At 45.6% G+C, this 69,572-nt stretch overlaps 8 protein-coding genes and 1 long non-coding RNA gene across 9 annotated transcripts; 1 reads left to right on the plus strand and 8 right to left on the minus strand.

Annotated features, from left to right (window-relative positions):
• Positions 1-2,977: 2,977 nt before the first annotated feature.
• On the minus strand, positions 2,978-11,098 carry LOC101775355 (putative disease resistance protein RGA1). Its single transcript, XM_004978605.3, has 4 exons — positions 10,766-11,098; positions 8,997-10,094; positions 3,528-5,936; positions 2,978-3,425 (listed from the first exon to the last, which is right to left on the minus strand). The coding sequence occupies exons 1-4, from the start codon at positions 11,054-11,056 to the stop codon at positions 3,396-3,398; spliced, it is 3,828 nt and encodes a 1,275-aa protein (XP_004978662.1). The 5' UTR covers positions 11,057-11,098; the 3' UTR covers positions 2,978-3,395.
• A 3,275-nt stretch (positions 11,099-14,373) lies between these two features.
• On the plus strand, positions 14,374-18,471 carry LOC101782509. Its single transcript, XM_012848078.2, has 5 exons — positions 14,374-14,384; positions 14,427-14,906; positions 16,309-16,439; positions 17,236-17,501; positions 18,222-18,471. Exons 1-4 carry the CDS (start codon positions 14,374-14,376, stop codon positions 17,469-17,471), a joined length of 858 nt encoding a protein of 285 aa, XP_012703532.1. The 3' UTR covers positions 17,472-17,501; positions 18,222-18,471.
• A 12,215-nt stretch (positions 18,472-30,686) lies between these two features.
• On the minus strand, positions 30,687-32,214 carry LOC101775760. Its single transcript, XM_004978606.3, has one exon. It carries the CDS (start codon positions 32,042-32,044, stop codon positions 31,121-31,123), a length of 924 nt encoding a protein of 307 aa, XP_004978663.1. The 5' UTR covers positions 32,045-32,214; the 3' UTR covers positions 30,687-31,120.
• Positions 32,215-33,229: 1,015 nt separating this feature from the next.
• On the minus strand, positions 33,230-37,093 carry LOC111258280. The gene is made up of 3 exons (XR_002678941.1): positions 34,558-37,093; positions 34,220-34,439; positions 33,230-34,074 (listed from the first exon to the last, which is right to left on the minus strand). It is a non-coding gene; the product is annotated as an uncharacterized LOC111258280 (long non-coding RNA).
• A 1,834-nt stretch (positions 37,094-38,927) lies between these two features.
• Positions 38,928-40,989, minus strand: LOC101782925 (seipin-1). Its single transcript, XM_004980105.1, has 3 exons — positions 40,872-40,989; positions 39,727-40,283; positions 38,928-39,632 (listed from the first exon to the last, which is right to left on the minus strand). Exons 1-3 carry the CDS (start codon positions 40,987-40,989, stop codon positions 38,928-38,930), a joined length of 1,380 nt encoding a protein of 459 aa, XP_004980162.1.
• Positions 40,990-46,927: 5,938 nt separating this feature from the next.
• On the minus strand, positions 46,928-47,818 carry LOC101776565 (phytosulfokines 5). The gene is made up of 2 exons (XM_022829218.1): positions 47,584-47,818; positions 46,928-47,496 (listed from the first exon to the last, which is right to left on the minus strand). The coding sequence occupies exons 1-2, from the start codon at positions 47,711-47,713 to the stop codon at positions 47,270-47,272; spliced, it is 357 nt and encodes a 118-aa protein (XP_022684953.1). The 5' UTR covers positions 47,714-47,818; the 3' UTR covers positions 46,928-47,269.
• Positions 47,819-56,741: 8,923 nt separating this feature from the next.
• On the minus strand, positions 56,742-59,876 carry LOC101776987 (probable ATP-dependent RNA helicase ddx5). Its single transcript, XM_012847997.2, has 6 exons — positions 59,071-59,876; positions 58,885-58,973; positions 58,634-58,733; positions 58,130-58,384; positions 57,564-57,733; positions 56,742-57,328 (listed from the first exon to the last, which is right to left on the minus strand). The coding sequence occupies exons 1-6, from the start codon at positions 59,770-59,772 to the stop codon at positions 57,154-57,156; spliced, it is 1,491 nt and encodes a 496-aa protein (XP_012703451.1). The 5' UTR covers positions 59,773-59,876; the 3' UTR covers positions 56,742-57,153.
• Positions 59,877-60,216: 340 nt separating this feature from the next.
• LOC101777396 lies at positions 60,217-61,036 on the minus strand. Its single transcript, XM_004978609.4, has one exon. It carries the CDS (start codon positions 60,819-60,821, stop codon positions 60,375-60,377), a length of 447 nt encoding a protein of 148 aa, XP_004978666.1. The 5' UTR covers positions 60,822-61,036; the 3' UTR covers positions 60,217-60,374.
• A 359-nt stretch (positions 61,037-61,395) lies between these two features.
• LOC101777803 (AT-hook motif nuclear-localized protein 7) lies at positions 61,396-64,478 on the minus strand. Its single transcript, XM_004978610.3, has 5 exons — positions 63,899-64,478; positions 63,339-63,406; positions 63,082-63,213; positions 62,240-62,395; positions 61,396-62,071 (listed from the first exon to the last, which is right to left on the minus strand). The coding sequence occupies exons 1-5, from the start codon at positions 64,245-64,247 to the stop codon at positions 61,736-61,738; spliced, it is 1,041 nt and encodes a 346-aa protein (XP_004978667.1). The 5' UTR covers positions 64,248-64,478; the 3' UTR covers positions 61,396-61,735.
• Positions 64,479-69,572: the final 5,094 nt, after the last annotated feature.

Genomic DNA, 69,572 nt, shown 5'->3' on the forward strand with positions numbered 1-69,572 from the left:
CAATCTTACTATTACTAATTGGAGGCTCCTTTTGAAGCCTCCAGGTGAAGCCACCTAGGATTCCTAGGTGGACACTCTAGAAAAAGAGAGAAATCCTAAAAATTCTCACAAAAAAGTAAAACATCAGACCATCAATCGATAGATTCAAATTATCATAGCCATTGGATCTATTATATTTTCTAAAAAATTACCCACTTATGCCATTATGAAAATAGCCTAAAGTAACCCCTAAATTTATATATAAATTACCCACCTCTGCCATTATATAAAATAAACTAAAGTAACCCCCTAATATTCATCAAAATTACCCACTTATGCCATTATGAACAATATTTAAAATAACCCCCTAATTTGCAACTGAATTGCGTACCACTATTACTTAAAAAAAACTTAAAGTAGCCCCTTAAATTTGCATCTATATTACCCACACATGCCATTATTAAAAATAACATGAGGTAACTCTACGTTTAAATCAAATAACCTTAATTAAAAATATACAGCAATATATGATTCTAAATCGTCTATATCTTGCACTAATGATATACGATATAATAATTAAGATCTATACGTATGATGTGTGTCACCATTTATAAGGATATAAAGTGATAAGAATATAGATTTTTATGTTAAAATTGTATCTCAAACTTAAGGTTCATTAAACAAATTCAAGGACATATCTGCGATGCAAAGTGAAAACTTAAAGATTATAAATGTGGATGAAAATATTATAGAGTAATTACTAACTAAAATCTATCACAATTGGATGAAGATATTAAGTATATATCTACATAAGCATTGTGTGTTCGAATATTTAACAAACAAGAGCTAGCTTATGGTAATAGTTTTTTAGCAATGTAGTCTCATTTTTTTTTCCATTGGAGGCTCCGCATTAGTTCCTATGAGACAAGCCAAAAAAAAGAGACAAATTCTCATAAAAATTAAAAACGTCAAACACCAATCCTATAAACTCTAATAATCATAGCCATTGATCTATTATATTTTCTAAAAAGTTACCCACCACTATTATTGGGAAAATATTCAAAAATGAGCTCTGAACCTATATTTCAATTACCGAGCTTAGCTATTATAAAAAATAATCTAAAGTAACATTCATCCAATTTAGTTATACACATCGTTATAAAGCATAACTTAAAATGTCATTCTAAACTTTTATCTATGTTATCCACGTATGTCGTTATTAAAAATAACCTCAAGTAAACACCTAAATCTTAATCTAATTATCTTCACGTGCATCATACAAAAATGTCAAAAAGTAAGTTAATATGTAATTTTAAATTACATATTTATGTCATTGTTAATATAAAAATACTAAGTTAAAGTATATAGACATGATGAGTACCACCATTTAGACCATTTATACATGCATGTAAGGAATCGATGAAAAATATTGATTTGTATGCTAAACATAACGTATGGAGGATTGGAGGTGTGATACAAAATGGAAAAAATATGAATATGGATGAAAAAGTGCATTGAGTAATTATTAATTAAAAATCAATCACAACTGGACAAAGATAGGTACATATCTATATAAGTATTATGTTGAAGTATTGAAAAATAAGAGAGTAGTAGGTAAACAATTTTGATTATTAGCTAGGAGTTTAATTTCTAAATAATTTTTAAATACAATAGCTTCTAAAAATATTAGTCCGTGCGGGAGCACGGGTCGATGGACTAGTATACATAATCCGTCGTCGTCAGATTCAGCTAGCGACTTTGTTGACAAGCTACTTGACTCGATCTACCGGTAGTCGATCTTTTGCCCATTAGGTTAATTAGGTCGGAGTCCCTAGTTATTTACTGGTGAGTCATGTTGCGCATGCACAATGAACAAGATATCGATCGACATGCGGGGAATCTACTCCATAACGATCGATCAACTTGGTGGTAACAAACCGTTAAGACCATCGGGTTAGGTGTGCAGGCTGTCTAGCTGAACGGCTCAAGTTTATAAAAAGATCAACTTGGACGCTAGATAGGCAGCAACTTGGGCTGACAAATCGTTTATAAAAAGATCAACTTGGAAGTAAAATTTCTTCTGAACGGCTGTACTGCATGCACGAGGTACGTGCAGTGCAGTGTGCAAGCATTTTTGGGCTCAATCTGTCCGGCCTTGCCAAATTTGGGCGGCCTGGGGGTCCAGTAGGGAGTGTACGTAAATGGAGGAGAGTATATGGGGAAAGGAAAACGCGAGGTGTATCACAGACCAGTGGACCACGGGACATACTAAGCCCGTGCCGCAAGCAGCCCGATTCACACAAACAGGTCAACAACACATCATCCTACTAGCTAGAATCAGCGTACAGAGATCCTGCAGCCATGAATGGATGTCTTGCAGCTGCGACCAGAGATTGCATTATGCTTGCATTGCATTTATAACTCTCAGATTATTAGCCTATTGGAGTCACTCTCGGCCTCGGATTTCATGCGAGTTCTCTTTGCTTTGAGCGGTCAGGGCTCAAATTGTGGCTTGCGAGTCCTCCCTGCTTGCCAATTGTGGCACCGCAAGCGCATGTGACAACTGCTGAAGTGGTCCAGGTATGTAATAGTCATTCTACAAGTGCTGAACGTGCCCTGAGATCTTTATAAAGATGAAACAGTGCTTTGCACCTTTTTTTAGAAACTTGCACAAAGTCTAATTGGATATTTGGGGTAGACAAGTGTGCATTAATGAGAAATGTCGATTCGATTAATGGAAGTTAAATATTACCTTATCTCCCAAAACAATGAACATGCCTGTTATCATAGGCATTATTTACTTGGAGATGCTATTATTTGTAAATATAAAATATTAATAAGTTTTTCTTACTTGCAGGAATGCTTGCCCTATTTTTCGTATAAAATGTGATCTTCAGTATCTAGGTTTATTTGGTGCATTAAGCATTCAAGGAGAGAGAGAGAGAGAGAGTTGTCTGCCCAACATACAAAAAAATTACAGAGAAGAGGACGAAAGGAATGTTCAGAAGAGACAAAATCTATTGCAGAATTTGAAGAACCGAACAGAGTTCATTTGTACAGTCACAAGTCACTAACAGAAGCAGTTGGAGTTCCAATGTTGTCTGTGCTGAAAGCCTTAATGGGCCTCTGGAGGAAATGTAGTGAACTACACTGCAGCTTCTTTAAGCTCTGCAGTATCTGAGATCTAACAATGCAGCTGCTAATGAAGATCATTTGGTTCAACATGATTTGAGCTTGTTTCCAAGAAATGTCTGACAGCCACATGACAGGCTGGGGGTCAAAAGCAATCTCAGAAGGAGAATAGGTGGAGGCAAGTATGTTAAAATTGAAGCTGCACTTCTACAGACATAAGAAGTGCACTTCTATAGGTATCGCACTTCTGAAGTCCAGCTGGTTATGACCCTGGTGGCATTTTTTTATGGCACTCGGTTAAGCTCCAGATACATCTGCAAAGTAGAAAAAAAGTGCGCAAACAGGAAGTACATAAGTTTTATTAGAAAACTTGAATGCCGGATTTAGAAAAATAAATGCGGTGGTCGTGAACTTACTATGTTAATGTGTGCGAGCTTGGCCTTGTTCTCTTCTGACTCGCACCATTGCTGCAGTTCCTTGTTGTGCCGATCAATAACTAGCTGCTGGAAGTTGGTGAGGTGCTGCATACATGCAGGCAAAGACTTGATGTTATCACAGTCATGGATGGTGAGCTTTTTAAGAGAGGAGATGTCTCTCAGCCATTCTGGCAGTGCTGATATGCTGCGACACCTATACAACTCGAGCGACTGAAGGGAGGAGAGTTGCTGTATGCCCTCCGGCAAGCTCGTCAGATTTGAACAGGAGAAACTCAACTCCTGGAGGGCAGGGAAGTGGTGAAACAGCCTGAAACTGTGGTGCTGGCTTGTCGTGCTGATAATAACCAGGCTGGTGGCAGTTGGAGTAGAGTTGCAGCGATCGCTGCTGGTTTCTACCTCCTCTAGTGTAGATATAACTTGGTCGCTTTCAATTATTATGAACTTGTGACATTTGGGTGGGCATGGTTTCAACCTCAACTTTGGGCATTGAGATACCGCGAGTACATCTAGCATAGGGAACATGAACTCCTCCACACCATCTTTGTCGGGGCATGTTGTATTCCACTCCTCCAAACCACCCATAGAAAACACTGTGAACTTCACCAATCGGGGGAATGCTCCTTTGCCACCACAGATACGCCCGTCAATTTTTATAATGTTGGGTAAATTTGAGAGATCCAGGCCCTCTAGGTATGGCAACTGTCCAAGTGGTGGTAGATTCAAACATGTAGGCAGATCGTTCAATGCAATGGAAGTAAGATTCGGGAGATGATGAGAAATGGCCATGAGCCAGCCAGGAAAGCTCGGACTGCTATAACCTTCTAGACTCAAGTCCTTCAGGCTCATTGGTGGCACTAGTTGTCCCAACAAATGCTTATCCTCCAGATGTCGATCAGCATCCAAGGTCCAAACCAGTTTCAAAGTCAAAAGATTCTGCATGGTCAACAGGTTAAGTCTCTGTGCTTCCTCGAGAAGTTTTACGTTTTCAAGGGAAACTATATGTAACTCACCAACATTTTCACCCTCAAGTACATGCAGATTGCTATGAACACTGACGTCATCAGCACGAACCTTAAAGAGGGGTAATGTTAGTGAATAGTCCAATAGAGAACTAGCCTGATCCATCAATTTTTGTTGGCACCCGTCCAGCAGTACAGACTTCAGCCCAGTTGCACAACATATACTCTCTGGGAGGGACTTGAGCATCCGGCAATTCTCGAGATTGAATGTATGCAGCCTTTTGAGATTACCAATACTTTCTGGTAGATACTCAAATCTGTTCAACGATAGGTCCAGATACTCCAGATTGGTAAGTGTACCAATAAAATTAAGATTGGTATGGGTACCATAGATTGGTCCATAGATTGGTCCAAGGAAAGATGCCAATTTCAGAACCTTAAGATTGGTGAGGTTTCTCATAGTTACAAGTAGATCTTCGTTCTCCGTGCCCCTCACCACTGACATATCCAGATAATGTAATGCGGTGAGGCCATGCATAGCTGCTGCTAAGCCTTTCTCAATATAGCAGCCTACCAAATCTAGATGAAATAAATTACAGAGCCCTTTAAATGACTCTGGGAATTCCCTGACACCACACCATGACATGATTAAATACTGTAGATTGACCAGGCTGCCTATAGCTTCTGGTAGCCGTGTGATATAACGACAAGATGATAAGTTCAAATACTGGAGATGTGTGAGGCCACACAAAGATTCAGGTATTTCCTTGACACCGGAACATTCAGATAAATCAAGATGATGCAAATTTGTGAGATTACCAAGTGAATTTGGTAGTTCTCTTATCCCAGAACAACCTGACATGTCAAGATGCATCAAACATTTTAAATCACCAAATGATCCTGGAAGTTTTGATATGCTAGAACAACCTGACAAACCCAGATATTTCAGACACCAGAGCTTGCCCATTGATTCTGGTAGTGCGGAAATGTGAGAAGATCCATTCAGGTTCAGGTACTGCAGTTTTGATAGCTCAGTGATAAACTCTGGGAGAACTTGATTTTGCATTCGTGGAACCGTAAGGTACTTCAGCTGCTTCAGTTTCCCAATAGAGGCTGGGAACAGTATACTAGAGCATCCACTAAAATCCAAAATGCGCAAGCACTTTGCAAACAAAAATGCCCCACAAGAGAGATCCAGCTTGCCGCTATCTGAGAAATGAAGTGCCCTCACCTTTGAGGGTAAAACATTGGATAACCTTGTTGCATGGTCATATTTGGTAACCGATGCATAGCGACATAATTTCTGGCTATGTGCTTTATTATTCATCCATGCAACATTAGAAACAATTAACTCATCACCCATGATTAATGTTGCCAGATCATGCACCAGGTCGTGCATAGTGTACCGCTCCATATGATCTCCCAAAGTCTGAAATGATAAGTTAACCATACTCCATTAAAATGTCAACTAATAATTTCTTCATTTTATAATAAAATTTAAATCCTAAGTTTACATGTGTATAAACTATGAGGATACCTAGTTTACTTATTAGTAAATATGTATTGTATATCATATCTTCACCAAAGAAATATTACTTATTAAAAGAGTATACATACTATCGGTCCTCAAAATTGAAATGTTATGTCATCTCGGTCCCAAACTAGCAAAATGAATAGTCAGATCCAAAAAAACTTGCTAATTGTACCATATGAGTCACAAATCGTCTAACTTAAGTTAAACCACTTGCATGACATGTTGTTTATACTATGCTATAATATAGACCCAACATGTGGGGACCACTTATTCGACCAATCTCTCCTCTACCTCTCTCACCCGCTCTATCCTTCCACCCTTTCATCCCCTTCTCCTCCAGCCCATCTCATGCTTGGCATGTTACCAATGCCGTATGGATTGCTCTCACGTTCAGTCACCATGCACACGTCCAGTTCCAAGTCTCGGTGCCATGTGTGGCCGCGATGACCAGTTACTAGTTGGGAGGCGAGCTCCTACATAGTCGGTCACCAGCTTGACACTGGCTGCAGCCGCTGGTGTCAACACTGCTCTGTCGAACATGACCACTACCTCTCCAAGATGGGTAGCCAAGGAAGGAAGAGGTGCTTGTCCTATGCACATGCTTGAACAACAAAGGGCAAGCTCCTTTGTGGCAACCACCAGCCCGACTCTACCATTTCCTGCAAGCTTCGACCATCGTCGCTCCACCTACTCACCTCCAGCGCCTTTAACGCCACATCGAAGCAAGCAAAACTACCTCTTCTCTCTCATCGTTCTTTCTCCATGAAACTAATAGGCAAGCCAGCAGCTCCCTTCCTCTGCGCTGGAGGCTGAAGTAGAGCACCACAAGTCCATAACCCCATGACTTGTGTCATACTGTAGCAAAGTTTAGGGACTTCATTGTACGTTTTGTGAGTTATGGGACTGGTGAAGTAGTTTATTACTATTAAAACTAATGAGAACTGAAAGGACAGACTAACAAATAGTTTTGCTTTTGGCTCTTGCTAAGAGATCGCCTTCTCGGAAGATATTAGAACATGCATATCAATGATTACACATGTGTTCTATGCTCTGCAGGTTGTGAAGAAAATCTGATGCACTTATTCTTTGAATGTTGTTTCAGTCAGATGTGCTGGGCGTTTTGGGGAATTGTGGAATCTTTCGGTGGCCCCTTTAGATATGATCATTCATGCTCGAGTTAATTTGGGAGAACAATTTTCAGGGAGATTATCATCATTGGTAGCTAGTGCATTTGGTGTCATCGCAACAGTATTATCTTTGATAATGGTGTTACGTCTATGGCTAAGTGGAAATTCAATTTCAGAGAAGAAAACAACAGTGAAGCTTTCAGAGAAGAAAACAACAGTGAGCTTTGTAACTTCTTTGTACATGCAGTTTTTCTTTATATAAATACCAAAAAACAGGTAGAGGACTTCCCTGCCAATTTTTTAAAAAAGGAAAATGTTTTTTCAGAAAAGTGTATTTTTCATCCCACAAGTATTGCAAAAGTGTGACATTCATCTCTCATGTTTCATTTTGTTAAAATCAACCCCACCTAAGTTTGACAATGGTTCAATGCCATCTAATGACGGTTTATGCCACGGAATTATATTACTAGTCCTTGCTTAGCGATGTAATATTCTAAGTCGAAGATATAAAACCAATAAAAATTAATAAATCCTAGAAATTTCCTATCATATAAAAATTATTGGAAAATTTAACAGAACTGATTCACACCAAGCTATTATGGCAATTGACTCAACATTAGACATAGCTAAGAAGTGATTAGTAAATTGATTACATGGACTAAACCAATGTTATATGACACTAAACTATTATCAAACTTACGTGGGGATGATAAATGCATAGATTAGTAAGTTAAAGGGCTGATTTACACTAAATGAAACATAGAGAATGAATGCCACACTTTTGTAATACTTGAGGGATGAAAAATCCACTTTTACTATTTTTTATTCATTAAGTATTTTAAAAGTGTGGCATTCATCCATCATGTTTTACTTGATGCAAATTGATCCCTTAACTAACTATATCGGTGCACTAATCATGCCCACCTCGACTTAACAATGGTTTAGTGCAAAGTTTATTCCACTCAATCATCTGACTAATCACTACTTAACATTGTGGTTTCCTAGCCACACTACCACATCTGAAAAGAGGACCTCGCTGGAGCTTTGATGTAGGGAAGTTTCGATAATTTCTTAGATACTTAAAGACACGTTGACACTATTAGATCAAACATTTGTATAGTCGGTTGGTAACCCCTTTGCATAGGGGTTTAAGCAGGCACCTGCAGCTGAACGACCATGAAAATGTGGGGTTTTACAAGTGAAAAATGGGCAACAAGATATAAACATTTACTAGACATAGCATAAAAATCTTGGAAAGAAATAATTTTTGCACCTGACCCGACTAGCCAGCATTATGTGTATTTTTCATAGGAAAAAAAATCATTTTTGCACCTGAGCCGACCTGACGTGTGCAAATTCTTAAGTTCAGGACCATGACCTCCCGTCTCGCATGATCCTTCACAAGTGGTTCCTTATGTGAACCACCGCCTATATAAATGGTATCTTCACAAGTGGTTCCTTATGTGAACCACCGCGTATGTGCAAATGTATTTTCACGCAAAGCTACATGGGACTTCTCCAACTAGGCAGGAAGCCTATAATCTAAGCATGTGGGAAGGCAGGGTAAATAAGGAAATTATTTTTAGTAATATATATGGAAAACTAAAGAATAGGTAGTAATGTGCCCCCACACCTTATCTATACTTTAACTAAATTTAGGATAAAGCCCATGGAAATAATATTATAAATCCATATCCTGTAATAGAAAAAAGTCAAATGTCATCAATTGAGTTGTCGTAATGACAACCAATATGCAAACAGATCAATATGCAACCAATATGCAGGCAAGAGTAGTGTTCTGGTAGTTATATATATACTTCAACATTACCTCGGGAAACTTTGAAACTTGAAGGAAGGACATGCCCAAAAGTTGCCTGGTGTATTCCTTCCCCTTGGATGGCTTGATAAAACCAAGAGCAATCCATTGGTGAATCAAATCATCTTCAGCAATATTATGGCCTTTTGGGAATATGGCACAATAAGAAAAGCATATCCTTAGCTGTGGTTGCATCCTTTCATAGCTTAGCTTCAACGACGGGAGCACACCACCGTTATCTTCTGAAGATTCCTTCCAGATATCACTGTTGTTTATTTCTATCCATCCAGACAGATCTTTGGACTGCAGGATGTATCCAAGTGCTTGAGCTGCTAATGCCACACCTCCACATTTCTTTGCAATATCCAATCCTATCTCCTCTAATCTTTCTTTGTAATGTTGATCTTCAAACCTGCTATATCTCTTAATTATTTTCCAGCATGTATAATCGTTCAAAGGCTCCAGCTTGTATGGTGGACATGTGGAAACTTTCCTTGCAATGTCTTCCTTGCGCGTGGTTACTATGACATCTATGGTAGTGCCCTTCTTGCCCACCTGAAGCATACTCCTGAGTTTCCCCAACTCAGCATCCTTTTCCTCCCATAAGTCATCTAAAACAATAAGAACCTTCTTTCCACGGAGTAGGCTATCTAGGCACTGATTTATGGCTTCCAGTGTATCCCTATTTTGCTGGCCTCCCTCTATTGGTATTAGAGAAATTATAGAGCTTCCTATTTTCTTTAGACTGAAATCCCGGGACACATAAACCCATATACGATGGTCATACTTCTTGAATTGTGCATCATTGTAAATTAGTTGTGCCATAGTACTCTTGCCTATACCTCCAAGGCCATGGATAGAAACAATCACAGTCTCATCATTGTCGGTACCAGCAGATAAGCGGTTTATGATTTCCTGCTTTTCTCTATTCCTCCCAATTATTGGTTCTTCGGGCAAACGTGATGATGTTTCACGATAGTCATCATGTTGCTCAAGAGATGTGCAAGTGCCACCCTCTGAGAATTTAAAATCCCGAAACACCTTGTTGATTTTCCTCAGTTCTTCTCTCATGCTCTTCATCCTATTAGCCATGACAATCTTCTTGTGAATCTACACTAAGCAAAGAGGCTTCAGATCATATGAACTTACATGGAAATTGAACCGCAAACTGAAGTAGGAACTGGCTAATCGGCTAGATATTTCAAATTTAAGAGATCTGTATGTTAGCTGAGATGGCCGATATTAACTGCTACTGGTGGTATCGAGGCCGGTACCATATGAATGGCCTTTTATTCCGGCCTGTAGGTAATGAGCTTTTATCCAACACCATCATCAAGTATATGAAACCCAGCCCAAGGAGTAGGCCCTGAGCAGTACAAAGGGGGAAAAATAAACCTTGCTAATAAAGAAGGTATTTTTCTTTGACACAAAATCAATTATAGGAGGAAACTCAATAATCCAAATGACTTATATAACTAAGTTTGTGCAATACTTCTTGCCTTAAATTTTAGGTGTATCCAAGTGTAACACACTTGCTATATCCTAAAGTTTATTTGTGCGCACTAGCTCACGGAGTCACACGGCCGCACCTAACCCCTCTGCACTAAATCTGATCTATGGAACATGCTCGAGATCGAGATGTCATTCTATTCTGGTTCAGAGTTGTAGACATCCGGTTGAAAATAAGAGTGTCAAATTGATAATGAATTAGTTCTCCCCAGGAGGGATGCGATCGGTTTCAAAAGAATTGAGGATAGATCCTAGCATGTATAACCACGCACCTTTGCAGTTAACCGGTCGCTAGTGTCTTGGTAGTCTTCGAGCATGTCGGCGATGTCTACGGCAACATGCTTGAGCCGCTTGAGCCACAGCTGCACCAACTTCTCTTTGGCCGACCGCCTCTCAGCATCCTGGAGCGCCACTGAGATGGCCTCCAGCACCGAGTTCATGTCCTCCAGGTCATCGCCGAAGTTCCAAAGCAAATTGGCCTCCTCTGCGATGGCGGCGGCTAGCTTATCTTTCGCGATGCTGACAACGGCGGAAGCGAGCAATCCAGCTAAGCTCTCCGCCATGGCTGCAGAGCTCTGAGAACGCGGTGTGTAGAATGGTGTGTGCAGAGGAGTGCCTCAACAAAGGTTGTGAAATACACTTCCTGAGAACAGCTAGGCAGGCGTCAACACTGCTCCAGGACGATGGACCACGACGCTTAGAAAAATTTGGCAGGCGTACGTCAACAACATTACTGCGTTGAAGGCTACGTGGCCGGACCAATGTCAGTAGGCTCGGGGTTATCGTGATTACGAGCTGGTGCCACTTAACTTTCGTTGCCATGGCCGGACCTATTGTTGCCGCTTGGAATCATGGTCTAAACTTTCATTCAGTCCAATGGCGGCTGACTTACGGGGTGTTTAATACTAGTGCTAAACTTTAACAGTTTCACATTAGATGTTCGGATACTAATTAGAAGGAGTAAACAAGAGCTAATTATAAAATTAATTGCAGAACCCTGAGCTAATTCGCGAGACGAATCTATTAATCCTAATTAGGGTGCCTTTGGTTGGGCTTTCTAACCTGCTTTTGCTTTTGCAAAAGCCAAAAGCCAACCAAAGGGCCTAAAAGCTCTACGTGCTTTTGCTCTAGTACAAAATCAAAAGCACCTTCCCCCTGCTTTTGGGTAAAAAATTACCCACCTGCCACTGATTATAAAGGTAACGATTCGTTTTTTGCCCCGACCTATTTCTCCCAACGCGTCCGTCCGCTCCTCCCCGTCGCCAGCCCGTCGCCACACCCCGCCGCCCGTCGCCGCCGGACGCCATCCGTCAGCCCGCCATCCGCCGGCCCGCCATCCGCCGCCCCCGGTCGCCGGTCCGCTTCCCACCGACCCGGCGCCCCCAGCCACCCGCCACACCCCCTCCCCCGGACGGCCGCCGCCCGACAACCCCGACCGCCACCGCCCGACGCCCGTCGCCCCAGGTCGCCGGCTGCTGGCCAGCCGTCCGCCGTCCTTGGTCGCCGGCCCGCCTCCCGGTGCCCCCGGGCGCCGGCCCCCCGCCACACCCCGCCCCCCGGACGGCTGCCGCCTGATGACCCCGGTCGCCGTACCCCGCCGCTCGTCACCCCCGGTTGCCGGCCGCCGGCCAGCCGTCCGCCGCTCCCTGCTCATCCATGTTGAAGGATGGCATCCTTGTATAGAACTTTTGATGGATATAATTCTATTTATGTGGACCAATCACTTTAATGGATGAAAAATATATAAAATTTATTTTGTTACGAGCAATTTGCATATAAACACACTCACAGGCCTTTAGGGGTATTACAGGTATTTCTTACACAGCTTACAGTTACACAGCTCCTCTAACCAAACGTTCTTCTGCTTTTTCCCACAGCTGCTTTCTCACAGCTGCTTTTCCACAGCCCACAGCTCACAGCAGCTTTTCCAAAAGCCACAGCCCAACCAAACACACCCTTAATCCATCATTAGCAAATGGTTACTGTAGTACCATATTGTTAAATCATGAATTAATTAGGCTTAATGGATTCGTCTCGCGAATTAGACTCCATGTGTGAATTAGTTTTGTAATTAGCCTATATTTAATACTTCTAATTAATATCCAAACATCCAATATGACATATGCTAAATACGTGGTATCCAAAGAGCCGGGACTTGGGCCGCGTCGTGCCTCGTGCCGTATCGTGCCTGGACTATATATAGGCAAGCGTCAACATTGCTCCAGGCTGGACCACGGCGCTGAGAACAACTTGGTTTGACCGGGGCACGGGGACTCACTCGTGGATCATGGATATCATGGACGACCCTACTGCCGCTGCCAGCACCTGACGCTTGCCAGCGTTTGGATTAAAAGGGACTAAACTTTAGTCCTGTCACATCGGATGTTCGGATGCTAATTAGGAGGATTAAATATAAGTTAATTACAAACTAATTGCAGAATCCCTCGGCTAAATTGCGAGACGAATCTATTAATCCTAATTAATCCATCATTAGCGAATGGTTACCGTAGCACCCCATTATCAAATCATGAACTAACTAGGCTTAATAGATTCGTCTCGCGATTTAGCCTAGGGGTTGTGCAATTAGTTTTGTAATTAGCCTATGTTTAATATTCCTAATTAGTGTTCAAACATATGATGTGATAGGGGCTAAAATTTAACCTCTGTCTCCCAAACACCCGCGCGGCTGCATTATTGCACGCTTGAGAGGGGCTAAAATTTAGCCTTTGTCTCCCAAACACCCGCGCGGCTGCATTATTGCACGCTGGTCGAAACCGGCTCCACGCTTTTGCTGCATTTATTGCAATAGGGCATTCCGGTGGTGCGGGGAAAGGAAGTCATTTCGTTAAGAGCCAAACAAGAACGCACACCATCTTTCGTATAAAATGTGATCTGCACTGTCTAGCTAGGTACCAATTTTCTCCCTCATGTGTATTTTTAGAAAAATAAATAGTTCATGGCTTGTGCGACCGCACTTAGCCAAGTTTTGACAATATTTCATCTTATAATGATAAATAAAAGGGATAAGAGTACGCAAATGACATAGAGAAAATCAAAAGCAAAATGTATTATTGCTTCTCCATCCATTCTTAGTGAAAATATCTAAGGTTACGACCTCCACGATCGAAACAACGTGCATAAGAAGCAGACAAAATTCTTCGTAAACAAGGTGCTGAAGGCAGTGGAACTAGTAATCATGATACTTCAACATCAGATACATGTTGTAGTGCATATGCTGGGAATCTTAATAATAAGCCTTTGAGAGCAAATGGCACGGAGAATGCTACAGTTCCTATCAGCTCCACTTCGGCAGCTGACACTGCAAGTGTTAACAGAGGTCGTAACTCATAATGTAATACCTTTAGCCAAGAAAACTGACACTAACATGCTGGAATACACTGCTCCACAGCCAACTCAAATGTTTCTGATAATTTGTCACCATTAATTTTCACAAATCCACCTTGTCCCAGTACATGTTCTACCAGCTGAGTGTTCGATCATGGCGTCCATCCTGGGATATCTCATCTTTCCCCCAGACATATCTTGGCCTCCCTCTCTCTCCCACCATAAGTTTCGTGTTGCGGACTACCAACCATTGATTGATAGTTTCGACCGCTACCTCTCCGGCTGGAAAGCGAAGCTGCTCAGTTCCGGTGGTCAATGCTTTTCATGGCCGGCCGGGTCTCACCATTTACATCATGTCGTCTCACCACCTCCTTCCGAATACGGTTCGATAGGCTCTGGACGCTGGACGCCGGACCTTTCTTTGGACCGGTGAGGACCGATGTAATGGATCTCAGTGTTTTGATCAAGTGGGAACGCCTCTGCACCACCAAGGAATGTAATTTAGTTTCTTCCATGATTCAAGTGGGAACGCCTCATGCAGTACAGGTTGGCTTATAATCCAAGGAATGAGAATCAACAGTAGGGCAGGTTTTCGGTTTTTCTTTCCTTCGCAAGCTCCACTTCCTCTCGTCCGAGCTCCACCTGGACCCGTTCCCACTCGTCGGTGCCGCTGCCGCTCCTCCGTGACTCCCTCCACCTCCTCGCATCCCACGGCCGCTCCGCCCGCGACGCCGCGCGCGTCTTCTCCGTGTTCCCGTCCTTCCTCACCTCCCCACCCGGCGAGCCCCTCCGCTTCCTCTCCGCCGATGCGCCGCTCCCGCCGCCGCTCCTCCGCGCCGTCCCCGTGCCTCCTCGTCCGGTGCTTGCTCGCTGCCTGCCCGAGCTGCTCGCCTGGACCTGGACCCTTTCCTCGCGCCTAGCCGATGGCGGCGACGGACTCCACTCGCCGTCCGACCACTGTCTCCGGATGCCGCAGATCCTGCCGGTGCTAGGTCACCTCCCCCTCCTCCCCCCGATTCGACGCGCCCAGCCGGCAGCGGAGAAGGCCTCCGCCACAATCAGTTGTCAGTAGGTCGCCCGCAAGCCGTCATCTTCAATGGTGCTCTCAGTCAACAACAGTTCCAGATTTTTTAGTGATGGCTAGATGCAGAAGCAATCAGACTAGCTTTGTTTTCTATGGCCAATAATATTTTAATATTTCAACAACCAGTTTAGATTGTTAGCTTTGTTTTCTAGGGTGTGTTTGCAGCAGGTTATCATGACTGGCGACCAACTGCAGGCATCACGTAAGCCACGTTACTGAACTGAATCTTTTGTTTCACATGGTTGCAAAAGTATGAGCTCCCTACACAAGGCATGCTAATTTTCTTACGCCATTAGAATTGAAACTAGTATTATTGGGGTGTGTGAGTATTAGACTCAGAACGTTCTATTAGGATATTATATCTGCCATACGTACCCCTCAAAGTAGAGTTTTTATACCATTAATAAAGATGCTAGTTCATTCAGTGAAAGAATTCGCCACCTGGTGTAATGCACCTCCATCACCCTGTAGACCTGTTATTTGTTTCCAGGATTCAACATTTTTCTCTAATTTTGAATTTAGAATGCTGGTCAGAAAATATGCTAACAGAGGCACACAAAAACTTGATTGAGAACTAGAAGTGCTTATCTTTTGTATCGAGTAATCAGTATATGCATTTCAGCTGCGACCGTTTTTCATGTGAGAGCCCTTTGATTAGGATACAATGAGTCATATTGCACAATGAGCTCAGTAGTAAATTGATCTCACTGGGCTAAAATTGAGCTCAGCAGAACAAAAAGACTCATGCTCTTTTGAAATGAATTGGTGAAATTGTTACTGACAAAGTACACTAGCACAAAACATTGCTGGGAAGGAGTGTCAAAAATTCTTTTGCAGTCTATTTTAGACTGCAAAAGAGTGTAATAAGTTCCTTGAAGCTTTTTACTACTACAAATTAGTTAGCCAGGTCAACCTTCTGGCCATAATTTCGCCTTTTTTCTTCCATTCAGAAAAGAATATGGTCGCTTCACATTAGTGGCAAGCATCTGACTGCAGCATGTGTGAGTGAAATATATATCAGTGCGATGAAATAATGGTTGCAGTTCTCGCTGGTTTTCATACAGTAGTGCAGTGGCATATGTTTAGAGCCTGAATCTGATCAGTAGAATGGGGACTATAGGTTATTGGTAAACTCATGCTTATTAATGTATGCATTGTGGCCTGAACTTTGAATATTGGCTATTTCCCTGAACTTGACATTTTCGCGGATGCATAGCGCTGCTTTCTTAAGCTTGCTAATTTGTATCTCAAATGTATATACAGAATCTACCAATTGCATGGCATGCTAGGGAATTCTGTTTATGCAGAGTTTTAGCATCTGCTTTTGGCTAAAGGTGGTTTTTAGTTAATTACTGACAAGCTGTTGCTCACTTGAACTTGGTCCAGGGAGTTGTGCCTTGTGTCATGGGCATTGGAGCTGCGGTGTCAAGGAGGACAATGGGCATTTTGGAGATTGAGTGCGGACTTGCCAACAGTTCCAGCTGCAAATCGCTTCATCCTGCATCAACAGCCACAAGGTATGCAGGATCCCTCCTGTCAGCATCAGAGACTACAATTCTAAGAGTTGGATTTCCCCCACTTTTTATACCCTACATTTTACCTGTGGTGATTCATGTAAAACCGATGAATGCCCTCCTTCTGATTTGGTTATTTTCAGAAATTCTTTTGAAATTAGTGTTTTTAGGTGATTAGGCAATCGTATTATGGATAGCATGGTTGTTTGATTAAATTTTTAGTGGCTTGGTATGTTAGAATATTTTTTTGGCTGCTGTGTGTGATTGTTTGTGGCACTGCTCCTCGTTGTGCTGGCCGTTGGTGGGTGTTTGGTGCTCAACCTGAAAGGTAGAAACACAGTGCTTAGGCTGATGCGTTTGTGACCAGCAAGTCAAAAGGTAGCTTTTGGGAGTCTAGCTTCTGGAGTTCTTTTAATTTTTCCTTTCTAGTATCTCATATCAATTCAATCAAACCTTTCAGCCTCTGGACCAGCTGTAGATGTGTTTCCGAAATTTCCGCTCGAAATCTGTATTCATGTCACGTTAGCTACAAATGGTATAAATTATTAATATACTATCCAGTCTTTATTGTCTTTTCAAATAAAAATCCTTTTAACAGCCGTCTTGAGAATTTGATATAACTATAAGTTGCAATGTTTTGTTTTCTATTTTTTTGTCTGTAGGAGAAGCTCCCAAGTGGAGTAATAGGAAGTTAGTAACCGTTGGGCGTCCAAACTGGATGCAAACCTTTACGGTCTTGTATGCTAGATTACTAGTAAAGTAGTATGCCATATTGAATTTACAAGTTCCTCAAGCTCAGGTAGGGAGAGGCCAGCTGCGAGCAGTAGTGCGGGACAGTTCTTGTCAGCTTACATAGCAGCAGCCCCGGCATCACGGCCATGGAACCTGATGCCACGGCAGCAACTTCTCCGAAGGATGGAACATGGCAGTTCTCCTGCGGCACTAGGATCAGCACCAGCTCGTCCAAGGGAGCATCCATCCATGCCTGTGATTTGTTTGACTGAATGCACACGAGAGAGTGCTGTGATATTTTGACAGAAGATTTGGCAATATCGTTCCTTTCAGGCATGGTCTTTCTTTCCCTTAATAATCATCTTGAAAAATGGGAACTGTACGATTTGTTGATTGTTCCTTAGAGAAAGGCATGCTTAACCTGTTTAATTGATTTTACACTGTCACAAAATATTTAAGGATTCTTTTCAATTTAGTCCTAATGCAATTGAGGCATAGTGAAACTCAAAACATAGGGGAAAGCAGCTAATGAATGGTTGGCTTTACACTAGTAAAAAAGAGTGTGTTCTGAGATGGTACAATTTGATCAACTAATAATATACTGAGTACTACTGCATCTACACCTATATTTCTAAAGTTTTGTACCAATTCTAGTATCTTTTTGTTGATTTTGGGTATTCAGGTTAATATATATGCCAACAGTTTTGTCACTATGTTTCCTTTGCTTTTCCATTAAATAAAGATATCTCAGGTGTTGGAATTAACGACTTTCGGTCCAGTTAAGTAAAACATTGTACTGTTCATAGGTTCTATTTTACATGTGGTGCTGCCCATAACAGATGGCTGCAGCATCATACTGTCCTTGTTGAAGATGCTCACACCACATAACAAGATAAAATATTGCAGGTGTATATTGTTGCATGTATTTTAATTTAAGTTGGCATAAAATTTCCAACCTTGTTACCCATCAAGCTGTGGTGATGAAGAGATTTGGCCTCATAAGAAAATATGGTGGAAAAACATCTTAATTAATTGTCTCTCTACATGCAGCAGAACTTGGATGCAGGGACGAAAAATTTGAAGGAAGCTCTACTGATTACAATGTTACCTATTGGAAACTTTCTACTTGCAAAGCAATGTAGTCAAGATGTTGCCCTGTAGTCAGAAGTGTGAAGCACAAAATTTGATATTTGTCCATTATCATGAATGCTTGTAATAATTCTTTTACAAACAAGTATATACATGTCGTTGTCTCGTCCAGTTTAAAGAAGCAAGCTCAGCGAAGATCCATGTTAAAGTGCAATAGCATCTGTTAATTTTATGTCAAATTGTAAATTATTAATTTATATGCCTACGCTCGAAGCCGATCCATGCATTGAATTATAGTTTTCATCACGAAAACCATCGATCCAAATAGCGTACTCCAGAATTTTCCGTCTAAAAGTGAAACCAAATTCCTACAATTCTACTGCATGGTGTGCTGCACCTACCCAAGGTTGGGCCCACCATGTTAAGATGATGGATCGGGCTTGCCCACGTTGGATAGCGCGGAGGGGAAAAAGGCGGAGGAAAAAAACGGCCGCCGCGATGAAAAAAAAACGGACGTCGCGAGACGGAACGGTGCGCGGTGGAGGGGGCGCTCTCCTCGGCTCCCTCCGGAGCCCTGCATTGTGAAGCCCAAGCCCATACGAGGGGGTGCAGACAGCAGTGATCATCATAGGAGATGACTGCTGCAGCTCGACACCTCACTGCCGTCAGCCACAAATGACCGCTAGCTGCTACCACCGCATCCCGGCCACTCGCATGGCCATGGCAACCTTGTCGCTGCCAGCTGCCGACGCATGGCCATAGCCAAGCTGCAAGAGCTGCCGCACAACCATGAACTCCCGTCACATGCATGAATCTGAATCCTGACCAAGGATAAGAAGAGGGAGAGAGGGGAGAGGAGGGGTCAGCTGCTGCCGCCACCGCCACCACAGGCTAGCATAGTGGCGGCCGTTGGCTGGAGATATCTAGGACGGGTGGTGGAGTCGCCGCCTGAATCACCTCAATGAGATGATGCGGGGGCTTCCGTCAGAACAATAAATTAATGTACAATATTGAAGAAAGAGCAACACAATCTTCTAGAAACTTCCCCATAACTCATGATATATGATATTTTCTATGAAGGCACTAGATATTGTTGCCATGAAGAAATTAGAACAATGTAGAATATAGATATTTGTCTATCCTCAATCCTTGCCATTGTTGAGTCGGAGATAAATGATCTACAAGATTATAACAATTTATCAGATTAATACATGCATGCGGCTATATAAAACTACAATACATGCTGCTCAAACAAGAAAAATTCAAAAAAAATTATGATGTTCAACAAAAATTGGCAAGATGTTAGCCCCCTCAGTTCCAAAAAGTTCTTTTTAAATCGAAAAGGATGAGCTCCTTAGTTCAACAACGAAAAAAAAATGCAAGACAGCTAACTGGCCAAACACACAGCTCCTGTACAATGTTGCCCTATGAGAATAGTATTATTGTTCGAACAATATTATAATCTGAGCATTATTGTTAGAACAACATTATAATCTGAACATGCAGTACACTTTCATCAACTATGAAATAATCTGTACATTTACTAGCAAAAGAACATGATATAAAAATACATGTTGGTAGGTTATTACTAGCAGATATATTTTTTAACATTTAGTTGGAGTACCATAGCAAAATTATGAAAGAAATTCTCATACTCACTTCCTGATAAAAAGAACAATAACTAGAAAAGCAAGACCTATATATAGCTTAATGCCAACTAGAGATAGAACAATAACTATACCTGAGGCCAATAGATTCTTCTTCTTTCCTTTACCATTGGGAGGTCTTGTGCTCTGATGTGATCTTCCTACGAGACCATCACCCCTCTTAGTTCTCCTCGTCAAAATTTTTGGGTAGGGTGAGGACAAAACATGATAGCACACTACTGTAAATCACCTTTAAATGAAGCTAGTGCGACAACATAGCGATCTATGTCAGAAGAAGCACTTCTACTGTAAATCACCTTTAAATGAAGCTAGTGCGACAACATAGCGATCTATGTCAGAAGAAGCACTTCTACTGAATTCATCCCAGACACCTTCTCGATATGCATCACCAAAAGTCTCTTCAAAAAGTATTAACCAAAATCATGCCATCTGAAGGATTTACAAGTCGACTAGCGTTTAGTTGTAAAGCAGAACTGTAAAAAGATAGCAAATTCAGAAGCACTGACTCACCATCGGCCATGTCTATTTGTAGCATAGGGTAACCTAGGGACTCTAGATCCTCACAATATCCGTTGGTCATATCATCTCTGTGTATTGGTCTGTGCACCGGTGTAACAGGATCAAACGATTAGCACTAATATGCTACAATGATATATGACAAATATAAATTCACATAAATTCTGCGCATAATTGATTAATTAGATTACGATGGCACCATTAGAAGTTGGTCTACATGAACATACAAAGAACACTGTAATATCAGATAGCACTAACTCTATGGAAGTAGAGTTATAAAACTAAATCAGTTGATAGTTATTAAGTACAAATGTAAAAGCTAAACTTGTACTACTTGTGTACAATTTGTCACAACAATTTGCATGGTACCACAACGTTTGTGTGTGTTTTGAGGACAGAAAAAGAGTTTCTGCATACTCACCTTCTGAATGGCCATTCAATTTGTCACATGTGGGTCTGGATCCAAACCTGCAGAAGAACATCAACAATGACTAAGAATCGATCAGAGCAGTGCTTAAACAGCTAGCAATCTGGATTATGGCATACATATATTGTTTGGAATGCAAGCTCATGCACGGGAAGGGGTGGGAAATGATAGAATAGGGGAATCAATGAAGAGCAAACATTGGTAATAATAATACATGATTAAAACATACCTGGCTACCTTTGTCTTCTTTTGCAGGATTGTACACTTTAGCCAATCGAGAATTGAGCCCCAAGATATGAAATGGGCTCTTAATACAAAAAAGGTGCATGCCAACAAATTTCCCATCAAAAGTAAAAAGTGGCCCACCTTCCCAAACCTAACATGAATAAAGGTTGGCACACAAAATGAGGTGAAAAGAGCAAGGGTTACATGGGGAAAGGATTTTTTTCTTTGAAATGCAGTTTAGTGTATGTCAAAACAGAAACATAATGAAATGTTAGTATCATAACTTAAGTTTACCTCTGACTTTTTCCAAAGAGGAGCTTCATTATCGAGTATCACATTTATGGGTATTAATTTGCCAGAGATGCCATGTCCTAAAGCTAGCACCATACCACGGGGCAGAATTTCCACCCTATGTTTGAAAAGTCCAATATGAACATCGAGGGAGGTGCTGACGATGACAATAGCAAAGTTGCGATCTAAATCATATTCAACAAAACACCCTCGTACACTTCACTGCCTTCATGGCGCACTTTAATCTACAATGTAAGGCAAGAAAAGAACACACATTGATCACACTTAAATATAACAAGTAGAAAAAAAGTACAGGACAATTACCAGCACCAACCTTTAAGTTATGGAATTTTCCTTTATCATCACCGATGAAAGCTCTAGCCAAAGTTGTTGAAGTCAAGAACCTTGTAAGATTCTCCTAATATTCTGTAGCTATGCCTGAGCATGCAAATAACACTTTGTCTCCTACAGATGATCATAACGTAATTATGTAAATAATTTTTTACTGGTGTTAAAGAAAAACTAAAATAGTATAGCAGCATATATAATCACCATTGCACAAAGCAAGTGAGGCAACACTTCTAGACAAATTTGACTTGAGTTGAGCCTAGTCCAGTCATATTGGTTAGAGTCCCCATGCAAGTCACCTAGTTAAAGAAAATAATCAAACAACATAAACCATGATTGCTCAAATAAGGTTGTGAGAAAACACAAGAGGAAGAACACGCATACCTAAGGCCATTGACTCAGTTAGCATTCCATTACCATTGCGATCTCTTATACTCTTATGCGATCTTCTTGTGAAATCATTATCACCCCTCTTAGTTTTCCGTTTTCGTATCTTTTCTATGGCTCAAGCAGTTTTTTCGGGGGGGGGGATACAAAGGGGCAAGATGTGGTGTCACCAACAGTAAAGTAACGTTGTAAAACTATCAGACCAACCAATCAAAGGGATGCTAATGAAAGGGGACGGGTACCATACTGAGGCCAATAGATTATTCTTCTTTCCTTTACCATTAGGAGGTGTTGTGCTCTAATGCGATCTTCCTACGAGACCATCACCCCTCTTAGTTCTCCTCGTCATAATTTTTGGGTAGGGTGGGGACAAAACAGCAAAATTTGGAGTTAGAAACAGTAAGCAACGTTGTAGAACTACCATAGACCAACCAATCAAAGAGACCCCAATACAGATCTTATATCAAGGTTGATGGTCCACAAAGAAGTTTGCTGAATCAGATAATTTCTTAGCTCATCTACAGCATAGAGGGAGACAGCTATCTGTTACACTTGACCTATCAAAATATGTAACACCTAGCCTGTTCCTTAGGTTGGCACATGGATGGTATTAGAAAAAACGGGCGTTATCTGAAATCCTTGACACAATTACATGAATGAAACAAAAAAAAGTTACATATGTAAAACCAAATGAAAATAATCGAAGTTAGTGCGCATAACAGATATGCATATAAGTGAGACAGATCAGGGCTTCCACTCAAAACCAATCACACTAACTTCGATTACATTAGGGTTTGGGTGCACTAACTTCGATTGTATTAGGGTTTGGAGGGCTCAGTTTTGCGCATCGGGAAGGGAAGGGAAGGGAAGGGAAGGGAAAGGTGCACCTTGTGGCTGAACGTCGACGGCGAAGGGGCTCGACAAAGAGGGAGGCGGCGGTCGCTGAGTCATCACCGCAAGGAAAAAAGCCGGAGAGGTAAACGGAGATCTTCTCGGTCTTGGAAAATTGAAGGAGATCGAAGAAGAAGGGAGCGGGAGATTTATTACGATGGGAGGAGATCGGCCAGCCAGCCCATATAGACCCAGGGGAGGAAGCAACGGGCCCACGGATAAAAGCAGTCCACACCGTGGCCCTGTTTTCTTTTTCTTTATTTGTAGGGGTGAAAACGGTATAGATATTTTCTAACCATATTCAAGACCGAATCCGTATCCATATCCGAGTACTCAAATTGCATATATATCCAATCGTATCTTATCCGACGTAGCTGGCACTGTCCGTATTCGAATCCAAATCCGAAGAGAAATATGAAAACAAATGTAATATCAGTGATATACAAAAGACACCATTAGTGAAGAATATATTGACATCAAAAGGCAACTGTGAAGCTTGAATGTACTGACTTGGTGAGTTATCCTTGTTTGATTTCAGCATTACAACTTGTGAAAGCCATTACAAAAAATTTCTGAGTGAGTTCACAATTTCTCATCAGGACAATTTGTTAGGCTACTCTATAAAAAGAGCATACACAGATTGTGTCCTAATGGCCCTGACTTGATGGATGTCTTGAGAATGTCGGATTGCTCCATGCTATGGAGGTGCAATGCAATTGATACAAGAATGCAACGAGCAGACATTCACCTAATTGTGAATTGTTGTAGCACACTTATCTATGTGATGCTCAAGTTGTACTGAAAGTTTAATTTTAAGACATTTGTTGATGTGGTTGAGCTAACAGCCTGAGAGATAGTATGATCAAATATAGAAAGTTAATTCCATATATTTTGCTAAGATATGCAGGTATTCTTTTCAACTATTTGAAAGTTAGTATCTTTTACTGAGATTCAAAAGTTGAATGTGGACCTAAAAGAATTGCAGTTCACAAAGATGATATCTCTACAGTGAACTAAACATATTAGGTTTTCATGGTAGACTTTTAATCATTAGCTTACAAATAGCTAAAATGAACAAGCTGTTTGCAAGATGTTTGATTGTACAAGGTGTTATGGTTACTGATGTTCGAAACCATGATGCACACAAAGATTTTTCTTTCATATGTGTTGGTTAGAAAATACATCGGATCGCCTGGATTTTTTTTTCTTTTTGACAGAGGTAAACCCAGCTTTTATAGAAAGCTCAACATCCGGTCACAAGGTAGCCATAACAGGAAAACAAAAGGAAAGACAATGCTGGGGATTCCAGCTTACAAGAAACGTGCTAGCCAGGCAGCCAGCACCACCTCCTGGGAACCGGAAACTAGAGCAGAGCTACAGAAACAGAAGAGTAGCAAAAGAACTCTCTTGAACAAACCATCACGAAACTGGAAAAAAAAAAGAAACCACTCACGTCTATTAGCCAATAACACCTTCAATCTCCATGTCATCCGTTTGACTCCAGAAATTCTCCAACCAAATCTTCAAAGTCTTCAGGTTCTCATCTACTCCCTCCGTCCTGTAATATAGTGCATTCTAGCATTCAAAATTTGTCTGCAAATATAATGCATTCTAGAGGACAAAAACAAATTTTGCAATTAATACTTTCCATTTATCAACCAATCACCATCAATCATGTTGACGATAGGGTCTGATTAGGAAATAAAATGAGGGTACATGCGTCTTTTATGTTCTCTCTTAATTTGTCCTAAAATTTCTAAAATGCACTGTACTACAGGATAGAGGGAGTAGGAATTTGGGGTCTTGATCCTTCAATAAGAGCCGCCAATTCTGTAGGAAGTGAAAAGTTTTAGTGAAATCTCCTTGGAATTGTGAGGAAACTTCTTTTCAATGGCCATTTTGTTCCTAATCACCCAAAGCCCCCAAAGCATGATAGACAGAGCAAAGAGTTTGATATGGTACAGTTTATCCCCCAAAGGAATCCAATCATTCATAATATCCCCCAAGTTTTTTGGCGTTTTATCCCATCCCAAGGCTTCTTTGATACAAAACCAAACAATTCTAGCAGTGTGACAGTGGAAGAAAATATGTTCACAAGTTTCCTCTACCCCACACAGACAACCGTTCCTGTTGCCTTTCCAGTTTCTTCTTTTTAAATTAGCCCCTGTTTGAAGTCTATTCTGCGATAAGAGCCAAAAAAAAAAGATTATAATCTTGTTGGGAAGCCTGCTTTTCCAAAATGTATTCATACTTTTATTGGAGGCCCCCCTAAAGGTTAACCTTCTGTACATCGATCTAGTAGTATACTTGTTTGATTTTTCCAGAACCCATTTAAATTGATCTTCCTCCCATGGATCTGGTAGAATATTTTAAATTGATGGCGTGGATTTTGAAACCTGTACCGACACATGGGCAAGAACCTTCGTGTATCTTACGACTTATCTTATGTTTCCATCTTTTCTTGTTACCATATATATGTGCGCGCGCGCTTCTCCTTCCTATGACCCATTAGGCCAGTCTTAGTGGTAGATTTTATTTTCCAGTTTCCAAGACTACCACGTCAAACAAATACAATAAAACTTGAAAGAAACTCCCACTCTCGATATATAGTTTCATTCTAGAGTTTCATGCACATTTAATTTCATGACTCATTGCGAGTTGGTGGAGAGTTTCATCCCCATGAAACTCATTATAATTATTGTAAGTTTCCAGCCTCTCAAGAGGCATCAAATATTCTACTTCATCCAAGTATGGCACATCCCAAATACGAAATTCAACTTAAGTCACAACATAGAGTGCCAACAAGTAACACATAGATAATGCACCTGCCTAAAGGTAAATACCAGGTCAACAAGCAAGGCAATCTAGAAGTCCAGAAAAATCTGAACAGTAGTGGCATTATGAACTGATTATACAATATGCATCAACAGGGAATGTAAAATTAATACCTTCAAAAACATCTAAAGAATAAGCAACGTAGAAGATAATCATGTCAAAGTTGGCAAATCCAACACTTCACACAAAACAAACAAATCCAACTGTTGCAACATCCATAGAATGATAGTATTGGATAATCCATGGAATTGCAAACAGTAGACACTTATGATTGATTTTACCTTCGGGAGTCAAGAGTGCAGGATTTCTTAACAAATTATGCAACAAAAAGTATCCAAACTTTGTGGCACCCATTAACTTGTAAATTGACCCCTGTTATAAAAATAACTGGAACTGAAAACAAGATAATTTTACTTGGTGATAACTTGATGCTGAAGATCGGGATAACAATTCTCTAAAAAAAGGAGACCACGGAACATGGAAAGTAAATTAGAGCATGAGACAGTGCATTAGACAGACATAATTACTCCAACAAATTTGCATGTCACATCAAGATGTCTCGATACAGTTAGAATTCAATTCATTTGAAATAATGCTCATTTATCAACACCCAAAAAAAATGGAACTTTTCAGGCAGGGACTTCGCATGGTGCCGATATTCTTCCCTTGAGAAAACTGATAATAGCAAGGAAGTAGTGGATGCCTCAAGTGAGAAGTTCTTCTCATCAATTTTGGAGAGGTAAGCCCTGGCCCTCATTATCTCACCTCTATCCAACAGCCTCCTAACTATAGCATTTAGCATACCTGAGTTTGGAGTGCATTAACTCTTTTCCATTGTCAAAAACAGATAGTCAAACTCCTCTAGCAACCCTTCTTTAATGAGATTTTCTGTCACTAAGCGATAGGTCACAACATCTGGAACTAAACCATGGGCTGAGATAGCAGTGAGCATACCCATGGCATCTTCCTTTCTGCCACTTTTGAGCAAAGCATCAATCATAATGTTGAAAGTAATAATGTCAAGTTGAGAATCCATAGAACATAGACTCTGAAACATTTCGAATGCGTCATCAAGAAAATTATTTTTGCAAAGCCCATTCAGCATTATGTTGCACGTGTAAATGTCCAACTGCATTCCACTTTTGATCATATTAAGATAGAGTTCTTTTGCTTCAGAAAATCTCCCATACTGAAATAAACCATGCAGTATGGTGTTGTAAGTGGCAACTCCAGGCGTAACTGCGTTGCTCAACATTTGTCGGAAAAGTCTAAATGCATCGTATATCCTGCCAGCTCTACAGTAGCCGTGAAGCAAAGTATTATAGGCAACAACATCAGGTTCCAAACCAGCCGAGACCATAACATCAAGTAGCTTCATAGCTTCCTCCATCCTACCAGCCAAGCAGTAGCCATCTATTAATGTATTATATGAGATAACATCAGGTCTCACACCCAGGCGTACCATCAAGTCAACGAGACTCTGAGCTTCCATGACCCGTCCTTCATTGCAAAGGTTACGCATTATTGTGTTGAAGAACGTGGCGTTGGGATGGATAGCTTGATTCAGCATTTCAGAAAATAATTCATCAGCCTTCTCCCATTTGTCAACGGTGCACAGTCCATAAACTAGGGAGGTAAAAAAAATGATATTAGGAGTCACCCCTTCATTGATCATCTGATTGCATCTAAGCATTGCCTCGTCCACCCTTCCCAATTTGCAAAGTGCATCGATTAATGCTCCATAGTTGACTACATTAGGACTCAACCCCTGCTGCCTCATCTGGTCAAATATATGCATTGCCTCATATATCATACCACCTTTAGCATACTCACAGAAAACTATGTTGAAGGTTTGATGGAGGTGAAATACCATCTACTACCATTAGATCTAAGAGATCACGCATATCAGCAAGATCTCCTTTCGAAGCATACCCATTAAGCAGAACGTTATAGGTAGTTACATCAGGTTTTATGCCCTTTTCAATCATAGAATCAAAAATGTTTCTAGCTTCTGTGCTGTTTCTATTCTTGCAAAGATAGTCCAGCAGCAAACCATAAGTAACAACATCTGGTCGCTGACCCCATGTGGACATTTCTTTGAGCATTCGAACCACCTCTTTCCATTGTCCTTTAGTGTAATATCCATTGATCAGACAATTATATGTCCTATTATCTGGCTTAACACCTTTATGGATCATCTCCTGAAGGACACCCTCAGCCCTCTCAACTGCTCCAGCTTTGCACAGGCCATTACATCCATGGCCTCACCCATCCTCTTTGCATCACAGAGACCATTGATGACTATGGCATCCACCCTAAAGCCCTTCTTAAGTATGAGGCCAAAGCCAGCGAAAGCGAAATCCAGGTGGCCCATGCTACAGAAGCTGCCGATGATTTTGCTGTAGGTGCGCAGGTCGGGAGCTTCCTTGGTGGGTGAGGCACGGGCCATCCGGTTGAATAGGGAGACGACGAGCGCAGAGGTTGAGGAGCCCCTGCCCTTGGCGCGAGAGACGACGGTGAGGAGCTGGTTGAAGGCGCGAACCGAGGCAGGCCGGGCGAGCGGGAGCAATTCATCGAACAGCTTGACGGCGTCGTCGAGGCCGATGCTTCCCGAGCTGAAGCGTCCGGCGATGGCGATGGCGATGGCACGTATAGACGGGCGCCGCGCGTATACAGTCTGACAGGGGAGGAGAAAGCAGTCGGGGACTCCACTGGATTCAACTGATTTTTTTTTTCTGCATACAGTTGGACTGAGTTGAGAGCCGACTTGTTCGTTTCAGCTTGCTGCCGTGCTGCGGCTGTTTCGGCTGCGGCTGCACAGCCTCATCAACTTGGCTGCTGTAGCTGTGCAGGTTACCTAATGTTTTTTGCGTATACAGTACAGCATTTTCGAAGTACGAACGCTTATACTTGAACAGCAGTGGAAGTAACAGCATGTAAAAACATTAAAACAAAAACAACCATCCATCAAGCTACGACATTGTAACTTTCGCTGCTGCATCAAAGGTTAGTAAGACCTTTCGGTGAGGCTGGAATACAACATCACACTGTCCTTCAGAGCCAGTAAATACTGGCTTACACAACAAGGATGGCAAGAAATGGGTCCTCCTGCCACTACCATCAACAGCTTCTTTTTGGGCCATGATGGGCTGGACAACGTGATGTGTACTTTTCGCATCATAATTTCTTCTTCTGTGAGATGATAATAATCCTGATCTTCCTAATTACATAATGGCCACCGTGCCTGCGATCGTCATTCATGAAATTCAGGAGCCATTTGCATGGTCGAGACAAAGGGAGGGCACACAATATCTGCAACTACTATCATGGGCGTGATGATTTGGTAGTTGTTCAACTCTACCATTGAACCATTCTTGCGACGATAGACTTGTGCAGCCAGTAAGACTCGCTACTTCTAGAATTGGAACTGAACCGAGTAAGAATGCGCATAGAGTGATCAAAGAAAGACTGAAGTCTCGCTTTCAGTTTCTGAAGAACCACAGCTAGTCACAGTCATACCCATATAAACCGGGGGGGTTCACCAGACTTGCAAGCCTTAATCTTATCAAAACATAGTTCACACTTCCCAGGTTGCTCACCACTATAATCGAGTTTTCCAGACGTGCTGCAGTGAAGAATCAATGATAGGCCTGCTATTTTAAGGCAGGGCACATCCGAAACAGCATCAAGAGAACTGCCAGCACCAACTCGGCACACTTGTCATCTACAAGCAGTATCGCCATTCATCCGTCTATGAACACGATTGCCTAACTTGAAAGCAATGAGTAATAAATCGTGAAAGCAACACTGCATTTGGCCAACTCCAACTCCAAATCAGGGCAATACAGCTCACAAGCCACGATGAAGTTGGCCAGATTCCAATTTCCATGGCTGCCGACGTGCCGTGCCAAGAACTGTCATCTGGAGCATGAGCCGCTTGTACCAATTCCTTGACAAGGTCTAACTAAAATCCAGACACAGTGAAAAAAGGATACAGCAGCGTAATCAGATTAATCATGTTTGTATGTTTAAGAATGCATAGTTGCACGTTGTTGTACTAGTAGGTTTGCTAAGAAACAAAAATAAGGGAAATGAAAAGGAGAACAAGACAAACAAAGAACAGAGAATTTCGTCCTAGCGTGGCAACATGGTTGCTTGGCAAATAGAGTATCAGATATGATGATGCTCACATGATGGGTGACACCATCATCGGTCTCTTTCGGCTGCTATCCAATTCGCCAATTTGGATTGGAGTATCAGATGAAGTTCAGAGAGAAACAAAACCAAAAAACACAGCAGAATCTATTCTCTCGTGAGAGGCAGCAGGAAAGTGAAGCTCTCACGAGAGTAGAATCTGGGAAGGAGAAGCAATAACCCGTACTCCTCCACTTGTGTTGTATGCCGGCACAGCTTGGGACCAATACCAAGTGCATCGTTACATTACGCCCTCGTCAGACTTTGCAAACAGAGACAGTCATGTGGCGATAAATTACGACAGGGACATGGACATCGCTATATAGCTGTTGAAATTACAAGGACCAGAGAGCAGCAATTATCGACTTAGGCAGGGCGAAAGACAAATGCGATGATACGATAGGCTGCAAAACATGTGGTTGATCGCAGGAATCAGTACTTGAGAACCAAATTGGAGCACAAGTGTGTCATAAAGAATGGTCGTGCGTTATATTAGATGGCAATGTGCAGTAATCTATGAAGATATCCATGCAGTGCGTGGTATAGGCACCACAGTGCCGCTGTACCACTCTGAAATTGTGCCAGAATCATTTCATTTGTAGCACCGTGTTGCTGCATTGCATCAGAACAGACCAGAAGCAATGGAGGTAAACATTGATGGGAAGCGTACAGCAAGCAGAAATTTGCAAGCTTTTGTACACCACCTGATCTTTTGCACACAGCAGAAATGCAGAATCAAACAAACTCTATGTATAATCCTTTGTTAACTGTACGAGCACACAGCTAAAATTATCTGGAAAAGAGGAAAAGCATGAAAAAGAAGAAGATGATCCTCTCCTCTCTGTATACCACATTCTCATGGTGTCTTCCCGAACTCACTCATTTGGCACACTAGAATCTACAAACCTACATACTGTAAGCACAACCATTCCCATCTTGGTTTGGTTGGATTCGCTAAATTCCACCAAATTTTCCAAGTCATTGAGAAGCAGTGACCAGAGGAAGCAAAGCATGGCGAGCGAAGCAGTGGCCAGAGGAAGCAAAGCATGGTGAGCAGCAGCATTGACCTGAAGAATTGGCCATCAAGGCGGGGCCCTCAACGCCTGCACGACGAGCGCGAAGCCCGGCGCGGCGGCCTCCTCCTCGAGCCAGAGCCTGCTCTCGAGCGCGCTCCTGGCTCGCAGCATCACGACGGCGCACCCCGGCGGGTCCCGGAACCACCAGCCGTGCAGGTCCCACAGGACGTCGACGGGCGCGCCGTCGACGAAGACCGTCTGGTTGCCCCTGAAGTTCCAGCGCAGCCTGCGTGCGTGCACGGCGCGCTTGCCGTCGACGCTGACCCAGAGCTCCTCGCCGCCGCCCCCGGAGGTGGTGGCGCAGCCGACGGTGACCTCGTGCTCCGGCGCGCCCTCGGCGAAGCGCACCCGCGCGGTGTGCATCGCGTTGGGCGCCGCCACGACGCGGTCCGCGCGGGCGACGGGGTGGAACCGCGCCTTGGGGATCTGGCCCTCGAACTTGGCCTTCACGAACTCGGCGGCGAGGTCGCCGACCGCGAGCACGACCTCGGCGTTGGCGACGGCGACGAAGTAGAACCCCGAGACGGGCTCCGGGGACGAGTCGGCGGCAGCGGTGGCATACTTGGCGGCGGTGAGGTCCCAGAAGAGGGCGAGCGGGGGTTGGTGGTGGTGGTCGTCGGAGGAGGAGGGGAGGGAGCGGGTGCCCTTGCGGCGGCGGAGGAGGACGGCGGGGGAGGAGGCGGTGGGGCCGGCGAAGGAGAGCGTCGGAGGCCCAACGGGGGAGTGCGCCCAGATGAGGCGGAGGAGGAGCGGCGGGGAGGTGCAGGCGTGGTAGGTGGCGGTGACGGAGAGTGTGGCCGGAGAGGAGGAGGCGGAGGCGACGAGCGTGGAGGCCGGCGTGGTGCAGGCGACGCGGACGGCGCCGTCGGAGACGCAGGAGGCGAGGTCCCGGACGGAGGAGGGGAGCAGCAGGCTGGACGCGCTCACCATTGGGGAGGGGGGGAGGGGGGGCGCGCTCCCGATCTGCGGCGCGGCCTGCAATGCGTGAGGTGAGGTGAGGGTGGCGTGGGAGGTGGGGACTGAGGGGGTTATGAATGGTGGGCGCGGGGGACGGACCCGACGGCGAGGGAGGCGGGCGGCAGTGCGGAGGTGGGAGCAGAGCTGAGCAGCCGACTGGTAACTGCCGGAGCGGGGGGCGAGGATGCTTCTGCTTTAAGGCTAGCAGGGACCGTGATGGCCGTCGGATCTGAAACGAGGGAGCACGAGCCGTCCGCTTTGCCCGGCACACGCTTTAAAGGCTGTGGACGTGAAAGAGAGATTTTTTACAGGCTGTGGACGCCAACGAGGATTTTGAGAGGAAGCATTCAAACTAAAATTGCATTAAAAAAAGGATTTTGAGAGGAGCTTTGACAGGATTCCGAGCTCATTTTATACCAAAGGACTATCTTGACAAAACTATATAAATAAAATATGTCAATTGGATTAAAATCAAACCGTTTGAGTCCATCCATCTATGGTTACTAAAAGTAAAATAAAACTGAAATATTTCATTGCTACAATGTTCCGAGCTTATCAGGATTCCGAGCTCATTTTATATCTTAATTTCATAGTATCATGTTCCTAATCGAAAGTTCTAATAATCTCATAAGATTTGTAAAATGCTATATAAGATTCTATAAGAAAATAAACTCTAAATTAGGTACTCACCCAATCACCAATATAATATGTTAGGTTGTGGTTTTATGCCAAACCATTTCAACTTTGGCTGTCATAAAATTAGTTAACAATTATTTATACTTAGTTTTATATAAAAATAGTACCGAAAGCTTCGCCTGCTAAACTGCAGCATTGTTCCAAATAACTTATATTTGTGATTGCACGGAGTAATATACACTCCCTCTTCAAGGGAATTTGAGTTTTGTCAATTTAACCTGCCCTGTTTGTACTCATCGCCATGTTATGATATGTTAAGTTATGCAATAATTAATATAGGAGACATTTTAAAATAATTGAGTTACATTTAAATATTTCTACATTCTATTATAAGTTTACCATAAATTATATGCATTCTTTTTTTAAAAAAAAACTTTTGCGAATGAAGTAAACTTGTTAGAACCACGATTCCGCGATCCAACCCTACCTAGTAGATCTTGACAACCTTTAGTTGAGAGCGCGCGTTCTTGGCTGCCAAGGGCGACGGATATTCTTCCGTTTGGCTGCTTGCCGCAAAGCTTTGGAGCTCGTGGGTTGATCATTTGATCCCCTGTGCGGCGGGGCCAGATGGAACCAAGGCCATCTGGGCGTGGACACGGCGACGCTGGTGTCGCCATCAGGCTGCAGTCACGAGTAGTTGCGGAATCGGGGCCGTTCAGGCCGCATGGGCAGCAGCAACAGCACAAAACGCATGTTTCCACGAGCAGGCTGCCGAACCAAGGGAATGCTGCTGTCTGTGTGCTGTCTCTGATCGACTGATGAGAGTACCAGACTACCACCAGCGGCCTTGCCCGCCTCCTCTCCACGGCTCGCCTCACATGATGGCAGTGTCGGAGTGAGACCACAGACCACTTCGCCCATCGCCGAAAAAGAAAGCGCCGAGCCAAACCAGTGGGTTCAGGTTCAGAGAATCGCCAAAGGTCAACTGGTTCAATTTCAGATGCTTCTTCCATGCAGCATGTGACAAATCCTCAGGATCTCTGATGCAGTAGTTTCAGAGGAAAACAAGAGCCAACCCAACCAGCCTCATCTGCCATCTTCTGAATACTTCAAATCTCATTTTCTGGAAGACATACAGCAGAATCAACTCTAATGTACTTCTCTGGAGTAAACCATAGATCCACAAAAGTTCAGAGAATGGCCAAAGGCCAACTGGTTTAATTTCAGATGCTTCTTCCATGCAGCATGTGACAAAACCTCAAGAACTCTGATGTAGTTTACAGGAAAACAAAGGAATCCATCCCAATCAGTCCTGAGCTGCCATCTTCTGGATGTTCCTGATGGTAAGCCCAAATCTCACTCATCCTCTGGAAGACATGCAGCAAGCTAAACTCTGTCAAGTTTCAGGTAAATAAACAAACAAGCAAAAGTAGCTAGAGCGACAGGTAACAACAGCAGGGGCGAAGCGTCGGCTCGACAGGACGGCGGATCAATGATGGAAAAAGTGCGGACCTGATCAGTGGATCATGCATTCATGCATCACCTAATATAATGTTCTGCTCCAATGCCGGCAGCGCAGTATGATTAGCAAAAGGGACGGGTACCCGTACTCGGGTACTCCCCCCTAGTACGCTCATCCGTCGACGACGCAGCAGATGTCACTGCCAACTACTAACTCCCAGCAAGATCGCAAATCCGGCCGAATGCAACGGCGACCCTGGCACCATATTACCTGCAATCCATACAAGGTTACGCTTACGCCTCCCAACAATAGAGGATTAAGAAATGGTTAAACAATGCTGTCAGAGAAAGCAAGGTGGAGAATTAGAAATCAAGCAAAGGCTTGCTACCTTGTCTCTTGGCCTGTGTCTCCGTGTTTTCTTCAATTTGGTGGTCTGTGGTCTCGCTATCGTGGGAGGCGAGATGATTCAATAGTTAAGGTGTAGCAGTATCTCTGAATCACAAAACTAAACCACACACGTGCTACGCAAAATGTGTCGCTGTCACACGGAAGTGGAACCAAAATCTCATAAATTTGCTCCCATCTTGACAGATCACAGCGTTAAATAACTGATAGACTTTGCTAGATTATTAGCCAAAACTTATGGGACTAGCCTGTTTGAAATTTAACGCATGGACCATTGGTCCATGGGTTATTAGCCAATCTGATCTGACAAGTGAGCATGTGAAATACGACTTTAAAAAAAAAAGGCTCAATTGAAATATATTAAGATGTTTAACTTTGTCACTCATGGAGTAATCTACTTCGATAACTGAGAATGCCGGCAATACCAGGCACTTGATCCCAGAAGCAATAAAAATGTATATGCACGGTCTTTTGACTTTACTTCTTTTTTATAGGTCCAAGGGGATGAAAAAAATAAAAATAGTTGCCCCCATGCTGAATAATTGTTAAAGCAGAATGAGACACTCATCTGAAAACAAGGAAAGCAGGATCCCTGAAAACAGTAGACAGCGCTTCATATCTCAACCACCGGCACAAATCCAAACTAGTTCTTAATCCAGTTCCTTCTCAGGAAAGGTCAGATAGTGTGGCATTCGTGCACAATGATGTACAGTCCACATTCTAATCCTGTCGGCAAACATAAATTTGTATTGCCAGGAAAGGGAAAGAGGCAACTACTATTATGCTTGGGTTAATCATTCATACCTATATGTTTCAGGAACAGATAAATGGATTTCCTATTTCTTGTTAGACTAGGTGTTGACAATGACTCGATGAGGCTCTGCAAATGCAGTGGACACAAGTTGACAAAACAGGCCTTTGTGTTCCTGACCTACTATAGAACCAGCTGACGGGATAATATTATGCAACTGGAGAGAAGTCACATTACTCTAGGCATTAGATGACAGCAGCAAGGCAGTTGAGCAGTTGAGGAGGGCAACGCCTTTGCTATCTTCAGTTCTCTCGGAAGGAAGAGAAGCATTAGAAAGAAATTCAGATTTCCAGATGCGTTTGTCGTCTTCTACGCTCCAGTTGGAATGGCTCCTCGTGCTACCTGCAGCCTGCAACTGTTGATCAACACGGGAAGTTTCCACTCCATCAAGAGCCCAGTTGGTCCTAGTTTAGCAGGCAGCAGCATGTCACTGATTCAACGAAGAACCATTCAACAGTACAGATTCCGTACTACCCAGATTAAATTGATGCAGCATAATCGAAATAACAAAATCATATTCGCTGGAATTAAGCATTAACACTAACCTGCATTCTTTAGAACTTCCAAATTACTTGCATAAATTATGAGATCTCCTTGGTCGGTTGTGGCTGGCCCTTCACCCCGGTTTTTGCCTTCTTTTTCTGGTCACATGTATTTCTGCTCATCTCGCAAGGATAAAAATGCAGTCCCATTGCTTTCTATTAAAACCGAATATTATAATGGGTATAGTGTCCCTCAGCAAATTACCACGACTGTGTAGTGTCCTATGGCAAAGCCATCTTTTTTTAGAGGCCTGTGGCAAAAGATTTCCGGGAGCCAATTTTCCCTTTTATTAATTACCATACATAATATGCCAAGGACTCGCCAACTGCTGATGCAGCCTCTGAGGCTCACAAGGAGAGCCCATTGGTCCATGAACGGGTCCATGAATCATGAACCAATCTGATCTAAGAAATGGGGATGTGAAATATTGTTAAAAAGTTCATTTTGAATATACTACATCAAATCATGGAGCAATGCGAGAATGTGATACATGCATTGGCTAAACCAGTTATTAATCTCAAAAGCATTATAAAATTGGTGCATGGTCGTTGACTTTGATTTCAGATTCGAGAGAAGGAAAAAACTAGTAGTCCCGTGCAGAATTATATTGGTAGAGCAGAAGTGACTAAATGAGATACTCACCTCAAAAAAAAAAGGAAGGCAGGACCCCGAGAACAATAGACAACCATTCTATAAGGTAGTGATTGGCAGGCTGCACTAGTTGCTAGCCAGGTCAAATTTTGATCCGACTAAATCAATGCAAAGTGCTCGTGTTTGGTTGGGTGGCTAAAGATAGCCTGGTTTACTATGCTCATGTTTGGTTGGCTGCACAATATGATAAGTTCCTAGAGGTGAAGTTACCACCCATATCTCTCCCTCTTCTCTCCTCTGCCCTGTCCTAGACGTGCCCCGCCACTACTGACAGGCTCCTCGCGCCCCATCCCCTACCTCCATCATCGCCTCCTTCCTGCTTCTCCACCAGAGCTCGCTCTTACTCATGCGGTGGCGGAGGCTGCGGCGAGGCTCAATCGAGTTCGAGCACGGCCCAATCGAGCTCCGGCGAGGCTCAATCGAGCTCGAGCACGATCAATCGAATTGGGCACGAACAAATTGAGCTCCTCCTTCATTCACGGGTGCTAGTCTCGCCAACCGAAGTGCTGCTCCCGCGCCGGCCGGAGCACCGCGCTCCCGCAGCTCCGCTCCTAAGCTTGGCTGCGCTGCCGCGTCGGCTGTAGCGCTGTTGCCACGTGGGGCTCCGCTGCCGCGCCGGCCGCAGCGCCGCTCCTGCACGCGGCTCCGCAGCGCGCCGGTCTGCTCAATGGTCGGAGATGGAAAAAGGGGAGGTGAGGTGAGGAGATGGGAAAGCTACGGGAGGTGATGAGAAAGCAGAGCCATAGCTAAGCCAAGCCCGCATTGCTGGAAGCGGATCTCATTCTTGTTTCCAGTAAGCTTGGCTAGCACCCCTCCCCTGCATTAGCTAAGCCTGGCTAAAGGTCTTGTGCATGCTACCAAACACAGTGAAGCTGCATTACGGGAGCCTGGATACGGGCTATGCACCCTACCAATCACAACCTAACTTTCCACAATAGGCAAAAACAGAAATGAAATTAATGCATATATACTTCCTTGTTATGGCAATTCACATAATGTGAATCTCCCTGCATAAAGACCAAATAATTTAATCCAGTTAATAGTAACAAATTTTATTGTCAGTAGTGTGAGGCCAAATATTATGATGCAGTTCGTACATGTAAAATAGTATGCCAGATAGATGGATTTTGTACATCAGACACATTTTCTTTGTTCTTGTTGAACTAGAAAATTTTGAAAATGAATGGTTTATAAATGCATAGGTCGACCTATAGGACCAGCTAACAAGATAATTTTGTGCAACATGGGAGAAGATATAATACTCCTAACTGATAGCAGAAAAGCAGCTGAGGAGATGGTACAGGGACTTCTCTAGTATTACCAAACTCAAAGGTATAGAAAAATAAGCATGGATGCAAATTCTGATTCCCAAATAAATGTATTATGTACTCACTAGGAAGGAGGATAGCAGGTAGCCCCCAGTTGTTGTTGTTGTTTTGAAAGGCTAGCTCCCAGTTGGAAATGTTGAGGTTTCCTCCCTCTGTGCCGGTGCAGTTTGGACAGCCCCGCTCGCTGTAAGCTGCAACAGCTAAAAACAGTACAATCTTGTGATCAGCATGAGAAGTCTCTTTAAATGATGAGCCCACTTGGTTCTAGCCTACTATACCAATCCATTTATAGTAGCATGATTGTGCAATGCTCAACATATTATTTTCCCCTACTTTGTTGAAGCCACAAAATATTGATGTACAAAGGCTTGTAGATCAGCTGCCTGAGGTTCACAATAGCGTTATCACAAGACAATTAATCTGTAATAAGATTAGTAAAAAGTATAGGACCTATGTAACAGCTCGGTCTCCTAGAGCATTAATGGTCCCATATTATAAAATTTTCAGAACCTATAATATGTAGGACCAATAACAAATTAGCAGTAGTTGTTTCCCCTGTCTACATCCTACTACCCAACAAACTTACAAAAGAACAGGAATAAGAAAGGCTAGTGAAAACATAATTCCAGGAAACCAAATGGCTTGAACTAGATAATTTATTGTCTATATAGGGTGTAAAATACGCAGATTACTGAGGGCAATTTAACTTACAAAATTTCGTGTAGAGGTAGAAATAAGCTGATCCATGCTCTTATGGGCAGCAGCTGTAACCATGAATGGGACACTCCAAAATTTCCCTGTAAATATGAGTCACCTAAAGAACTAGAGTGCGGAGACACATGAATAAGGGACACAAGTTCCACGAAGTTCTTGCAGTTTCCATCCATCGATACATGTTTTTCTTATTATGCGCATCGTTCGAAATCTGGTACAAAAGCTATTTGGGCCTTGTATACAGAAGATTGGCAGTAACAGTAAACACAAATTTCACAGCAACACCTTTGATTGAATTAGTTGATATCATCCTGAGGATCGGGTACAATTGGATTCCCAAGGATCATTCATGGCCTGACCAATCTCCGCCACAGCAACACTAGAAGTTGAACCCTCAGTGAACTCGAGCTCCATGCTGCCTCCATGTAACTGTGTCCGAAATTGTGGTTTCCGCTTGCTTCTCCTCTCTCTCCTCTTCATTGTAAAGTCTTCAGATAATTCCTTGCTCGGGCTCTCACCCCCAATGTCTCCTGTACCTAAATCAGAAGCCATCTTTCCATTGGCCTGAAGCTCCGATGACCTTCTATTTCTTGCAGATACCGCAAGGGGCCGGACCCAACAAATGGCAAGAACAACGAGGACAATGTAGACAGAGGAAGACACCCACACCCACAGTGTCCATTTCAAGCCGCGTGCCAGGCCCTTCGTCCACGGAAGAGTTGTCTGCACAACCACCTCTGCTCTGTACACCTGAGGCAGCTGCAATGTAGCAGCTCTTGGCTGCAGCAGAACTCTGATGAGCCCTGTCCTCTTGTGACGGCCATGACCTTCCCTATACTGCAACACCTTGAGATTTGCAGTCTGGGTCTCGCCGCGCATGCCCAGCGTGAGTGGCACGCACATCAGCGCAGATTGTGCTAGCCGGACAGGGGTGCTCTTGTACCTCAGCATGTAAGGCTGTGCAGCTGACGCCATGGTGATTCCACTAACAGAGATTGCCTCTGCTTTAATCTGCAGAGATGCAAATCAACATAAAAATTGTTAACGTCATGCTCCAAGAAATTTGGATTGGGGATCGAGTAATAATAATCATGCAGTTATATACCTGGAACATGCCAACCTCTCGATTGTGGTAGGAATCAGGCAGCACCAGCGCCATCGACACCGTCACCGAGTGCCCGGCCGGCAGCGCCGCGCCCCGCGCTCCACCCAGGGCCACCGCGGCGCTAGGCTGCGCCACCGTGTAGTCGAAGTAGAGCGGCTGGCGCACGGTCACCGGCTCCTCCACCCAGTGCCGGACAAGGACGAAGCCGAGCAGCACGGACACGGGCAGCGCGGCGACAAGGGCGGCGAACGTACACGCAGCGGCGAGCAGGCCGAGTGCCGCGCGCCGGAGGTTAGAGGCGACCACCGCAGGAAGGGCGCGCAGGGCGCCGATGAGAGCGGCGACGGGGAAGACGAGGCTGAGGATGGCAGAGGCGACGAGCTCCCCGAGGAAGGCGACCAACCAAATCAGGCAGCCTGCTGGGACGGCCAGGAAGAGGAAGGCATCATTGGAATCTCCGGCGGCTGTGCTTCTTGGCCGGCTGGTGTAGAGGCCGTTGCCGGAGGCCGCGGCCGGCAAGGAGTAATCGTGCTGGTATCTGGACTCCTGTTGTGGTGCTGAATCCATTAGAAAGTAACAGCTGTAGGACCAAATGGAATGGAGCATACTCGGGGGAAGCTCGAGATGCTGCAGTAGCCTCTAGCCTCTAGAGCGCAGTGTTGCTGGAGGATGAAGAGCGACACGTGGCAGAGAAAGGACACGTGTCATTGCTCACGCTCAAGCTGTGAACCTTCCGGCATGCAGAGTCATGCCTGGTGGCAACGAACTTTGTCGGTATCTCGTCTTGTACATGGACCCATATGACGCTCAAACTAACTGATAACCACTTGACATCATGCGAACAGAAATGTTCACTTGCTTGGTGACACGACGCAGTGCAAGCTTCAGAGTTCAGACTCCTCTGCATAGCTGAATCTGCATCGTTACAGAGTGCAGGGTGCTCCTTATCACAGACTTGGAAATGTTCACACTTCACACAAGAGGTCAGAAACTCATGGATATCTTTTTTCCAACTGAGCACATTGACAATACACTTTCTATGTGCATAGATATAGTCATATTGAGATCAAGATTATATGTACATCATTGTAAGATCTTTACACGTGTGCGTTTCTGAAGCTATACATTAACATGGAATAGGTTACCTTCAAGAATGTTAGAACTCTTCATCATTTTCGGTTGGTCGCGTGATGGGTATTGACCATCTTCCGAGATGAGCTGTGCAATTTGTGCATCTGACAATGCCTCTTCCTTTTGGTCCATCCGGGAAATCGATCACACTTATCCTGCCATTGTCTAGATGGAAAGGTGACACGTACTCCATTGGCAAATCAAGACATCGGCAGATTAGAGCGAGGTGGATGCCAGCATGGCCTACAGCCACAACAACTCGATCTGACTCACTATCATCCGGCAATCCATTTAGCAAGGCTTGCCACGCATCCTTGGACTGAGCCCATAGTCGCTCTAGTGTTTTGGATTCCATGCTGCCAATCCAGCCTGGTTGAACTATTTCCCCAAAGCTCTGCAGAAAGAAAGCAAAGCATTGTTGATTACTTGAACTCATAAACATTGTTTAAATATTTCCAAGCTACAAGCACACTATATGCATAGCATTGTACATTGAAAAGATAAATGCAAATTTTAAAGAAATATAAAGGAGCTTGAAATAGTCTAGTATGATGCTTTGCAGATCGTAGACATTGAAGATGGTCAAACCTTTTGCTTCACTTGAAACGCATCATCAATTTCGAGTTCTAGCAAGTTATTCATTTCCACATAATGAGGAACACAGTCAGCACCTAAGCAATCTGCAGCCTCTTGGACCTGGAATTGACTCCACATGATTAGATATAGCAGGCTAAGAAAGAGAAGTAAAAGAGAACACGATTTACTCAACTTTATGGTTAGTTCAACAACAGTCACCTCACATATAACAGTTGCAGTATCAACAGCTGCAACTTGTGGGCTACAAAGAATACTGTTCACCTTCAGATCCAGATGTAGTTCTGCAGTCTTCTGAGACTGAAAGTATCGCCGTATCGCATATCCGTATCCTTATCGGAGTATCCGTGTAAGATAGGGAGTCAGAGGAGCCGGAGCGTTGAGTGGAAGAGGAAACAGCAGCATCGGAGCAGGCTGGCCACGACGTCGTCATCGTCAGGTTCCTCCTGTTCTTGGAACCGCTGGTGCTGCTGGTACTGGGGCGGAACCAACCAGATGAGGGTGCCGGTGGCGGCGGCGGCCCAGGAGCGTTCCATGGTCGCGTCGGCCATGGTGGTGTTGCAGTAGTGCATCCGGGGGACGTGTTTAACGAGCTACATATAAAGCTACTATTGCTAGCGTTAAGTTTGGTTTCCGAATCGCCAACTTAATCTGACACACACGACTGCTCGTGCTTGTAATAAAATCGCAACGGAAGTGTTACGAATCCGACACACGACATCATGCGATGCGATCGACATGCGAATCCGGGTTAATGTTTTTTCTTCTCGAGTCCGATAAGCGTGGGATTCATATTTTGAAGTGGGCCGTGTAACCTCGAGCCCAGAAATAATGGGCTAACCAGCCAGGCCTTGAGTGGATTGTAGCAGTCAGTGTACTGGGCTGGGCTAGACTGGTGGTGACAGGCTGCCTGCCAGCAGTGTATCTATAGAGCCGGCCCAAAGATACAAACGACTCAAGCGAATTTAACGGGCCTGAAAAAAAATTGTGCAGAGGATCAAAGCTTATTCCGATCGAGTTGAAGTTGCAACCAGCCCGGTATGCCTGTATGACTACAGGATATACGGTCTCCATAGCAGGATCGGAATTCAGAGCAGACTGCACAAGTGCAGATGCTGGTATATACGCTCGGAACAACTTCCTCGGCTGTTGCAATAAGGGATCAGTTATCATGCTTGCTTACTCGTCACTTGGCATGCTAGGTGCTAATAGCTCACAGGTTGACACCTGAGGTGCTGCTAGGTCGGAGCCTGGCATCTTCTCTTTCTGAACACCGTCACACCCGCCACTTGCTGGATTAGTTCCATTTTCCAGTTCGATGCCACTACGCTTTTGTATGGTCACCGTCACCGTCAACAATCGATGGAAACAAGTTAAACCGCGTCGTCCTGCCTAGCTAGCTAAGAGTTGAAAAGCTGAAAGCCCGATTTTTTTTTTTTACCTTCGGAAATTCACCCGGGCTCTCAAGTCTGGATGAAAACCAGACGCACTTGTCGAAAAACACGTACGGCCGGAGTGCTACACGCAGACGCCTAGCGCATGTTTATACCCGGCCGTATGTATACACGTATATGGCATGCATGTACTTTGCGGCGCTAGGTGTGGTACGGCATCCGGATGTGCACACATGCCGGCCACTGTTTGGCATGGCCGGCCACTCAGTTCTGACCTGCATGCCACTACATTCACGTTGACCATCATGCATGTTTATCCTAACACCCTAGCTACTGATCTATGCTACGTACCCAATGCAACCAACACTGACCAAATTAACTGAATTTTCCGGCCCCCTGCAAAGGCAGGCATGATCTACGAGCACTACAGTGTGCAAGATCGATCTCGATCTCTGTCTGTCTGTCCGTGTGCACGAGGGCCGGTTGGCCGGGATCGGATAGCTAGTAGATGATTGTGCGGGCAAAAAGTGGTCACACCAATAGCAACTTTGCAAGTGGCCGGCCTCTTTGCTTGTTCACATTGACGGCCTGCCGGAAAAGAAGCAACTGCAACAAAGTGCCCATCGTTTGATCTGTAGCATATGTACTACATACTATACAAACATCTAGTGCAATAATTAAGCAGGCATGCTGCTTTAACCAAAAATACCCAACCCTGCGCACTATAGCCTGAGCTGCTGCCTCTAAACTAGTATTCCCTTCATCCCAAATCAATATTCGGTTTGAGTTTTCTAGATATATGGTTTTTGCTACGTATCTAGACATAGCTTATATCTAGATGCATAGCAAAATTATGGATGTAGAAAAATCAAAACGAATAGTAATTTGAGATGGAGGGAGTGCCAGAATTAAACAGTAGTGCAGGGGACTGATGAGGTCACTAGCTGAGCAGCTAGCTAGTAGCACTACTAATGGTCACTCACTGTGTGCTTAGCTTGATCAGATAATGGAGTGGGCACTATTGGCCATTGGCCACTCGACCTGCACAAACCATAGGCATGCATTTCCAGCTAGGATGATTTCAAGTAAACAAGTGATGGCACTACAACTCCCCTTTATCAGTAGCAGTGTAGGTTGGTACTGAAGCAAGTAGGCCGTCTGGAAATGGAACATGTCCACTCAGCTGGCAACCTTGCAAAGTGCTGGCACATGGTGTTTCACTTTCATATATACTATCACTTTGACTACTACTCATAGCTCGAGTGCTTTCACAGATACCACGGCGCAGTATCTTCCTTTGTGAACAAAAAAAGGTTGAGAAAAGCTTAATCAGCTTGATACTATGCAGTTTGCAATCCAGTAGTACTACTACTTGTGTGAAAAACAAAATGTGAATGATTGCCATGGCTGTCATGTGGGGACTGACGACTGATCTGGTCCGAGGAGCATCTTTGCATGTCTCTCTTTGCCGCAGCAGTCAAGAGCCTTAGGCATAAGAAAATGATGAGCTGTAGCGGCACGGTGCCATGGTGTTGACTTTTTATGCTCCGACCATCATGTGGAATCTCGGGTTTAGTACTGTAGAGTGTTGAGTAGCCACTGTAGCTTGATCAACCACGATGTTTGCTTTCTTGGGCTAGTAATAACAAAATGGTTATTTTCTTGGAAGAAGATCAGGGACAGGTAGAGAGAGGAAACTGTTTACAAGAAGGAGATCATCAGAGAATCTGACAGGGGTCGCAGTCTCACAGACCCGGAGGCGGGACAGGGAGACAGACATTCAGACGCACCCACCATAAAACAAATTAACACAAGTGTGCGTAGTATACTAGGGTAATTACCATTTAATTAAGAAGAAAACCACGGCCATGAATCTGATCATAACTTGAACTCCAATTTTTTTTAAGCGAGGACCGATTATATTAAAAAATGATGAAGTCAAAAAAAATACTACAAACACCGACAGGCAGCACATGCCACACCACACCATTTCACTTAACTCAACTCAACAACACATCGGCCAGTTAGATTGGGATATCAACATGGCCGTACCACTCCACTCGACAACGGCAGCCGAACCGAAACCTAAATGCGGCCACCACCAACATTCCCGCTTTTATGTAGTTGCCGAAACCCGCGTTAACGCGACCGAGAGAAACAAACCACACCGTACCGAGAAAACCACCGTCATACGGGACCCTTTGCCATAATGCCGCTGCAACATCACACCCCACCCGACGGAGTGATACCACCAGATCCGGTCCTCTTTCATGCTGCTTCACAAACACGCGGGGCCTCGCCGTCGTTGGCACCTCGCTCTTGTCACCTCGAAGACACACCGCGCGCGGGGGCCTCGCCACGCCCACTACAGTACTCCATATCACCTATCCGTTTCGTTTATCGCCATCAAAATGGCGAGCCATGTTGCCCCGCTTCACAGGGTCTCCATCAAACAGCCAAGCCGCCACCGCCGCAGGTCGACTTCACCTCGTTGCTCCACCCACGCACATAGCCTCCGCCGCCGTGTGAGCAAGCCAAAGTAATCACTTGCGCTGTCTTCTGACGATGCACCGCACCGGAGTAGCCCAGCAAATCTGAGAAACCCGACACAGTCTGCTGCAAGCCTAGTCGTCTCATGATGTCATCCTTCAACGTAGTCCCACACTACACTGACAGTTGCCAAGCAATGTCAGCCGTCGTGATCTGCTGCAAGCAGCTAACCCGACAAAAAAAGCGACGACCCCTAGCCGCCATCAGAACTGCGATCGCCTCAACGTGAGCTCAGCAACCCTCGTCAAGCTTTCCATCCTGCACATGCCACCTTGCCGAGCCGCAAGCCCGTCACGACGAGACCGCTGCCACTGGGTACAGCCTCCCACGATCGCGTCACCAGCAATGCGACAAGCTGAGTTGGGTCTCTAGAGACGACACCTCCAAGGAGGGGATGACGCCAGTGGTGCCGCCATCGCTCGTTCAGAAACTGGATAGAGTTTTCACCCAGAGACCTCGTACAGCAGGGATGGATCTCAAAGATGACGCCCCCAACAGGGAAAACGACGCCCTAGGGCGTCGTCGCCATCGCTACCAGCAAGATGCCGGCAAAGGCTTTCACCCAAAGCATCCACCCCTAGCCTGCACGGACACAGCCCAGCACTCCCTAAATGACAAGCATGGAAACCCACCCGGGGCGGCGCTGCCACCGCCGTGCCTCCTTGCGCCACACGTAGACCACCTTCGACTGCGCCACCACCTAGCCAGCCTCCTTCCAGCCACACCGCCACCGCCAGCAACCACCCATCGCGCCGCTCTCCGCAGTGGCCTCATCGCCCCTCGCCAGGCCACGCCCACACTGACCGTCACCTCCCACACTCACCCTCCTCAACCGCCCCTTCTCCTCCACCACCAGGGTCAGCTACGCGACCCCTTGGCTTGCTCCTCCACCGCCGCAAGTGCGCCGCCGACGGGACCCCTGCTCCCCTGCTTCTCGCACCCCCACGTGGGCTAGCCGACACGCGCCTGCTCCTCGCGTCGCCGCTGAGCTTGGCCGACGCGCCCCCTCCCCTGCTCTACGCACGGTCGTGCGGGGTCGACTGGAGCACCCCTGCTCCTCGCGCCTTGACCAATGCCTCCACCACCTTGCGCATGCACAGGTTGCAGAGCCACTGGATCCGGCCGACGCCATGCCGGGTCCGTGGCCCCTCGTGCTCCGCCGCCGCGGGATGCCGCCCACGCCGGCGAGCCTCCTCATGCTACTCTGGCGGCCGCACCAACCCAGATCCACCGGAGGAAGGGGAAGAGGCCCTGCCCCCACCCTCATTGCAAGCCGCTCGGGTTTCCGGCAGCCCGCTCGGGCGGTGGAGCGGTGAGATGGGCCGTCAGCGGAGGGGCCACAACTAGGATTTCAGTAACCGCCCGAGTCACCCACGCGGGGGTGACGCAGTTGGCTAGCCCTTGCTAGGATGGCCCCCTTTCCAGTAACTTGAACTCCATCACACCAACACAAACCAAATAAGTAGAGCTAGGCAGTAGGCACTCCTACATTTGTTAGAAGCCACTCGCATGGCATGGCAGTATGGCACACATGAATAAACCTGATCAGCTTTACAATCTCATACTGCGCCGATTACAATCAAAAGCCTTGAAGAAAATAGTGGTAACCCATGCATGTATTATAGACGACTGAGAGATGTACAAACGAGGTGACGGATCGGACACACGCGTATACTAATCCTAGAGATGGATCACGGATACTAATTAGTGGCAGAACTTATAATTAACCTAGCAGAAGGTAGATGTACTAGCTAGATGAGATTCCCTGTGTCAACTTTGCAGCATGTACTCGTCATCAGAGACTCAAGTCCCAACCAACCGAGATGAGGATCTGCAGCTGCCGGTCCTCACCCTCACACGTACGTCACACGGGTTCACGGCTTGCCCTTGTGCTGGGTGTAGATGTAGTCGAGGTGCGCGTCCCGGAGCAGCCGCCTCTGCATGCAGTCATCGTCGTTCCCCTCCTCGCACGCCGGCTCCTCCGCCTCCTCCTCTGCTCCCATCACCTCAGCCTCAGCGACCGATGAGAGCTCATCGCCACTACCAGCGGCGCCTTTCTGAATCACCGGCTCATCATCTGCAGCCACCCTGGCTCCATTCTCTGCAAAAGAGGTTCACAAACATTAATTAGAGCAACTCTGAGCAGGATCGATCAGCAAAGAGGTTCAGAAACATTAGAGCAACGCACCTTGGTTAACCCGAGGAGGAACAGAAGCAGGCAGGGGGCGAGCCGCTGCCGCGCCGTGGAAGAAGAAGATGAGGAGGAGCAGGGCAAGAGCCGCGAGCGGCGAAGAGATACGGCAGCTGCAACGCCTCATCTCTGCCGTGGCTCCAACAGTTGAAACTGCCTGCTTGGATAGAGTGAGTGAGCGCTAGCTGGTTGGCTGCTGGTGGGTTTGGCCTCTGGGTGATGGTGGTGGGCTGGTGGCGTCGAGCTCTATTTATAATGCGAAAGCGGGAGCGAGGAGCCGAGGAGACGGGAGGCATCTTGCAAATCGCAACGCCGGCACAGGGCACATCTTCAAGTCGCACGCGCACTCGAGTCGGCAACACGTTTGTCCATAACACGTATTACTAGTAGATGTAGAGATTTGGCCGGATGTGTGGTTCCAACCTTCCACTACCACAGTGTGCCAAACAAAATAGTGCCTAAAAAATAGCTTCCATACCAGCGCTTCTTGCAGAGATAAAAAATTGACATTAATTTGAAAGAGACCAAATAACTTCCTTTCCTTAGGGTTAAGTTGAGAATAAAAGGATGAGTAGGCTACACTTTCGTTTCTCAATTGGCTAGAATTGTCACGCCAACAAGAGCAAATGAAAATAGGGTAGGAAAAAAATTACTAGAAGTACTTTGAATATGGGACTGAGAAGTACTGTTGTACACCTTCAAACGCAAAGTAATGGTCCTGTTTGGATATACTTCTCCTAGTCACGCTTGGATTATAATCTAAGCGAATATTTTCTCGCTTCTCGCTTTTCGCTTATCGTAGTTCAAATCTCTAAAGCGACTTACCACATAAGCGAGAATCGGTGAAAATAAGCAAAACGTTTGGCAGGATTCTCGCTTATTTCCGCCGATAAGCCGCTTATAAGCGGAAACAAACGGACCTATCTTTTGCTCTAACTTTTTAGCAACGCGGAGAAAAAGGAGGACGAAACAGCAGGCAAAAATGGTGAAAGACCTAGAAGTCAAATGTTTGCACATGGTGTGTTAGTCTGATTCTAGAAATTCCAGAACAGAAACGCTTACGCACAGCTGCCGTCTTATCGATGGATGCCAGCATTTGACGCGGAGAAGATGGGCTTGAAAAGCCAAGAGTTTTTCCTCTTCGCTCTCTCCCTTCATCACTGCATGAATGCAGGAAAAACCGCATCATCCCTTTGCTCGTTTTTTGCATCAAAGAATATTCTTGCTTAGTGTGCGTGTCACTTTTTACATTTTTTTGTGAACCAATCGGAAACGAGTAGAGCTTGTGGTGCTGATCAGAATATGGAACTGGTGAGTACTGCTGTACACCTTCAAACGCAAAGAACATCCTTGCTTTAACTTTTGTAGCAACTCAGAAAAAGGAGGATAAGGCAGTCAGAAAGAATGGCGAAATACATCTGGTTAGAAGAGAACTAAACTCCTCATCCACTAGAGATTCCAAAAACGCTTACGTCTCATAGATAGATGCAGGCATGGCAGCACATCAGAGGCGGAGGAGGTGAGGAGGAGGAGCTTGAAAAGGCAGGAAGTTTTGGACCTTTTTCCGAACTTGGAGCCACTCAAGTCGCGTAAAGCCTGATGCGTGGTGTGCCGTGTGCGAGAGCAAGTTCGCCTTCGCCCGCGTCGACCCTGCCCTTTTAGTGTCAACAGAAACCCATGGCCTCTCGCATTGCTATCAAGAGACGTGCAGCATGTAGTCTTGCAGAAGTGCAGAAACTCGGGAAGCGTTTTTCCGCCCTCTGTTCGTTTGCAAGGGAGGAGGCAGGCGATGAGCAGATTCAGGAACTGCAAGCGTAATCGCTGCTGCGATGCTGAGCTGAATCCGCCGAGTGTTGACATCGATCGTATACTATTCTAGTGCATGCATGTTGCGTGGACCCCCCATGCACCATTGACCACCATGTGTGTCCTGAGGGCCCAGAGAGGGGGTACGTCCCACTCTCACATGCACAGCAAACCCACGCCACGTATAGCAAAGTCTTTTGGCACTGTCCACTCAGCTGGGCACTAGACTAGCTACTGGCAGGGCCGCCATGCTGTGTCCTGCTGCTGCATCTGCGGACTGCGCTCTACCTCCCCCCACTCGCTTGGGGCCATCGGCCACCATTTCCCTGCAACATCATCCATCATTTCCTGGATCGGCGCCACTTTCTGGCTCCAGTCTCCTCGATCTCGTGCGTGCTCACTGCTCGGCGATCGGCGGTGCCCACCACCCACGGTGGGGCGACGAGCTAGAGACCGAGACGAGAGAGAGGAAGAAGTTGCGTGCATCACTGCATCAGCACTCGCGCGTGTGCGTTCCGGCCGTTCATGCATGTTCGTGCTCGTCATTGTCGTCGTCTCCCAGCCAGCCAGACTGGGAAGTCAGTGCATGCGGTCGCCTGCTGCTGCTGGTGGTGGTCTTACTGTGCTGGCGCGGCGCGTGATCGAGGACGGACGGTGCGCTCGGCTGCTTGCCCGGTCTTTTCGCTCACCGTCGTCGTCTCGATCGTCTTTTCGGGCCGCTGCTCGTACTAGTCAACGGCTCCTGGATCGATACGTTCCATCCGGCCTCTGTAGCTTTCTGCAGGATTCCACATGTGCATACAGCTAGCTGATGAGAGCTAGCTGAGCGAGTCCGGGACGCTGGACGCGGACGTGGGTGCGCTGAGAGACAGCCGCGGCGCCCCACACGACGAGATCGATCTCATCATCATCTTCATTTCATCTTGTTGCCGAATCCTCGCTCGGTCACGCCGGAGCTGACGCGCGTATTTTGGTGGAAATTAAAGGGGACCAAGTCCAATTCCTCCGGCTATCTATCCCCCGCGAAAGAACTTCTTCCCCTCCGCAACCTCCTCCACCCTATTCTTTCCTGCTGCTACGGTGGTTTGCCGGCGGCAGCCGCACCCTTAGGCTGGGGTGCCCAAATCCAACACCGGCAGGTCCGGATCCAGCATCGTCCATGACGTTTAGGGCTTTCCCTGGTTGATCCATGGGGCACTAGCGGAGTCGGATGTTCAGATCCGCAGCGGCGTGGCTCGTGGCGGCGATGGCCCGCCACGGGGCGGTAGCACCGCGTCAGCGACGACCGAAGGCGGCGGGCCACCCACACATGGAGCCTACCTCTCCTGGGCTAAGATCGGGGAGGGCATCTTAGACTCTGGTGACCGCCACCGTTGGGAGCTCGCGGTGGATCCGCCCGTAGGCGGCTACAGACGAGCATGGCTCGGCTCTATGGCAGTAGCGGCAGACGGAGGACGACAGACGGAGGGTGGCGACGGCGGGCGACCGGCTTTGGCAGCAGCCAACAAAGTTTGGTGGTTGTCAAAGTATCGTGTTCCCCAGGCGAAAGCCATGACCGGTCAGACTGGGAACTACAAAGTATGATGCATTATGCTCCTTGTTGAAGGCGTTGCGGTGAGGAACTTGACCCAGGACTTTTTCCAGGTGAAAACTAAAGAACTGAAGTAGGTTCCGACGGCGGCGGCATCTTGATGTCGCTTTCCTCTTGAGGTGCCGTTTTGGAGTCCTTGGATGGCAGCGGTACCCGTTCAGCTTGGAGGGATGACGATTTCAGTGTAATACCAGTGTGCATGGTAGAGTTTAACTAAGTGCAGTTTCTACGTGACGGGAAACAATTGGCCGTCAAGCAGGATAATCCTAACTTCTAAAGTTTCTAAGAAAATGATAGATGGGAGGGATTAGTTGCTGCACAAGACCCATGGCTAGGTGGAAGCAAGAGCATAGAAGAAGTTTGAAGCTTAGTTTTTATAGCTTGCTTTCTTATTTTCTTTGACCCTCATGTTGAGGTGTGGAGCCTAAGTACCGATGTACCTCCGGACTAGATGGTCGGATTTGTTTCTTTGTGATCATAGACATTCACTTGTAAATGTTTAAAATTGGATAATTTCCTTAATTAAAGAAATCTATCTATCTATCTATCTATAGATATATAGTTTATAGTTGGGCGCCATTCCTGTTCGTTCTAGGATTAAACAGTATCGCTCCAGCGTCTCGCCAATATTCAATATGCATGATTCAATCCAAGCGTGTTAGCACTAGCGATTCGCTAGTGGATGGATGCTTGCTTGCTATGCGTGCATGCATGTCGGCTCCGCGGCCGCGCCGCGTGTGTGTCACTGTTACACACCAAGTCTTAGCTCCAGCGTGCTGCTTGTAGTCTACAATGGCGTCCGGCTGCATGCACGGAACGGTTATTCCTTATCCCAACTGGTGGGGGCATGCATGCGTGTGCATCCGAGCATGCGATTATTGCGCTCTCATATTCATAAGCTGAAAGAGACACGACGGACACGGATATGCAGACGCGTGCCCACAACCCCAACGGGAATGCTGCTAGCTGTATGTGTGCAAACGATGTAAAGGTAACCAATGCAATGATCGAAGATCGTGCGTTGCGTGCCCATCTCAGATTGCCATGCATGCACCAAAACACACTAAAGCTATGTGGAAGGCTGGAAGCAGATTACCAACTCCATCGACCGTGGCATCTCATCACTCCAAGGTGAAAGTACTAGTAGATAGACCAGAGAATGCATGGAATCGTAAAAGAAAGGAGCACATTTACTGTACTTGTACGGCTACTGACTAATGGATGATCCGTGATCGCGGCTGGTAGAGGATTAGTGGGGATTGACGAATAATTGAACATGCCAACGATCCATCGGCTCATCGCCTCAACTCAAAACGTGCTCAACTTATTGCCATGTCATTTTCATCTCGTGTCGTCCGATATCATTCCTCTCACATCCGTCTAGCATGCCTGCATGTCGGCTTGGCGGCCGCGCCGCGTGCGCGTCACTGTTACATGCACGCCGTCTAGCTCTGGCGCACGCACTGCTGCCTGCTGGTAGCTAGTCTAGTCTCTACGATGGCGCGCGCGCGGTTGCATACGCCGGTTTCCTTATCCCAACTTGAACTGCTGGTGGGTGGTTGTACATGCATGTATCCAACCATGGATAGTGAGAGATCAGAGCCTTCAGTCCAACCATTGTTGTACGTACATGCATGTATCCAACCATTGTTGCCAAGCCGATGAAAGAGGAGATACGATGGGCATGGATATGCCGACGCAGGAACACATGTCCTGCAAAATGATGCAAAAGGTAGCCAATGATCGGAGATCGTGCGTGCCCATGTCAGACGACGATTATGCCGTATGCCGTTTGCCGTGCATGCACCAGCACTAAAGTTAAGGAGCTAGTAGCATATTGTACGGCTCGCGACCAATTTCTCGCCGCTGGTGTATATGCCATAGTGGAGATCTCGATCACAAGTTAAACTAAACGTGCTCAACTTATTGGCACGTACGTCATTTTCATCTAGTGTGCGATACCATCCTTTCGATCCCTTTCACATCCCTATACGAGCTCAAGTCCTGCACGCGCGTGAACAAGATGCGGCCACAATCCTGTGACCGTGACGTGTGCGATCAAAAAGGGCCCAATGATATTTTCCGACCTAACTAGTTCCTCGAACAAGATCACGCACGCTAGCTTTTGGGTTTCACGACATGGACGATCATATAGCTTTCCCGTTTCCTCCGTCCATTGTATCCACACGACGCGGTACGCACCACGTACGGCTCACCAATCCTTTGCAAAAGAACACCGCACAAGATCCAACGCATCACTTCTAAATCCGGTTCGACAAAAAAAAAAGAAGGGAACAATGCATAGAGATATATCCTACTAGCTATATACCTTGCACACGGTTGGTGATCCAGTTAGGAAGTTGTCAAGTTGCAACTACGTCTAGTACAGGCACACAACTACATAGTACTCACGCACGCACGCACCAAGCCAAGCCAAACTGGTATAGTTCCTCGTCAACTTTCACCTTTCATGCTGAACGCTAAACAAAATCCTAGTTGGGTCAAAATGGAAAACACTGGATTCAAAGACATTCAGCGTCTTCTGTTCTCACCCCCGAGACTGAAAGCTCGTCGCCATTGACCGCGGCGCCTTCCTGAAGCACTAGGCCATCTGCAGCACCAGCCTTGACACCATTATTCGGGTTCAGAAACATCAATAGAGCAGCACAAAGCTGGTAGGATCGATCAGCATAGAGCTTCAGCAACAAAGATATCCATGCCAGTAGTGGAGCACACGTACCTTGGTGAACAAGAGGAGGAACAGCAGGGAGGAGCCGAGCCGCGGCCGCGCAGTGGAAGAAGCAGACGAGGAGGAGGAGGAGCAGGGCAAGAGCCGCGAGCGGCGAGGAGGTGTTGCAGCTGGGACGCTTCATCATCTCTGTGGCTGTGTGTGTTGTCGGAGCCTCGAAGGTCAAGAGAAGAAGCTGTGTACTGCTGGAACAGAGGAATTAGTGAACAAGTGTTGGATTACTATGGTGCCTAATTATGATGTGTGTGTGTTTTTGTTTCCTCTCCACCACAGCTGCTGTTCTGTGTGCTGCTGCGTCTGTGGCATGCATGGTTCATGGCCCCGCGCACATTGACATGCCCGGGGGTGGCCCAGTGGGCCCTGCCTCACATGCACAGCATGCCCACGTTTGGTGGTATACTGGTATGGTCCACTCCACTCCGCAGTCCACTCTACTGGGGCACTGGCCATTCGATCAATGGCCACCATTTTCTCCTGCATCATTGGCGCCACTTTCTCCTCTCCTCGCTCTAGGGTAGGGTGTGCAGTGTAGTTCCCGTGACTCCCTTTGCAGCCAGCGACCCGCCCACTGACGACCCACGATGAGAAGAGAAGAGAGAGGGAGCTGCGTCATGCTCGTCGCTGTCGCCGCCGAGCTAGGCAGCTTGGCCAGCCTAGTGCATCGTCGTTCGTCAGTGCGCTCGATTGCCGGGTCGTTCGTCAGTCGAGTCGAATCCTCGCCCGGACACCACCCGTGACGTCGTTTTCCGTCCTAGAAAAAAAAACATTAAAAAACGGATTGTTTGTTCAGTGGATTTTTTTTTGAAAGATTCAGTGGATTTTATACATATGGAATTAAAATTTTCACGTACTGACCCAGGTCACTTGAAAGCTCTCTTCTTTTTTCATGGCGTGCCAGGCAGATTATAGCACAAAAATATATTATTTTCGGGAAAGATGAGCAGAGCATTCACACAATCACACTTTCACCATTTGATGCTCTACATGGTGTACACGTATGCTCTGCCAATAGATACTCAGCATCTTTAAGACTTGTTTACTAGCGATAACAACCGGTACTTTTTTGTCAAGTTCGAGAGGCTTAGATTCTTTCTTCAATTAGAAGGCCCCTAGGTTCCTAGCCGAGCATGCATGTAAACATATTCCTTATACGTATTTGATTCGAACCGATCGATCTACTCAAGCACAAATGCAGCCCCATGCATTCCACGTGGACGATACTAAATCCTGAGGCTAGCTTAGGCCTTGTTTAGTTAGGGAATTTGGGAGGTGCCAAATTACTGTTACAGCACTGTAGCACACTGTAGCGTTTCGTTTGTATTTGTGAATTATTGTCCAAATATTGACTAATTAGGCTCAAAAGATTCGTCTCGCAAAGTACAACAAAACTGTGCAATTAGTTTTTAATTTCATCTACATTTAGTACTCCATGCATGTACCGCAAGTTTGATGTGATGGGGAATCTTCTTTTTGCATAGTGTCAAAGTTGGGAGTTGGGAGTAACTAAACATGGCCTTAGCTAGCTAGTGGTGGCTAGGCAAATCATTCAGATATCCCACGATGCAATCACCAGCGACTTCATTCGTGGACACAAACAGTTGCCTGCAGTTGAGCAAAGAGGACAATCATTCACGTCATTTTCTTCTTCTTCTTCTTCTTTTTTTGAACACAAGCTCCTCACTTTCTTTGAGATACCGAAACAATGGAATCGGGATATTTGGGAGTACGTGCTGATGCCCTTGGGCACTGGATGGATACAACTAATCAGCCTGTTCGCTTCAGCTTATTCAGTTGGCTTATCGGTCACCAAATAGTATTTTCCTCTCACAACAAATCAGCCGTTTCAGCTTTTCAGCCGGCTTATAAGCTGAAGCGAATAGGTCCAATGTTATTATGCTAACACAAAGCAAAGAATACATTATAGCACATGACACACGAAAGTCGTCAGAAGTCGAGCAATGCCGCATCTACGCGTCCACTTTTTGTCTTTGATGTGGATTAAGCATTGCCCATTGGCCTCCTAATTGCAGGAGAAAAAAAAGGGGGGGAAACTACATGTTCTATGCTTTGCAGTAGTACCATGACTATTTAACTCATGGAAAAGCAATCGACATGCATGCCTGAACATGATTACTCGGCAGATTCTCTCTGACGAGCTTTGGACGGGCATGGCAGCCTTGCAAAGATATGCTGCCGTGTTCCTTTTCCCTGCCTCAAAGCTTGCAGCAGATCAACACTAGCAATGGTAAACTTGCTGCTGAAAGACTTGCTTGTAGGTCAGGCCTCAACAGCCTTAGTTTACAGGGAGATAAGCTCGATCAAGCATGTGCCCAGGTAAAAGCTCCAAAATGTCGTCGCATTAGACAAGAGTTTCACTGGCGGCGGCCAAGATCAGAGAGATGCTTGTGATCTGAAAAAAGGAATACGAAAGGCCGAAGCGCTCCAATGGAGCCAACCCATCCATTGGAAAATATTTGGTCACGACATGCTTCATCTGCAAGCGTGCATTCATGATCGTGGCACTCAAGATCAGAAGGAACATTTCGCTGCAGCATTTGGTCGCCACGACAGGCTTCAGCTTCAAGCTTGCAGTTGCAGCTCATCAAGATCAGAACGAACATTTCATCGAGCAGTTACAGAAACACGATGAAGAAGTGTGACTGCTATCATTTCAGATGAATCAAGAAAGCCGAGTCACCAAGATCTTCCACTGCCGATCAGCATCCAGCCATAGCTCTCCGTTCGCAAAGCTTTCGTGGTGCGAATGCAAGGACCAAAGCGACACGACGACAAAGTCTGCTGGACGGTGCACACAGCTCCTGGACCCTTTAGTTGTTGCCACCAACTCAGCAGCAAGTCAGCTGAAGAATCCATTGAGCTGACAGCAAGAGAGCAAGCTGATTGAGTACGGTAAAGATGAAAAGGGTGCTTGATTAAAAGCAGCCTATGTCTTTGACATCTCGATGCACTTTAAAGATCTAGAGACATATCCCTTCGGAAAGAGAGAGGGAAGCAAATGGCGGTCCCTGGTGACCGTCCCTCTGACAAGTTTCAGAATAATTGAGGCCGGCAAACCTGTGAACTACAACTGAACCACTCGATCCTTCCAGAAAAAAAGCATTCACATTTCACAGGAAGAACTAGTAGTAGTGTAGTACATTAGGCAGAGGCTTGAATATCACTGTGGTGCTTACAAATGAGAACTACATCCAGGAAGAAGGCAAGAATGTCAAAAATGATTGGTGACAAGAAGTGCCATGAATGGCGGCAACTATACCCGAATCACCATGATATAATCTGGCTACTTTGATAGGGTAATCAAGTCTGCTATCAAGACTCCAATTTTTTGAGAAATTCAGGCACCACCTGGCTGCAGTTTGCAAGAAGCTCAGCCAAAGGTTTCGCAACAGGAGCATCAGTGTTACAAAAGACTATGGACCTCCCCACCAATCGTCTGACGAGCAACCCCAGTGAGGATCCCACTGTATTCATCAACTGAAGGAGGCAAATCAACAACCAACACAATGTCAAACCCCTCTATATCTGTCATCACCAGGTTCTCCCGGTCTTTAATATGTAGGTTCATCAGCCCCACACTGCACAGATACAGATACATTTAAGATGTCAAAGTTCCTGCGTATTCTCAGTCAAAAAATGATGTCCTGATTAAAATTCTCTACGACTGAAACTCAAATTCTTACTTGCAATATGTTATTAAAGTAACAAAATAACTATGCATGCTGAATTGCTGATGCTGCACAAGGTTCAGCCTGCATGAAGATATTGGAAATTGCCAAAAAAAAAACTACAATGTTGTTAGGTTCACTGCACCTGCTGCATATGGTAAAAGAGTTGCCATGTGAGCCATCAGTTACTGTGCAATTTTCCAGTTTAAGTGATGATGATAGGTGCTGTGCTTTTTTATCGCTTGCTGCTACTAGCAGAACCTTTGATGACTGTTTAGCATGACTCTGCATAATCTGCTCAAGAATTTCCTTGACCTGAAAATAGAAAGTGTTCATCAGAACATCAAAGTGGCAACGCACCACAATCATCGAAACATTTTGAACAGCTCCTGTTCAATAAACTATCACCCATGAATTCAATACAGACATAAGACGCATTAGAGTAAACTACTAAATAGCATACAGGTCCAAATGCTTGTTCAGGTTATCAATGTCAGACCACATCACTGTTTGAGGTATGAGTATGACATCCTAAAAACAACAATCTCCAGTGTGCAGAGAAACACATTGTGTTACAATTAAGACTGGAGCTCAGTAGCTCACTAGCTATGCATTAACGCCCTCCTGAATAAGTTGCACAACACATAAAAGCAAACCAAACCATGAAAGGTAGCATAAGATAGGCACTTGAGAAATAAGAGATGCAGTTACCTTTGATGTTTTCAGCTTCTCCGATGGACAGAAATGCACATGCTGCATTACAAAAGCACTCCTTGAAGAAACCGAATCATTGATAGAGAGCTTTGTAATTCTTCCACGGAGTAGATTTTTAGCCATAGTTGCAACATTTTTGTCAGATGAGTCAGTGAAGATAGTTATCTGAGGATTGCTTGATATGGCATCTCTAATAGAAAAGATTTTGTCACTAACATTGAGGTCCAGGAAATATTTCAGTCCATCAATGACCTGTCAATTGAAGTTGTCAATCTTTAGATGAAACTCAGTAGTAGGATAGCTAACTATATGGAGAAAAGCAATACAGAAAATACAATACAACAACTAAGCATGCTAAGAGCCAAGATAAAAGAGTTGCTTAACTTATTGCAAAATTCATAGTTTGTAACGTTGCAATTGCATAGAACACCAAAATTGATAATTTCAATCAAACTAATACAGCTGATCAAGGATTAGACTCCAATTAGCATATTTACTTACCAGCATTGATACATTTGATATGTCAATTGCCTTTAGTGAAACAAGTTCAAGAAGCCTCTCAGGGGTAGCTATAAGAAACTCCGGCTCACAAGTTTTTAGTCTGATAGGGCAGTCAAAACAAAATGAATTAACACCAATATATCAGCTGCCATTTGATATCTATAAGCACTACGCGTCTAAGGTGAACAGATAACACATTTTACATTTGCAATAGACAGAGGATAACACAAATAGAAGAACAAAAAACATACCCAGAGATCTGATGTTCAACCGAAGCGCCAGGATGCAAGCTCACTGAATGAATCCCAAGAGGCTTCAGGGGTTTGCATATAGATCGCACCTGCCCAAATGACACCAAATTAACTAAATCATTCACATTTCATTCATTACAGCCATACAAATAAATACATGATAAGCATCAAAATGGCAGTACCAACCTGCGCGGCCTTCTCCTGGGACGGGACGAGGTACAGCAGGAAGGGGCAGGAGACGACCATCCCAAGCCTCTCCTTCCTGGCGACGATGTCGCAGGCCGTGGAGACGAGCCACGCCGTCTGCTCCATCGTGGCGCACGCGGCGCTTGTGTCGAGCACGTCGGACGGCGCCGGGGCGGAGCAGGACCTCCAGAGCTCCACGCCCCAGTCGCCGGCGCCGTGGACGCTGCTGCCGCCGCCGTCCTCGGGCGCCACCGCATCCCGGATGGCGTTGAGGCAAACCACCAGGAACTTGGACGGCCGGTCGAAGTCCACGCGGCCCTCTTCCGTTTCCGTCGCTCGCTCGCGTACATCCTTCGACTTGGCCTTGGCCCCGGCCTTCGCCGGCGGCTGTTTTTTAGTCGCGTCCTTCTTCTTGGGTTTGTCGTCCTTGGCTACGGTGGCGGCGGCGGCCGCCGCGTCTTCTGTGTCGTCGGTCGGCTCCTCACCCTTGCGCTTCTTCCCGTGGCGCTCGTTGAAGGGGTCGTCGGGCGTGGGGAGCGAGAAGCACATGCCCTCGCAGCCGCGGCGCTTCCCGGACTTGCGGCGGCGCTTGGAGGCGATGATTGCCGCGACCCGCGCGGAGACGGCGTTCTCGCTGCTGCGCAGGCGCTTGCGGCGCACCCGATTGCGCTTCCGCGCCAACGCGTCGTCGCCTTTCGCCATCTCGGCGGCTTCGTCGGCTGGCCCGGTCCGGCGAAGCAAACGCAAACGGCAGCCGCCGGAGGGGGGGTAGGGAACGCAAGCGGTTGTGCGGCGGACCGGCGGTTGTGCCAAAACCTAGCGAAAGCCTCTCTGACAGGGCCGGGCCTTTACAGTTGACCATTCGAGGCCCAGTGGAACTAGTCATGGGCTGGAGTTTTGGCCCAGTGTTCAGTTCAGGTTGCATTGCTGCCCCAAAAGTGAACAGAATATATATGGGCGTTTTCCTGGACTCGGAATATATTGGGCCAATTTGCCGGCCTAGCCGGCCCAAACTGAGCTTTAACCGACTTTAGGACTGTTCTGACTTCTGACGCCAATTTTTTCCGAGGAAAGAGTTCGGATCAAAACTGAGAAAGGTCCAAATTCACGCCACAAATATCAAAAATTGCAAACAATCACGGTTGAACTTATGAGTTAATTGGAGTTCAATTCACATTCAATTATTGATTGACGATTAGTACACCAAAACACAGTTCACACCCAAGTTGATTAGCTCCACACGGAGCAAAACCCACACCACGATGAGCTAGCTGAGCAGTGAGCACTGAAGCAACCGGAACTAGCTACTGCTTCTGCTCCTGGAGGAGCTGCGGCGCGACGTCAACCCTGGCGACGCCGTCCCTCTCCTCGGCGACCTTGGCGACCTCCACCTCCCCGACGACCACCTCCTTGGCCGCATCATCCTCAGCCCCGACGGCTCCATCGTCCTCCTCGTAGTTGGGATCATTGGGGTCGATGGCTGGCGGCGCCGGGTCGAGCTCGTCCTGGACGAGGCCGCCGGGGCCCTCCCAGGTGTACTTGCCGCCGCGCCCGGACTTGGGCGGCGGGGTGCCGATGCCGACGCCGCGGGGCGCGTTGGCGGGGTGGCGCTCGAGGCGGTGGAAGCCCTGCTCCTCCAGCTTGCGCTCGAAGTGCTTGGCCGTGTCCGGGCGGCGCGTCTCCGGGATGGGCATCTTCTCCGTCACCTTCTTGCCCTCCTCGTCGCGGTGCGTCACGCGCATGTACGCCATCTCGCCGACGAGCTGAGCGCGGGCTCTGGAATAGACGAGGAATCGATTCGAGAAGGGATCAGAGGTTCAGAGATGTTTGCTCGATCGAGTTGCCTGCTGAATCGAACTGTACTGTTGGTTCTCTGCTCGATCGGACGATGTGCCGACAGAGATTTTATAGAGAAGGTGGGCGAGGGATGGGTAAGCTGAGCGGTGGAGGAGAGGAGAGGAGAGGAGTCTAGAAGGTGAGGGAAGGTGGCCGAAGCTGAAGGCGACATCTAGAGGGAGGGGGGAATGGAACGGGAAATATCCGTGGCGCGCAGGTGACGTGGAGAGGCTCGTGTCTCGACACGACAGGTGATCATCCTGCCCAGGTGTTACGTGCTGTGCCGGTCGAAAGCGACCACGTCATCATTTCCGTTATCGCAATTTATGACGATGGGCTTGGTGCTTGAGAAAATTTGGCTTCGATATCGCCCAACAGCAGGTCAGCAGCAGCACGCCAGCACCGATCTGTAAAGACCATCAACATTCGACAACAGTTTCGTTTTGGTAACCAGGCAAGCATAACCAGATGCAAATGACCGAGGTCGAGTGCATGAAGATCATCAGATTTACCAACAAGTCAGCAACGGAACAAGCTGCAGAGTGCAGAGCACAACCCAACGGGTACAGCTGCAAGGCAGTCATGGACAAAAGCAACGGAGCAGTAACCCAACAAATTGACATCTCTCTCCAAAGAGACACTCGGATTAGTTCATTAGAGCATCTACGCATTCTACTGATCCTGGCTAAATTAACCTTACTTCACCATTCTAGCTTTAGTTTCTCCCCACCTGGACGGCTAAGTATCACACACGACAGCAAATGCCATGCCTACAAAATGTGTCAGGGATCAGGCGACAAAAGAATGACAACCACCATACCCACTTCTTCTACTCCTGGGGAGTCAAGCTGACGTTGATGTCAGGTGAAGCCCTGTGCGCCATGGGCGGTGAGCTTGCAGGCCAGCCAACCATGGTGAAGCCCGTCGTGTTCAGGTTCATCGCGCCGTGCTCCACGGTGGCATGGGGTTGTGGAGATGCTGCGGACGCTGGTGGCCCATGGTAGCCGTTACCCGGAGCAGCCTGAGAGATCGGCATTGCCGCTGTGAGAAGTGGAGGGGGAACCACAGGTGCAGGGAGTGCCGGAGCAGGTGATGCTTGTTGCTGCAAGTTCATCCTCCTCTGATGCTGCTTCAGACTATTGGGCAGGAAGCTCCCCACAATCACCTGAAGTCCGCAAGGTTTATGTTAGAGGATAGAAAAGATAGCTACTTTCCATCAATTTACGACATAATTGTACAATACAGATTGTGATGAAGAATGAAACAACTCTGTTATGATGTGTTCAGTGCGACTGCAATGGTAATTTGGTACAGGTTTCAGTCGGATTTTTACCTGTATAGGACTGGCAGCACGCAGCATCCCAGCCACGACACCGCCAACCACACGGCCATCAGGGCCAGCAAGAGAGACGCTGAGCCCACCGGTTCTCCTCCTACCTTCCTCAGCCATTGTAAAAGAGCCCATCAATTGCAGAATCTCAAAACGGCCCTGAACAACAGAAACACATCAGTTCGTTCAAACACGAGCAGCATAAATTCAGACATCACGGTGTATGAAATCTTTGGAATCCTACAGCGAAAAAACATATCAGAATCTTCTGTTGTCATTTCTCATGCAGACGGGATATTTTAGAAGTCCCATGGCCATTTATAAAACCTTAACAAGTTTATGGGCATTTTCACAGAGTCTAAGTTACAAAAAGGAGATTTACGAATGCTGAAATAAATCAAACCTACAGTTGGCGAAGAACAAAATGGAAGAGACATAGAAAAGGTGGAAGAGACAAAGAAAAAAGTGGAAGGGAAAGCCTTCATGAGGCCTACCGACTGCTGAACCTATGACAGTGTGTGTGTTTCATGAGGTATCACAATCAAGTCAAAGAATGTGACTTGCATGAATGAATCTTTCAACATGGGTGGTTGACGTTTTCCATAACATTGCAACATGATAAATTAAAGCTTATACATCTTTTGAAAAAAGAAAAACATTGCAAGGAAATCACTGTGTTTGATGTGAGTATAAACAATACTACTAAATACTAATACTGAACAGACCAAATTTGTGCAGAGACCAGGGCTTCCAAGTTCTCAGAAGTTCGCAACAGCTAGTAGATTCTAATTCCTAACTCGGAACATTACAAGGAGCATAATAAGATGCAAAGGATCTCTAATTACCTCATAGGTGAAGGTGCTACCAGATGAATCCGGCTGCCTCAATGTTACATTAGAGATTGACCCATTCGCAGAGAGGATGCAGATCGAGCGTGGACCCTTCTGAGAAAACGACATTATGCGCCCCGCCACATCCTACCAACAAATTAGACAAGAAAGCTCAGTGACACCCTTAAGGCAAGCACTGTCCAATAGTCAAACAATGCCAAACTAGCTGCAGAGAAACATGATGCTGTGATGAGATGGAATACTAGTCTTACCTCCCCAGTACCCACGATGATGACATGAGGTGTGAAACTCCCTCCGGCTGACATCGCGTACCATTCCCCTTTTGCATTTGAAGAAATCAGTCAGATAGAGAAATGAACAATTTTTAAGAAACTAAACTACTACTAGATGATGAAAAAGAGACCTTAGTCATGGCTCATATGTAAGAAAATTAACTAAACCATGCCAATTGATTAGGTAATCCACCCAGGGAAAATCTCATAAGAAAGAATGTGTGTGCAAGATTGGTAGGAAGAAAGGGGATGAAACATAAGGAATGTTTTTTTTACATACTTAAATAATTGATACTGAAGATGAATGGGACAATGAACGGCAGAACCGTGGTTACTGGTAAGTGGTTACTACTAGTTCAGTGTGAAAACTGAAAAGCACATCTGCACATACATAGCAGCCTACCTGGACCCCATCCAAGCAATGTAACAGAAATCAACAAGGGGAGCAAACATAGCCAGAAATTATAAAGCGAAAATGGAAATTTCTAGTTGCTCAGGAAGAAAGAGGAAGCTTTGCATTTCAGAGGATTCATACTGACCTAGAGTGGCTAGGATCTGGCGCCTGCCGGAGCCGCGCGGGCGGCCCCTGCGCCGTCCGGAGCTCAAGTTGGCTTGCTCACTCTGCCCAGCGGTCTGCATGCCGTTGTCCCCCGCGGCCTCGCTCGGCTTGTCCCCGCCCAGACTCCACGCAAGTGGAGTTGCGGTGGCATCCCCTCCGTGGCCAGCTTCGGCCGGTGGCGGGGACGACGTGGGGGACGTCGACGGCGAGGGAGAGGATTGGTACCCCTTTGCTGCTTCTTGCGCCTCTGCCATGGTTATGTCTGCTCTGAAGAGACCATGACCGGATTCATGGCCTCCTGCCACTGCAACGCCCTCCCTTCCCTCCATTACAATGTGAAGGGTTCTTCTTGGTTGGAACTTGGAGCTTGGTGGGTAAATTTCTTGTTCTTGGTTTGCTACTTTGCTTGCTTGGACTCAAACGAGGAGGAAGACAGACAAGAGAAGGCACCTGCTGTAGTTTTGGTTTGTGTCCGGTTACTACCAGGCACCAGTAAGCAGCAGCTGGTTGTACCAGTATCATACCGAAGTCATCAGGGAAAGATTTTGAATATGGGGAAATGATAGAAATAAAATAAAGATGATTGGGACAGAAACTGCACAAGAATGGCGGGTTTCCTGCTCTCTGTAACCTTCTCACTCTCTCTCTTTTGACCAACCATCTGATTGGTTGGACTGCAAAAGTGTACTGGAGTCCAACATAACTTCCATTTTTTTTCTATCGAACAGTAAAGTAGCGAATGAGACAAACAACGTCGACCGAAAAAATGGATTAATTCAAGACGGTTAAACAATTGCAGTGTTTTCATTGAGTTTTCAGTACTAAATTGAATACATATTTAAATGTTTTCCGTAAGCATGGTAATTCAGATTTGAATACTCTCTGCTTTTCCTTTAAGTCTTTTCTTGCCTGTTGATATATTAAAAGATCCAGCAGGTGAGAGAAAAGCAATCACGTTGGGGATTGCACCATACAGTTCACTCCTGCTCACTCCATCTCCAACTGATACATTACTATGTCTGCACTACACTGTACACTTTTGATTGCCCCATTCATATAATGTTTTAGAAATAATACAAATATATACATAAAATGATGAAAAATATAATTACTATTTCGATGTAACAATCAAATGTGTGTAAGAATACGAGATTAAAATTTTAATCCTAGCATGCATTTCAAACTGAAAATGTTAAAACATAAGGGGAGTATTTATTTTGTTATTTTCGTGTAGGTGATAATTCTACTATTTATATTATTAGTACTAACCGTCTCAAGCACAGTTTCATTACACAGTTCCAAGACTAGGAACTATGTCGTTTAAGTTTTATGGTAATGAAACTTCTCTCAAATATGATAAAACTCAGATGAAACTCCATCTGCTCTCTCCTTATACTGACCTTACCATGTCAATAAAATTATTGATGTGGCATGCTCTTGATGGAAACTCCAACATTTCTATTCTCATCTTTCTATGCAGCTTTCCAACGTGCCTCTTCTTTAGAATCTTGAGAATCACACAAAAAAGTCATATTCTTGTTTCCTCCCTCTTTTTCCCCCTGATTCAAGAGAGCTTCAGGACGAGATGGGGAAATACTGATGCAGTATCGCAGCACGCGTACCTAAATTTGCAGCACCAGCACCTGTACCTGTTTTGCTTGGCCAAGCTGCCCTGCACATTTCACAGCTGTCCCAACTGAGGGGATAAGATCGAAGCATGGGCTTTTTGGGAAATCAGTAGTTGGAGAGTAATACAAAAGGCAAATAAAAAAGACAGTCAAATCCATGGTGTGCTGTAACTGTAAAAGCTTGAATTCCTCGTTATCATAAACTATGGATTCCTGAATAAACAAGGCAATAGTTTAATATGAGCATCCCCAATCAGAAAAACAAAAGTAACGCTTCTTGACAAAGAAACACCAACCGGAGGAAGATCTAGACAAAAGAGGAGGGGTTGCTTTAATAAAACAGAAGAGCGCGGTATGGAGAGGAAAACATTTTCCAAAAAAAATATAGAAGAATATACACTATAAATGTTCATGAAGGTTTTTTCTATACACAATATACTCCATCCGTCCCACAAAGACTGTTCATTTAGCAAATTTTAGACAAGATAGTAGTAATGCTAAAAGTTCAAACTATCTCTAATAACTCTTCTTAATCAGATGGTAGTAATTGTCAGATCTATTAGCCTTCCTTATTTAGCGAGTGTTTCGAGTATCGATGGTAAGAGTAAATGATCGATTCGTTAATTGGATCAGAAGGTATTACGAGGGTGTTTGTTGGATTGTCTCAAAGTTGTATGGATACTCTTTGTGAAAAGTTTTGAATGCTAAACTAACGGGTGAAAAGTTTTGAATGCTAAACTAATGGACGAGTTGTAACTTCTAAGGAAAGAGATAGTTCTGTCCCATGCCTTGGAAACATCAAAGCTTACAGCGTGCACAGCTGTAGGTCTGCAGGAGTTACTCTGAAGGTGCACGGCCGCTGGAGCAAAATTTCCGCAACATCCGCTGCAAAAGATGGAAATGTGTGAGCTGCGGATCAAAAGCTGCATACACAACGTACTCCTATAGCTATTGCATTTATTGCATCTCAGATACTGAGATGGAGAACAGGTACCTCAGAATGTGAAACAGCTTGGTAGAAGAAAGAAGATTACTTGGGACAATTCAACAAAAAAAATGAATTAGTGCACTCCCAGATCAAACAGCATTTTGAGTTCTGAAAATAACCAATCACTCTGCTTTTAGGCCCTTTTATTCTTAAACATGGAGTAGAGCTGCTCTTGGCCTCCTTTTTTCCTCGAATATGTAGGAGAATGGCTCTTAACGGTTCGGTGAAAAAGAAACAGTAACAAAGACGACACCAAGAGATTTGAAGTGCAAATTGCTTGTCAAACAGGAACTTTGGAGATATTGTTTGTTTATTCAAAGGATTGACTATGGCTCAATTACATTTAGGAAAAATGCGTCTTTCAATTATCTTAGAGGGGAAAAAAAGTTGACACATAAAACAACAAGCATCACAATTAACCAAAAAAAAGCTTTGGAGAAAGTAAATGGATGCAGTATGCACCAGAAGTAACCAAAAAAAAGCTTTGGAGAAAGTAAATGGATGATATACAAACAGGCTAATCGCAGCCAGCTTTAAATGACTGTAATTTAAAAAGTAAATTAGAGCACCCGCAACGAAAATGAGAGCACCTACCTTTTTTTTGGAAGAAAGGAGTCTTTGTTCAATAGATATCATGACACAGAAAATATGGTCAGGTAAACTGAAAGTATGGATGTTTTTTTGAATAAAGGAAAGTATGGATGTCATACTTTAGTAGCATGGTAATGTTGACTATCATATTTGAAAGTAGTTTCTCTTTTTTGTTGAAACATAGGAAATAGTCCCTCAAGACACATTGTTTGTACTTTGTAGATACATTCCAGATTTTTTGTGTTACACTGGGAGAAAAAAATAAAGTTGTGGGACTCGACTGGAAACCAAATTTGTTCTGTAGGGAGTTTTAGAGCAACTCCAGCAATAACCCTCAAACCAAAACCTTTAAAAGATCAAATGGAATTCTCTCGCTACAAAAATATCTCCAACTCTAGCAATAGCCTATGGGTAGAGGGTTCCCTAGAGACCCCCTAGGAATGTAGGGTGGAGGGAAGAATTTGGAGGCCTCCCCAAAATAGGGAGCCAAGTAGAGGGCCTGCTGGAGTGCATTTTTTAGGGCGTGTTTGGGACTGCTCCGCTCCCAAACCATCTTGCCAAACACCTCCAGCTCCAACAATCCCAACTTCAGAAAAAAGGTGGATCTAGAGGGCAACTCCAAGATTTTTCTGTACCACCTCAAAGGGTGCTATGAAAACACAGGTTCCATACATTCTCTTGGAGCTGGGTGGAAATTATCTACCAATACCACTGGTTACACATACCTCTTCAGAAAAAAAAGACCGCTATTGTTCCGCCCATCCCCTCCCTCCCAACGCATCCCCTCCACCTCGCGAGTTTCTCTGTGCGCCGCCGCCACCTTCTCTTCTCCATTCGACGGTCCGCAGCCCGGAGCTCCACCGCACCGGTCACCACCTCTCGCAGCGAGCAGCTCACTCACTCGCCCAGTACAAGCCGCATCCACATGCCTCGGTCCTCGACCTCCTCCTAGACCGCTACCCTTTCTCCCCTCGACCTCCAAGAAACCAGCTTTTCCTTCCAGCTCCAGCACCACCGGTCGGCCATGAAGCGGTTCCTGAGGTGTCTCTCCCGTACCATCGCGGCGGCGAAGGACGGCGACGGCCCGGCGGCGGCGGCGAGCGGCCATCTCCGACAGAAGAAGGGCAAGGGGGTGTCTGCAGGGGTGGTGCCAGAGGGCCACGCCCCTGTGTGCTTCGACGAGGAGGGCGGGCCCGTCGAGCGCTTCACCATGCGTGCCGAGTTGCTGGATGAGCCGGCCTTCGTGGCGCTCCTCCGCCATGTTGTGCAGGACTACGGCTACGCTCACTCCGGCGAGTTCCACTACCTCCTGCTCCGCCGCCTCCCACTCTGCCTCTCCGACAACAGCCCCTTCTCCCCCTCATGTAATGTAGCGGCACAGGTACTGTAGCACCACGTGGCAGTGTAGCTCGTGGGGAAAAAACCACCTAAGGGAAAGTGTGACTATTCCTACTAGTTCCTACAATTTCTAGAGCTAGATTTGCATCCGGTAGCCAAACAGTTACATAGCTCCCTATTTCCCTGAAGTTGGTAGAGCGGAGCTAAAAAAAGGTAGAGTTGGTGGAGTGGAGCGGATTTTTTTTGAGTGGAGCAGTCCCAAACAGGCCCTTACTTGGCTCTCTAAACTTAGAGTAGGGATCTGCTGAAGTTTACAGGAACAATCTCCACGATAAGATCCCTAAGGAATTGGGCAACCTAAAGAATATGAATAGCTTGGATTTTTTTATGCCAACAAGCTCACTGGAGGAATCCCCAAGTCACTTTCCAAGCTCAAACTCAGTATGATTCATGTATTGTTGTGGATACTTTCTTTGGCCACAAGTTTCAGCGCAAGAAGAAAGAGAAGAAAGAGATAGAGTCCAAGGCTGGTTAGTTGTTCGGTTGGTTGATAAGATTGGAAGTTTGTTAGGGATTTGTTTAGGAGATTTGTTAGCTGGCTCTATAAATAAAGAGTACGGGTGTTTGTTTAGGCAAGCAGAGATAATCCTCAAGCTCATAAACCTCCAGCGTGAGGGAGCAAGGGTTATCCCTGCCATTGGTATTCAGAGTTCAATAAACAAGCCATAACATCTTTGTATCAGCTGGGATGTTCCTCGGCTCTGCTGATCGCCAATCCACCACCCCATCCTTCCTCCACGCGCCGCTAAACCCATCACTACACCGCAACCATGGGCGACGACTTCATCCGCAAGGCGGATTTCGATGAAGCCATCGAGTGGATGATCGCCAAGATGAACGGCATCAGCAAGAAATTGATCTGAAGGTGGGCAGTGTCCGCCAGGAGCAAGGCCGCCTCTCCACCTCCATCAACAACGTCCATAACCAAGTACTGGATAAGAACGGCAGGTTCGACTCGACCTCGTCATCCTCCTCGGGTGGCAAGCAGCCCGCCTCGGCAGCCATCCACAAGCTTCACTTCCCCAAGTATGATGGCGCCGAAGATCCTC

This window comes from Setaria italica, chromosome VIII, assembly GCF_000263155.2.
Source record: "Setaria italica strain Yugu1 chromosome VIII, Setaria_italica_v2.0, whole genome shotgun sequence".
NCBI lineage: Eukaryota > Viridiplantae > Streptophyta > Magnoliopsida > Poales > Poaceae > Setaria > Setaria italica.

Excerpts from the sequence above, each read along its gene's own strand:
- LOC101775355 (XM_004978605.3), bottom strand. The coding sequence starts at position 11,056 with ATGGCGGAGAGCTTAGCTGGATTGCTCGCTTCCGCCGTTGTCAGCATC. Across the intron at positions 10,095-10,765 it reads GCGACCGGTTAACTGCAAAG|ATTCACAAGAAGATTGTCAT; the intron begins GTGCGTGGTTAT and ends TGCTTAGTGTAG. Across the intron at positions 3,426-3,527 it reads AGCTCGCACACATTAACATA|ATGTATCTGGAGCTTAACCG; the intron begins GTAAGTTCACGA and ends TCTACTTTGCAG.
- LOC101782509 (XM_012848078.2), top strand. Across the intron at positions 14,907-16,308 it reads TCCGCCACAATCAGTTGTCA|GGAGTTGTGCCTTGTGTCAT; the intron begins GTAGGTCGCCCG and ends AACTTGGTCCAG. Across the intron at positions 16,440-17,235 it reads CCTGCATCAACAGCCACAAG|GTAGGGAGAGGCCAGCTGCG; the intron begins GTATGCAGGATC and ends CCTCAAGCTCAG.
- LOC101775760 (XM_004978606.3), bottom strand. The coding sequence starts at position 32,044 with ATGGTGAGCGCGTCCAGCCTGCTGCTCCCCTCCTCCGTCCGGGACCTC.
- LOC101782925 (XM_004980105.1), bottom strand. The coding sequence starts at position 40,989 with ATGGACCAAAAGGAAGAGGCATTGTCAGATGCACAAATTGCACAGCTC. Across the intron at positions 40,284-40,871 it reads GAGTTCTAACATTCTTGAAG|CACCACAACAGGAGTCCAGA; the intron begins GTAACCTATTCC and ends TAATGGATTCAG. Across the intron at positions 39,633-39,726 it reads GAGAGGTTGGCATGTTCCAG|ATTAAAGCAGAGGCAATCTC; the intron begins GTATATAACTGC and ends GCATCTCTGCAG.
- LOC101776565 (XM_022829218.1), bottom strand. The coding sequence starts at position 47,713 with ATGAGGCGTTGCAGCTGCCGTATCTCTTCGCCGCTCGCGGCTCTTGCC. Across the intron at positions 47,497-47,583 it reads TCCTCCTCGGGTTAACCAAG|AGAATGGAGCCAGGGTGGCT; the intron begins GTGCGTTGCTCT and ends CCTCTTTTGCAG.
- LOC101776987 (XM_012847997.2), bottom strand. The coding sequence starts at position 59,772 with ATGGCGAAAGGCGACGACGCGTTGGCGCGGAAGCGCAATCGGGTGCGC. Across the intron at positions 58,734-58,884 it reads GTTGAACATCAGATCTCTGG|ACTAAAAACTTGTGAGCCGG; the intron begins GTATGTTTTTTG and ends CTGCCCTATCAG. Across the intron at positions 57,734-58,129 it reads AGAAGCTGAAAACATCAAAG|GTCAAGGAAATTCTTGAGCA; the intron begins GTAACTGCATCT and ends TTCTATTTTCAG.
- LOC101777396 (XM_004978609.4), bottom strand. The coding sequence starts at position 60,821 with ATGGCGTACATGCGCGTGACGCACCGCGACGAGGAGGGCAAGAAGGTG.
- LOC101777803 (XM_004978610.3), bottom strand. The coding sequence starts at position 64,247 with ATGGAGGGAAGGGAGGGCGTTGCAGTGGCAGGAGGCCATGAATCCGGT. Across the intron at positions 63,407-63,898 it reads CCAGATCCTAGCCACTCTAG|GGGAATGGTACGCGATGTCA; the intron begins GTCAGTATGAAT and ends CAAATGCAAAAG. Across the intron at positions 63,214-63,338 it reads TCATCGTGGGTACTGGGGAG|GATGTGGCGGGGCGCATAAT; the intron begins GTAAGACTAGTA and ends ATTTGTTGGTAG.